Consider the following 56,507-nt stretch of genomic DNA (forward strand, 5'->3'; position numbering starts at 1 on the left):
TTGTTAAATTAGGCAATTATGTTTTCCAACTTAAATGAAAAACATTTTTTTCCCAGTGGATTAGAATTTATCACATTGATTCTTCCTGAAGTCCATCTTGCATGTCTTTCTTTGTATGCATCGTCTTGGTTCAGATGCTGACTAAATATTCTAAGCTAAATGTACTGACTCTTACACCATCTGCCCTTTCCTCCTGAACCATCTCATCATCCTTCCTTGTGAGCCTCATCTATGTTTACAGATTTTCCACCTTCTTCCGTAGATCAGGTGTCATGTGAAGCTTGACATGGAGTAGTTCTAAAAGTCATGCTTTCCAATCTGTGAGTCATACCATGCCAAGGATTTTTGTAGCAGCCCTTATTGTAAAATGGTTTAGTCACATATCCACTGCAAATATAATGAAACCTAAAGGGATGGAGGAAGATCTACCAAGCAAATGGAAAACAAAAAAAGGCAGGGGTTGCAATCCCAGTCTCTGATAAAATAGACTTTAAACCAACAAAGATCAAAAGAGACAAAGAAGGCCATTACATAATGGTAAAGGGATCAATTCAACAAGAAGAGCTAACTATCCTAAATATATATGCACCCAACACAAGAGCACCCAGATTCATAAAGCAAGTCCTGAGTGACCTACAAAGGTACTTAAACTCCCACACAATAATAATGGGAGATTTTAACACCCCACTGTCAACATTAGACAGATCAATGAGACAGAAAGTTAACAAGGATATCCAGGAATTGAACTCAGCTCTGCACCAAGCTGACCTAATAGACATCTACAGAACTCTCCACCCCAAATCAACAGAATATACATTTTTTTCAGCAGCACACCACACCTATTCCAAAATTGACCACATAGTTGGAAGTAAAGCTCTCCTCAGCAAATGTAAAAGAACAGAAATTATAACAAACTGTCTCTCAGACCGCAGTGCAATCAAACCAGAACTCAGGATTAAGAAACTCACTCAAAACCGCTCAACTACATGGAAACTGAACAAGCTGCTCCTGAATGACTACTGGGTACATAATGAAATGAAGGCAGAAATAAAGATGTTCTTTGAAACCAACAAGAACAAAGACACAACATACCAGAATCTCTGGGACACATTCAAAGCAGTGTGTAGAGGGAAATTTATAGCACTAAATGCCCACAAGAGAAAGCAGGAAAGATCCAAAATTGACACCCTAACATCACAATTAAAAGAACTAGAAAAGCAAGAGCAAACACATTCAAAAGCTAGCAGAAGGCTAGAAATAACTAAAATCAGAGCAGAACTGAAGGAAATAGAGACACAAAAAACCTTTCAAAAAATTAATGAATCCAGGAGCTGGTTTTTGAAAAGATCAACAAAATTGATAGACCGCTAGCAAGACTAATAAAGAAGAAAAGAGAGAAGAATCAAATAGATGCAATAAAAAATGAAAAAGGGGATATCACCACCCATCCCACAGAAATACAATCTACCATCAGAGAATACTACAAACACCTCTACGGAAATAAACTAGAAAATCTAGAAGAAATGGATAAATTCCTCGACAAATACACCCTCCCAACACTAAACCAGGAAGAAGTTGAATCTCTGAATAGACCAATAACAGGGTCTGAAATTGTGGCAATAATCAATAGCTTACCAACCAAAAAGAGTCCAGGACCTGATGGATTCACAGCCGAATTCTACTAGAGGTACAAGGAGGAACTGGTACCATTCCTTCTGAAACTATTCCAATCCACAGAAAAAGAGAGAATCCTCCCTAACACATTTTATGAGGCCAGCATCGTCCTGATACCAAAGCCTGGCAGAGACATAACCAAAAAAGAGAATTTCAGACCAACATCCTGATGAACATTGATGCAAAAATCCTCAATAAAATACTGGCAAACCAAATCCAGCAGCACATCAAAAAGCTTATACTCCATGATCAAGTGGGCTTCATCCCTGGGATGCAAGGCTGGTTCAACATACGCAAATCAATAAATGTAATCCAGCATATAAACAGAACCAAAGACAAAAACCACATGATTATCTCAATAGATGCAGAAAAGGCCTTTGACAAAATTCAACAACTCTTCATGCTAAAAACTCTCAATAAATTAGGTATTGATGGGACGTATCTCAAAATAATAAGAGCTATCTACGACAAACCCACAGCCAATATCATACTGAATGGGCAAAAACTGGAAGCATTCCCTTTGAAAACTGGCACAAGACAGGGATGCCCTCTCTCACCGCTCCTATTCAACATAGTGCTGGAAGTTCTGGCCAGGGCAATCAGGCAGGAGAAGGACATAAAGGGTATTCAATTAGGAAAAGAGGAAGTCAAATTGTCCCTGTTTGCAGATGACATGATTGTATATCTAGAAAACCCCATTGTCTCAGCCCAAAATCTTCTTAAGCTGATTAGCAACTTCAGCAAAGTCTCAGGATACAAAATCAATGTACAAAAATCACAAGCATTCTTGTACATCAATCACAGACAAACAGAGAGCCAAATCATGAGGGAACTCCCATTCACAATTGCTTCGAAGAGAATAAAATACCTAGGAATCCAACTTACAAGGAATATGAAGGACCTCTTCAAGGAGAACTACAAACCACTGCTCAATGAAATAAAAGAGGATACAAACAAATGGAAGAACATTCCATACTCATGGGTTGGAAGAATCAATATCGTGAAAATGGCCATACTGCCCAGGGTAATTTATAGATTCAATGCCATCCCCATCAAGCTACCAATGACTTTCTTCACAGAATTGGAAAAAACTACTTTAAAGTTCATATGGAACCAAAAAAGAGCCTGCATCGCCAAGTCAATCCTAAGCCAAAAGAACAAAGCTGGAGACATCACGCTACCTGATTCAAACTATACTACAAGGCTACAGTAACCAAAACAGCATGTACTGATACCACCACAGAGACATAGATCAATGGAACAGAACAGAGCCCTCAGAAATAATGCCACATATCTACAACTATCTGATCTTTGACAAACCTGACAAAAACAAGAAATGGGGAAAGGATTCCCTATTTAATAAATGGTGCTGGGAAAACTGGCTAGCCATATGTAGAAAGCTGCAACTGGATCCCTTCCTTACACCTTATACAAAAATTAATTCAAGATGGATTAAAGACTTACATGTTAGACCTAAAACCATAAAAACCCTAGAAGAAAATCTAGGCAATACCATTCAGGACATAGGCATGGGCACGGACTTCATGTCTAAAACAACAAAAGCAATGGCAACAAAAGCCAAAATTGACAAATGGGATCTAATTAAACTAAAGAGCTTCTGCACGGCAAAAGAAACTACCATCAGAGTGAACAGGCAACCTACAGAATGGGAGAAAATTTTTGCAACCTACTCATCTGACAAAAGGCTAATATCCAGAATCTACAATGAACTCAAACAAATTTACAAGAAAAAAACAAACAACCCCATCAAAAAGTGGGCAAAGGACATGAACAGATACTTCTCAAAAGAAGACATTTATGCAGCAAAAAACACATGAAAAAATGCTCATCATCACTGGCCATCAGAGAAATGCAAATCAAAACCACAATGAGATACCATCTCACACCAGTTAGAATGGCCATCTTTAAAAAGTCAGGAAACAACAGGTGCTGGAGAGGATGTGGAGAAATAGGAACACTTTTACACTGTTGGTGGGACTGTAAACTAGTTCAACCATTGTGGAAGTCAGTGTGGTGATTCCTCAGGGATCTAGAGCTAGAAATACCATTTGACCCAGCCATCCCATTACTGGGTATATACACAAAGGACTATAAATCATGCTGCTATAAAGACACATGCACACGTATGTTTATTGCGGCACTATTCACAATAGCAAAGACTTGGAACCAACCCAAATGTCCAACAACGATAGACTGGATTAAGAAAATGTGGCACATATACACCATGGAATACTATGCAGCCATAAAAAATGATGAGTTAATGTCCTTTGTAGGGACATGGATGAAACTGGAAAACATCATTCTCAGTAAACTATCGCAAGGACAAAAAACCAAACACCGTATGTTCTCTCATAGGTAGGAATTGAACAATGAGAACTCATGGACACAGGAAGGGGAACATCACACTCCGGGGACTGTTGTGGAGTGGGGGGAGGGGGGAGGGACAGCATTAGGAGATACACCTAATGCTAAATGATGAGTTAATGGGTGCAACAAAACAACATGGCACATGGATACATATGTAACAAACCTGCACATTGCGCACATGTACCCTAAAACCTAAAGTATAATAAAAAAATAAATAAAATAAAATTCAAAAAAAAAGAAAGAAATATTCACTTTCAAATCCTTATCAGACTAGAATAAATTTGGCTAGCCTCGAAGCCATTCATTCATTTTAAGATGTCTGTGCATAACTTTGCGCTGTTTCTTTTTGTGTAACTTTGAAGTTCCAAGGGCATCTAATCTCTCTTATTTTTCTGTCCAAAGCCATCTCTCTATAGGGCCTAAATAGTGATATTTCTTGCATGTTAGTGTAAACTTTCACTTCATTCATTTCTGCCATAATATTCAAGAACCGATTATGATATTCTGTCATACATGTCTACTTATATTCTCAGGAAACTCAGTGTTTTCTTTCCACTCTCTTCAAAAATCTACATGTAAAACTCAGTGCAGTAGGCCTGTTGTTAGAGAGCTGCATGGGCTCTCATGTTTTATGTGTTTGTTAATCAAGTGATAATCTGATACCACTATATTGTTATTTGTGATCCACCAATCACACTTTCCCCCAGGTTCTCCTCAATGAATTTAAGTGATACCTACATATCCTGATGTAATTTCCTCCTCCTATAATTTGAGTTGCAGATTAAAGACAATTCCTCACTCAAGTTCTCTAGATTAATACAATATTGTTGTAGAAATGACTTAAGTATAGATTTCAGATAATTGGGCTAGACTTCATTGTTTCTGTCAAAGTAGATAAGAAAGACTACAACTGGGCTACAAGTATCTCCTGGGAGTTCCCCCCATGGGGTGTGTGTGTCAGAAAGGGACCCATGGGATAGTCTAGTGCCCCTGTTGAAAAGAGAACTGTTGATCCCCAAGCCCACGCTCTGCAATAGAACTGCTAGACTATTTCATGGGGCATGAAATTGCCTTCAGAAAAACCAATACAGGGGTCACATCAAGGTCAAATTGGGCACAGAAGGGTAGGAATTTTGCTATATTCAGAATTTCTTTACTTAGAGAAGGTAGAGGAAATATATATATATTTCTTTACTTAGAGAAGGTAGAGTAAGAATAGGAGAATATATTTTTGGAATGCAATGATAGTAAATATCCTAAACAAAATACAAGTAAATAAAATCCAGTGGCATATACATATGATCATAACCACATGAATTGTTTTCAGAAATACAAGACTGAGCTAATATTTGAACATTAATCAACTTTTAAAATAACACATTTTGGGAAGCAGAGGCAGGTGGATCACTTGAGGTCAGGAGTTCGCGATCAGCTGGCCAACGTGGTGAAACCCTGTCTCTATTAAAAATACAAAAATTAGCTGGGCATGGTGGTGTGCTCCCGTAGTCCCAACTACTCAGGAGGTTGAGGCAAGAGAATCTCTTAAACCTGGGAGGTGGAGATTGCAGTGAGCCGAGATTGTACCACTGCACTCCAACCTGGGTGACGGAGCAAGACTCTGTCTCAAAAAACATAGAATAAAATAACATTTACTGGAAAAGGCAGAATAATTATAACATTATTTCAGCTTATAAAGAAAAAGCATTTTGTAAATTTCAGTACATTTTCAGTTTTCTATCTCTCAGAAAATAAGGAATAGAACAAGCCCTGTTGCTATGATGAAATGAATCTACAAAAAAGACAGAAAGCATTGTAATTAATTGTGAAATACCGAGAGTTCTCCTTTCTATCCAAAGAATATAAAAAGATATACACTACACCATTCTATTAGACATTGTCCTGGAGGGTCTACCCCTGGACAAGGGCCAAAAAAAAGCAAGATTTAAAATACTCTTATAAAGCGAAGAAAACTATTACTATTTTTTACGAGTCACGACTGCACATGTACAATTTTCTGTCACACCAAAAAAAAAAAATACAAAAAGTATTAGAATTAGCAAGCTTAACAAGCTAGGACCAGAACTCCGCTTAATTTGCCCGAATCTAGAGCACTTACGTCACAGAGAGTCCCATGCTGGTAAACCCTTCAGTCCCAGGCAAATCAGGGTAAACTGCAACACCATCACAGAGACACTTGATGCTTTCTGAATCCCAGTGGACTACTTTTTCTACCCACCTGCTTTGGTCTAGCTCTGCATTTTGGAACACATTGTGCCAAACACCCTTTCCCTAGTGAGTTTAATAGAACTGGAAGACACAGGTGGAATAGGTTGTAGCCAGAAAGATGCTTGTTACTCTTTTTTTTTTTTTTTTTGAGACGGAGTCTCGCTCTGTCACCCAGGCTGGAGTGCAGTGGCGCGATCTCGGCTCACTGCAAGCTCCGCCTCCCGGATTCACGCCATTCTCCTGCCTCAGCCTCTCCGAGTAGCTGGGACTGCAGGCGCCCGCCACCACGCCCGGCTAATTTTTTGTATTTTTAGTAGAGACGGGGTTTCACCGTGGTCTCGATCTCCTGACCTCGTGATCCGCCCGCCTCGGCATCCCAAAGCGCTGGGATTACAAGCGTGAGCCACTGTTACTCTTGAATCAGACTTCTGTGGGTAAATAGGCTTGGTGCCGGGCACAGATTCAATGCGTCACTGTGAACATATCAGCATCACGCGACTGCCCACAGACATTTCCCAGTCTACATACAGTCAACCATGAGGCTGGACAGAGAGAACTATCTGCCTCCCGGATCACCAGGAACTATCATATGACCAGATGATGGTCAGAGCAGGAATGATGCTGATGATGAGACTGCCTTCCTTTTATCTGAAACAAAGTTTTTATGAGTAATTCTCAATTAAAAAACAGATTAAACCCTTACTTTCAAAAGATTCATAAGATTTCAGAAACAACTTCCCCTTTGACAATCGCAAAGGGAGTATGGAAAACAGTGTAAACAGCAACAAGGAAAAGTCCTACTGATTGGTGGAAACTTTGGAGGCCAGGTGTATAAAAGGTCCAGATTGCAAGGGGTCATCAGATTCTGGGAAACTCACCTCTGAACAGAAGTCCACCCTCCACCCCTGACACCATGACCCACTGTTGCTCCCCTTGCTGTCAGCCTACCTGCTGCAGGACCACCTGCTGCAGGACCACCTGCTGGAAGCCCACAACTGTGACCACCTGCAGCAGCACACCCTGCTGCCAGCCCTCCTGCTGTGTGTCCAGCTGTTGCCAGCCTTGCTGCAGCCCAACTTGCTGTCAAAACACCTGCTGCAGGACCACCTGCTGCCAGCCCACCTGTGTGACCAGCTGCTGCCAGCCTTCCTGCTGCAGCACACCCTGCTGCCAGCCCACCTGCTGTGGGTCCAGCTGCTGTGGCCAAACCAGCTGTGGGTCCAGCTGTGACCAGAGCAGCTCCTGTGCACCTGTGTACTGCAGAAGAACCTGCTATTACCCCACGACTGTCTGCCTGCCTGGTTGCCTAAACCAGAACTGTGGCTCCAGCTGCTGCCAGCCCTGCTGCCGCCCAGCCTGCTGTGAGACCACCTGCTGCAGGACCACTTGTTTCCAGCCCACCTGTGTGTCCAGCTGCTGCCAGCCTTCTTGCTGCTGATCAACTCCCAAGAGAACCACTATCCTCACACAACAACTTTCTGCTCAACTGACTTATTTTTGGGGGGACTAATTTAATTTGCTGCTGACAGCCACCATGCTCTCACCCAAATTTTTATGAATTCTCTGCATGTTTAAAATCTTGGGAATCTGCTTGAGGGACAGCAGAAAACTTCATCCTGATTCTGTTTTTCCTTATACCTTGTGGATCATGTGCCAGCTTTGTGTGTTCTCAATTTTGAGTCATGGTCTCAGCTTTGACTCTAAAGTCATGAGCTTCGTTCTCTGCTTCTAAGGAATTTAGGCTTCTGCAACTGATCAATAATCTTTGCAATTTTTTTGTTTGTTTGTTTGTTTTCAATATCCTCCTCATCATTCTTGTATCCTTCCTTCTTCTTTTTATGATAAATTTGGGTTGTGTCCCTGGTAGCTGAGATTCTTACCTATATGTTTCTGAATAAACTCTGAATCATCCTCATTTCATATGGTGTTTTGTTTTATTTGAAAGCATTCCTGATATGGGATTTACACACATATCACATACCATAGGTATTATCCAATTTGATTCTCAAAACAGATGATCATGTATTATTACCTTCATTTTTCACCTGAAAAAATGTAATGTGTGTTGTTATGTAGCTAATAAAGGACAGATTCTGATCCAAGCTGAGGTCTTCCCTTTCTGCCCAAGGACACTTGCATTTAACTCTCAATATAGTGAGATGACATTGGAAGTCAGCACTAGCAAGACATGCACTTGAGTTTATTTAACAATGAGAGGAATAATCTCTCATATTTGCCGATAATATTTTTTTCACACAAAAAATTCCCAAATTATTTTCCCACACCTCAGTGAGCAGCAGCTGCATGACATGGCAGCAGGGACTGCATTTAATGGCTGCCCTGAATGCAGGGATCTTTTTATCTCAGCCTTTGACCAGCCAATCATTCAATTCATCTGCATCAAAAAGATGCTTGAGAATTCATTATATCATCATAAGAGAGAGTCTCATCTGAAGTGACTTATTCTCAGTATGATGTAAATAAAATTCTTACACGGCCTCCCTCTCCTGAATACCTATTGAAAAAGAAAATGAAACTAAGTTATTCCTTGTAAAATACAGACCATACCTTATGCCACATTAAGACAATTTGTCCCCTAATCGAAATGTTATGAGGAAAATTAAGTAAGGAATAAAGCTGGGAATTGAGAAAGTATGCAATGGGTATGTAAGACTTGGCACAATCCATAATCTCTGAACCAAGGAAGGGAATGAAAGAACCTTCTGCATTTTGTAAGACCAATACGAGGCATCTAAAGAAACTAAAAACTGAAACTGTGTTTCCAGGGAACTCAGAAGAACGTAAGAAAGGAGTAAATTAGAACATATGCATTCATAGAAGTCATGATAGACAGAGGTTGGTGCTTTTGGTCCTGAATTGATGCAAGCTAAGCATTCACTCATGGAAGGACTGATCAATACTGGCTCTGAGAGAAATATAAAGTTTGGGGACCTGGGTCACCTTCTTGGGACCTCCTACCAGCTGGGGAGTGGTAGAAATACCTCTGATGAGCTAACAATGTACATTTCCATGACAGATTCCAACTTCTGAGACTGTGAATCTAGAATGGTCTAAAGACTTGGCTGAGGGATGAAGGCCACTTACTGTGATCATCGTTCAGGGATGAAGTAAAGGAGATGAAAACTAAGACATTCTCTTTGACCAGCATCAGTTATGAAAGATGAATAAGTTCAGCATGTCTAATGTACAGTAATATCACTATAGTTATAAACACTTTATCATATACCTGAAATTTGCCAAGAAGTTAGATCTTATATGTTCACACAACAAAAATAAAAAGGAAATGGTAACTACATGTGCTAATAAATATGTTATTCACAATGGATACATATATTAGAGCATCACCTTGTATACCTGAAACAGACACAATTTTTATTTGTCAATTACACCTCAATACTGCTAGGAAAAGTATTTAGTTGATCTAGTTAATTGTTACAAAAATATTCTTATCTTCAACATTAAAGTTAGAAATTTTCTGAACAAAATCACTAATTCCGGGCTGCCTGCTATAGGAGACATATTGGATAAATGCTTTGTGTACATTATTACTAATTCTTTTTTTTTTTTTTGAGACACAGTCTTGCTCTGTCGCCTAGGCTGGGGTGCAGTGGTGTGATCTCGACTCACTGCAAGCTCTGCCTCCCAGGTTCATGCCATTCTCCTGCCTCAGACTCCCGAGTAGCTGGGACTACAGACACTCGCCACCACGCCTGACTAATTCTATGTATTTTTAGTAGAGATGAGGTTTCACCATTTTAGCCAGGATGGTCTCGAACTCCTGACCTTGTGATCCACCCACCTCAGCCTCCCAAAGTGCTTGGATTACAGGCGTGAGCCACTGCACCCGGCTATTATTAATTCTTTAACAAACTTTCAAAATAGATATTAATATTCCCTTTGTGGAGATGAGAAAATCGAGGGTGAGAGAGTTGGGGTATTGTCATAGATTAGTTTCTCCCAGAAGAGACTCTGAGGAAAGCATTCCAGTGAAACTAGTTTACAAGGAAGTGCAGATCACATTGGTAGGGATTGGAGAAGTGATACAGAAAAGGGTACACTATCAAGTCAGTATCACAGTCACCAACTAAAGCTTAAACTAAAGGGAAAACTATCAGAAATGACGAAATACACACAGCTAGAATTATCCTACTTCAGGAATGAGGAAGCTAGAGTCTTTATAAATCAGCTCTCCAGAATCATTGGTTGAGTGTTTTTCTCTGTGTTGCATTCACAGGTGACATGACTTCTTACAGCAGCAATACAAGAGCCCTTAGGCACAGAGATGCAGATTCTAACAGAAGGAAATTAGTCCAAGCACACTAAGATCTAATATATATGGGTGCAGTCATGAAAAGTTATCTACGATATACAATTAGCTCCACTCAAGTAAAACCTTTGCTACTTAAATGTGATGGACAGCCAGAAGCTCTAGAAGAAGGAAGAAGAGAAGGTGAGAAAGAGGAGTAAGAGAAGGGACAGAAGACGAGTGGAGGACAAAAGGAAGGAAGAAAGAAAGAAGAAAAGGAAGGAAGGAAGGAAGGAAGGAAGGAAAGAAAGAGAGAGAGAGAAAGAGAGAGAGAGAGAGAAAGGAAGGAAGGAAGGAGAAAGAAAGAAAGAAAAAGAAAGAGAGAAAGAAAGGAAAAGAAAAGAGAAAAGGAAGGAAGAAAGAAAGGAAGAAGAAGAAAGAAAGGAAGGAAGGAAAAGAAGGAAGAGGAAGGAGAGAGAAGAAGGAAATGAAAAGAAAGGAGAGGAAGTGAGATGTAAAATGAAGGCCAATGAAATAAGCTACACTTACTGCTGCTATAGTACAGTGCACCTGAGATTCACAATCTCCATTAATTACCACCAGTTCTATTCTCCCTTCACCCCTGGCCAGCACTCTTCTTGGTCTGGATAACTGCCTGATAGAGTAGCTCAGAACTTCCTTCCTGAAGGGTCTGAGCCTCTAGTTACTATACCACTGTCCACTGTGATTGCTGTTCTTACTGATTTCTGGTTATCACTGGACATGGACACACTATGAGATTCTCCAGTGTCATGGGTTAATTTTTCTCCCCAAAAACTCATATTCAAATAGAATCATTTAAAGTGTTATGTGATAAGACAAGGTCATATTGGAAACAATTAGGCCTCTGATTAAATATGACGGATGTCTATATAAAAGGGGGAAATTCAGAGACACTATGCATATAACAGAAAAATTATGTCAAACGCACATGGAAATGATAGACATCAACAAGTCAAGGAGAGAGACCTGGAACAGGTACTTCCCTCACAGGCTTCAGATGAAAGTAACATTGCCAACATCTTAATTTCCGAACTGTAAAAAAATAAATTTAAGCCACTTGGTTTACAGTAATTTATTATGGCAGTGCTAGTAAGTTAACATACTTACTAAGTATCCTGAGCTATAGATATATTCTGCTACACTATATAGCTTAAAGATAATTACCCCTCACCAAATAGTAACTCCTTTCTCTGCTGCTCTGCTGACAGGAAGAGTCCAAAATGACTAAGCGATAACGATTCCTTTTGATTATAACAAAGAAATAGAGAAGCAAATACTATAATTTTTATTCACGTGAAAATTTTAAAAATCCAAAAGTCACCTACTGGATTATAACTTGATAGAGTGATTAGCTGTTTGGAAATGAGTAAGCGGATATAACTGGGAGAGAATGGGATTAATTTCTATTTCCTAACCTGGTAATGGGGACATAGATGTATTTACAATGTAATACTATATCAGGTTGGAAATTAATTCTTTGCATTCTTCTCAAATGAATGAGATACCTAGAAAATGTTTTAAACATGTTAGAACTCCACGATGAATCAGGTATCATCTCAACTAATCTAATCCCTTCATTGAAAAGAAATAGAAGAAATGACACTTACTGTGCTAGTAACTAGGTTTAGGGCTAGAGCCACAGCACATGCTGGTTGGCCTGAATCTCAAGCAGTCATGTGATAGAAAGTCCTCCATTCTCATCCTGGCAATCCCCACACTCCCAGACAAGTCAGAATGAATGGTCGCCCTAGGGCATAGATTGCTTGATGCTGTCTAAATCCCAGTGGATTTCTCTGCATCCACCTGTTCTCTATCTGCTCTGCCGCGTGGAACACACTGTGCCAGACACTGTCTTCCCAAGTGACGTTCAAAGAACTGAAAGACACAGATGATGTGGGTGGCACAGAGAGATGCCTGTTAGTCTTGAGTCAGAATTTGGTGGGTGACTAGTCTTGGGCCCAGGCATGGATTCATTTTGTCACTGTAAATATATCAGCATCATGCTTCTCCCCACAGACACTTCCCAGGCTACATACAGCCAACCATGAGGCTGGGCAGAGAGAACTTCCTGAGCCTCCCGGATCAACAGGAACTATCACATGACCAGATGATGGTCAGAGCAGGAATGATGCTGATGACGAGACTGCCTTCCTTTTATCTGAAACAAATTTTCTATGAGTAACTCACAATTAAGAAACAGATTAAACCCTTAGTGTAAAACGTTCATAAGGTTTCAGAAACAACTTCCCCTTTGACAATCCCAAACAGACTGTGGAAAACAATGTAAACAGCAACAAGGAAAAGTCCTGCTGATTAGTGGAAACTTTGGAGGCCAGGTGTATAAAAGGTCCAGATTGCAAGCGGTCATCAGATTCTGGGAAACTCACGTCTGAACAGAAGCCCACCCTCCACCCCTGACACCATGACCTACTGTTGCTCCCCTTGCTGTCAGCCTACCTGCTGCAGGACCACCTGCTGGCAGCCCACCACTGTGACCACCTGCCGCAGCACACCCTGCTGCCAGCCCTCCTGCTGTGTGTCCAGCTGTTGCCAGCCTAGCTGCCTCCCAACTTGCTGTCAAAACACCTGCTGTAGGACCACCTGCTGCCAGCCCACCTGTGTGACCAGCTGCTGCCAGCCTTCCTGCTGCAGCACACCCTGCTGCCAGCCCACCTGCTGTGGGTCCAGCTGTGGCCAGAGCAGTTCCTGTGCACCTGTGTACTGCAGAAGAACCTGCTACTACCCCACGACTGTCTGCCTGCCTGGTTGCCTAAACCAGAACTGTGGCTCCAGCTGCTGCCAGCCCTGCTGCCGCCCAGCCTGCTGTGAGACCACCTGCTGCAGGACCACTTGCCTCCAGCCCACCTGTGTGTCCAGCTGCTGCCAGCCTTCTTGCTGCTGATCAACTCCCAAGAGAACTACCATCCTCACACAACCTTCTGCTCAACTGACTTATCTTTTGAGGGACTAATTTACTTTGCTGCTGACAGCCACCATGCTGTCACCCAAATTTTTATGAATTCTCTGCATGTTTAAAATCTTGGGAATCTGCTTGAGGCATGGCAGAATACTTCATCCTGTTTCCCTTTTTCCTTACACCTTGTGGATCATGTGCCTGCTTCGTCTATTCTCAATTTGGAATCATGATCTCAGCTTTGACTCAAAAATCAAGAGCTTCGTTCTTTGCTTCTAAGGAATTTAGGCTTCTGCAACTGATCAATAATCTTCGCAATTATATTTTTGTTTTCAATATCCTCCTCATGGTTCTTGTATCCTTCTTTCTTCTTTTCATGATGACTTTGGGTTATGTCCCTGGTAGAAGAGTTTCTTACCTATATGTTTCTGAATAAACTCTGAACCATTCTCATCTCATATAGTGTTTCGTTTTATTTGAAAGCATTCCTGATATGGGATTTACACACATATCACATACCATAGATATTATCCAATTTGATTCTCAAAACAGATAGTCATGAATTATTACCTCCATTTTTTTCAGCTGAGAACAATTTAATGTGTGATGTTATGTAGCTAGTAAAGAAAGAGCAGACTCTCGTCAAAGGTGAGGTCCTCTCTTTCTGCCCAAGGACACTTATGTTTAACTCTCAACATAGTGAAATGACACTGGAAGTCAGCATTAGCAAGACATGTACTTGAGTTTATTTAACAATGAGAGGAATAATCTCTCATATTTGCAGATAACGCTTTGGTTCACACACACAAAAAATCCCGAAGTAGTTCCCCACACCTCAGTGAGCAAAGGCTGCATGATATGCATTTAATGGCTGCCCTGAATGCAGGGATTTTTTGTCTCAGCCTCTGACCAGCCATTCATTCAATTCATCTGCATCAAAAAATGTTTGAGAATTTATTGTGGACTCAGAAGACGGAGCCTCGTCTGAAGAAACTTATTCTCAGTGTGATGTAAATAAAATTCTTATACAGCATCAGTCTCCTGGATACCTATTGACAAAGTAAATGAAACTAAGTTATTCCTTGTAAAATACAGACCATACATTATGCCACATTAAGACAATTTGTCCCCTACTTGAAGTGTTATGAGTAAAATTATGTAAGAACAAAGCTGGGAATTGAGCAAGTATGCAATGGGCATGTAAGACTTGGCACAACCCAGAATCTCTGAGCTAAGGAAGGGAATAAAACAACCTTGCACATTTTGTGAGGCCAAGATGAAGCATCTGAAGAAATGAAAAACTTCTGTTTCCAGGGAAATCAGAAGAATGTAAGAAAGGAGCAAAGTAGAACTTGTGCATTCATAGAAGTCATAATAGACAGAAGTTGGTGCTTCGGGTCCTGAACTGATGTAAAATAACCATTCACTCATGAAAGGATTGATTGATGCTGGCTCTGAGAGAAATTGAAAAGTCGGGGACCTGGATCGCCTTCTTGGGGCCTCCTACCAGCAGGGGAGTGGTAGAAATACCTCTGATGAGCTAACAATGTGGATTTCCATGACAGATGCCAATTTCTGAGACTGTGAATCTAGAATGCTCTGAAGACTTGGCTAAGAGACAACAGCCACTGACTGTGATCATCGTTCAGGGATGAAGTAAAGGAGATGAAAACTAGGACATTCTCTTTGACTAGCATCAGTTATGAAAGATTATTAAGTTCAGCATGTCTAATGTACAGTAATATGACTATATTTAAAAACACTTTATCATATACCTGAAATTTACCAAGAAGGTAGATCTTAAATGTTCACACCAGAAAAATAAAAAGGAAATGGTAACTACGTGACCTAATAAATATGTTATTCACAATGAATATATATATCAGAGCATCACCTTGTATACCTGAAACATACACAATTTTTATTTGTCAATTATACCTCAATGCAACTGGAAAAATGTATTCAGTTGATCTAGTAATTGTTACAAAAATATTCTTATCTTCAACATTAAAATTAGGAATTTTCTGAACAAAAACTACTAATTCTGCACTGCCTATAATATGATGGGTATTGGCTAAATGCTTTGTGTACATTATTATTAACAAACTTTCAAAATAGATATTAATGTTCCCTTTGTAGAGATGAGAAATTTGAGGCTGAGAGAGTTAACGTGTTGTCATAGATTAGTTTCTCCCAGAAGAGCCTCTGAGGAAAGCATTCCAGTGAAACTAGTTTATTGGGAAGTGCAGATCACACTGGTAGGGACTGGGGAAGTGATACAGAAGAAGGTACACTATTAAGTCAGTATCACAGTCACCAACTAAAGCTTAAACTAAAGGGAAATCTATGAGAAATGATGAAAAACACACAGCTGGAATCATCCACTTCAGGAATGAGGAAGCTAGAGTCTTTATAAATCAGCTCTCCAGAATCATTGGTTGAGTGTTTTTCTCGGTGTTGCATTCACAGGTGACGCGACTTTCTTTCTAAAGCTGCAATACAAGAGGTCTTAGGCACAGAGATGCAGATTCTGACAGATGGAAATTAGTCCAAGCACACTGACATCCAAGATATATGGGGGCAGTCATGAAAACTTGTCTACGATCTACAGTTAGCTCCAGTCAAGTCGAATCTTTGCTAATTAAATGTGATGGACAGTAATAAGCTCTAGAAGAAGGAAGAAGAAGAGGAAGAAGAGAAAGGACAGAAGATGAGAAGAGGAGGAAAGAGAAAAGAAAGAAAGAAGGAAGGAACGAGGAAGGAAGGAAGGAAGGAAGGAAGGAAGGAAGGAAGGAAGGAAGGGAGGGAGGGAGGGAGGGAGGGAAGAAAAGAAAGAAAGAAAGAAAGAAGGAAAGAAAGAAAGAAAGAAAGAAAGAAAGAAAGAAAGAAAGAAAGAAGAAAGAAAGAAAGAAGAAAAGAAGAGAAGGGGAGAGGAGAGAAAAGAAAAGAATAGAAAGATGGAAGGAAGGAAGAAAGGATAGAAAAGAAAGAGAAAGAAGAAAGAAAGAAAGAAAGAAAGAAAGAAAGAAAGAAAGAAAGAAAGAAAGAAAGAAAGGAAGGAAGAGAAGGAAGGAAGGAAGGAAGGAAGGAAGGAAGGAAGGAAGGAAGGGAGAGAGGGAAGGAGGGAGGGAGGGAAGGAAAAAGAGGAACTGAGATATAAAATGAAGGGGAATGAAATAAGCTACACTTACTGCTGCTATAATACAGTGAACCTGAGATTCATAATCTCCATTAATTACCACCAGTTCTATTCTCCCTTCACCCCTGGCCAGCACTCTTCTTGGTCTGGATAACTGCCTGATAGAGTAGCTCAGAACTTCCTTCCTGAATGGTCTGAGCCTCTAGTTACTATGCCACTGTCCACTGTGATTGCTGTTCTTACTGATTTCTGGTTATCACTGGACATGGACACACTATGAGATTCTCCAGTGTTACGGGTTAATTTGTGTCTCCCAAAATTGATATTCAAATAGAATCATTTAAAATGTTACCTTTTAACACAAGGTCATATGGGAAACAATTAGGTCTCCGATTAAATATGACTGATATCTATATACAAGGGGGAAATTCAGAGACAGTATGCATATAGTAGAAAAATTATGTCAAACACACATGGAAATGATAGACATCTACAAGTCAAGGAGAGAGACCTGGAACAAATACTTCCCTCACAGCCTTCAGATGAAAACAACATTGACAACACCTTAATTTCAGACTAAGTCTTGGGAACTGTGAAAAAAATAAATTTAAGCCAATTGGTTTTCAGTAATTTATCATGGCAGTGCTAGTAAATTAATACACTCACTAAATGTTCTGAGGTGAAGATATATTCTCCTACACTACATGGCGTGAGGATAATTACCCTTCACCAAATAGTAACTCCTTTCTCTGCTCTGCTGACCGGAAGAGTCCAAAATGACTAGGCCATAAGGATTACTTTTGTTTATGCCAGAGAAATAGGGCCGGGCGCGGTGGCTAACGCCTGTAATCCCAGCACTTTGGGGGGCCAAAGCGGGCGGATCACGAGGTCAGGAGATTGAGACCATCCTGGCTAACACGGTGAAACCCCATCTCTACTAAAAATACAAAAAATTAGCCAGGCGTGGTGGCGGGCACCTGTAGTCACAGCTATTCGGGAGGCTGAGGCAGGAGAATGGCATGAACCAGGGAGGCAGAGCTTGCAGTGAGCCGAGATCGTGCCAGTGCACTCCAGCCTGGGCGATAGAGCGAGATTCCGTCTCAAAAAAAAAATAGAGAAGAAAATGCTATAATTTTTATTCACATGAAAACTTTAAAAAGCCAAAAGTTACCTACTGGATTACAACTTCATAGAGTGATTAGCTGTCTTTGGGAATGAGTAAGAAGACATAATTGGGAGAGAATGGGATTAATTTCTATTTCCTAACCTGGTAATGGGGACATAGATGTATTTACAACATAATGCTATATCAGGTTGGAAATTAATTCTTTGCATTCGTCTCAAATGAATGGTATACCTAGAAAATGTTTTAAACGTGTTAGAACTCCACGGTGAATCAGGTATCATCTCAACTCATCTAATACCTTCATTAAAAAGAAATAGAAGAAATGACACTTACTGTGCTAGTAACTAGGTTTAGGGCTAGAGCCACAGCACATGCTGGTTGGCCTGAATCTCAAGCAGTTATGTAATAGAAAGTCCTCCATTATCAACCTGGCAATCCCCACACTCCCAGACAAGTCAGAATGAATGGTCGCCCTAGGGCATAGATTGCTTGATGCTCTCTAAATCCCAGTGGATTTCTCTACATCCACCTGTTCTCTATCTGCTCTGCCGCGTGGAACACACTGTGCCAGACACCATCTTCCCAAGTGACGTTCAAAGAACTGAAAGACACAGATGATGTGGGTGGCACAGAGAGATGCCTGTTAGTCTTGAGTCAGAATTTGGTGGGTGACTAGTCTTGGGCCCAGGCATGAATTAATTTTGTCACCGTAAATATATCAGCATCATGCTTCTCCCCACAGACACTTCCCAGTCTACATACAGCCAAATCTAAGGCTGCCCAGAGAGAACTACGTGAGCCTCCCTGATCAACAGGAACTATCACATGACCAGATGATGGTCAGAGCAGGAATGATGCTGATGATGAGACTGCCTTCCTTTTATCTGAAACAAAGTGTTTATGAGTAATTCACACTTAAGAAAGAGATTAAACGCTTACTTTCAATAGATTCATAACCTTCAAGAAAGAACTTCCCCTTTGACAATCCCAGAAGGACTGTGGAAAACAAGGTAAATGGCAACAAGGAAAAGTCCTGTTCATAGGTGGAAACTTTGGAGGCCAGGTGTATAAAAGGTCCAGATTGCAAGGGGTCATCAGATTCTGGGAAACTCACCTCTGAACAGAAGCCCACCCTCCACCCCTGACACAATGACCTACTGTTGCTCCCCTTGCTGTCAGCCTACCTGCTGCAGGACCACCTGCTGGCAGCCCACCACTGTGACCACCTGCCACAGCACACCCTGCTGCCAGCCCTCCTGCTGTGTGTCCAGCTGCTGCCAGCCTTGCTGTCACCCAACTTGCTGTCAAAACACCTGCTGCCAGCCCACCTGTGTGACCAGCTGCTGCCAGCCCACCTGTGTGACCAGCTGCTGCCAGCCTTCCTGCTGCAGCACACCCTGCTGCCAGCCTACCTGCTGTGGGTCCAGCTGCTGTGGCCAAACCAGCTGTGGGTCCAGTTGTGGCCAAAGCAGCTCCTGTGCACCTGTGTACTGCAGAAGAACCTGCTACCACCCCACGACTGTCTGCCTGCCTGGTTGCCTCAACCAGAACTGTGGCTCCAGCTGCTGCCAGCCCTGCTGCCGCCCAGCCTGCTGTGAGACCACCTGCTGCAGGACCACTTGCTTCCAGCCCACCTGTGTGTCCAGCTGCTGCCAGCCTTCTTGCTGCTGATCAAGTCCCAAGAGAACCACCATCCTCACACAACAACTTTCTGCTCAACTGACTTATCTTTTGCGGGACTAATTTAATTTGCTGCTGACAGCCACCATGCTCTCACCCAAATTTTTATGAATTTTCTGCATGTTTAAAATCTTGGGAATCTGCTTGAGGGATGGCAGAATACTTCATCCTCATTTCCTTTTTCCTTACACCTTGTGGATCATGTGCCAGCTTCGTATGTTCTCAATTTTAAATCATGGTCTCAGCTTTGACTCAAAAGTCAAGAGGTTCATTCTCTGCTTCTAAGGAATTTAGGTTTCTGCAACTGATCAATAATCTTTGCAATCTTTTTTTGTTTTCAATATCCTCCTCATGGTTCTTGTATTCTTCTTCTTTTCACGATAACTTTGGGTTATGTCTCTGGTAGCAGAGATTCTTACCTATATGTTTCTGATAAACTCCAAACCATCCTCATCTCATGTGGTGTTTTGTTTTATTTGAAAGCAGTCCTGATATGGGATTTACACACATATCACATACAATAGGTATTATCCAATTTGATTCTCAAAACAGATGGTCATGTATTACTACCTCCATTTTTTTCAGCTGAGAACAATTTAATGTGTGATGATATGTAGCTAATAAAGGACAGATTATGAACCAAGGTGAGGTCTTCTCTTTCTGCCAACAACACTTACATTTAACTCTCAATATAGTAGAAATGACATTGGAAGTCAGCACTAGCAAGACATGAACTTGAGTTTATTTAACAATGACAGAAATAATCTCTCATATTTACAGATGACATTTTTGTTCACACAAAATGAATTCCGAACTGAGTTTCCCACACCTCAGTGAGCAACAGCTGCATGACATGGCAGCAGGGACTGCATTTAATGGCTGCCCTGAATGCAGGGATCTTTTTATCTCAGCCTCTGACCAGCCATTCATTCAATTCATCTGCATCAAAAAATGCTTGAGAATTTATTGTGTACTCATGAGAGGGAGTCTTATCTGAAGAAACTTATTCTTGGTATCATACAGATAAAATTTTTATATGGCCTCCATCTCATGAATACCCATTGACAAATTAAAGGAAACTAAGTTATTCCTTCTAAAACACAGACCATGCATTATGCCACATTAAGATAACTTGTACCTTACTTAAAATGTTATGAGGTAAATTAAGTAAGAACAAAGCTGAAAATTGAGAAACTACACAGTAAGCATGTAAGACTTGGCACAATCCATAATCTCTGAGCTAAGGAAGGGAATAAAACAACCTTGCACATTTTGTGAGGCCAAGATGAAGCATCTGAAGAAATGAAAAACTTCTGTTTCCAGGGAAATCAGAAGAATGTAAGAAAGGAGCAAAGTAGAACTTGTGCATTCATAGAAGTCATAATAGACAGAAGTTGGTGCTTCGGGTCCTGAACTGATGTAAAATAACCATTCACTCATGAAAGGATTGATTGATGCTGGCTCTGAGAGAAATTGAAAAGTCGGGGACCTGGGTCGCCTTCTTGGGGCCTCCTACCAGCAGGGGAGTGGTAGAAATACCTCTGATGAGCTAACAATGTGGATTTCCATGATAGATGCCAATTTCTGAGACTGTGAATCTAGAATGCTCTGAAGACTTGGCTAAGAGACAACAGCCACTGACTGTGATCATCGTTCAGGGATGAAGTAAAGGAGATGAAAACTAGGACATTCTCTTTGACTAGCATCAGTTATGAAAGATTATTAAGTTCAGCATGTCTAATGTACAGTAATATGACTATATTTAAAAACACTTTATCATATACCTGAAATTTACCAAGAAGGTAGATCTTAAATGTTCACACCAGAAAAATAAAAAGGAAATTGTAATTATGTGACCTAATAAATATGTTATTCACAATGAATATATATATCAGAGCATCACCTTGTATATCTGAAATGTACACAATTTTTATTTGTCAATTATACCTCAATACAGCTAGAAAAAATGTATTTAGTTGATCTAGTTAATTATTACAAAAATGTTCTTATCTTCAACATAAAACTTGGGAATTTTCAGAACAAAAAACACTAATTCTGGGTTGCCTGCTATATGATGGATACTGCATAAATGCTTTGTGTACATTATTATTAACTATTTAACAAGCTTTCAAAATAGGTATTAATGTTCCCCTTGTAGAGATGAGAAATTTGAGGCTGAGTTAACGTATAGTCATAGATGAGTTTCTCCCAGAAGAGACTTTGAAGAAAAGATTCCAGTGAAACTAGTTTACTGGGAAGTGCATATGACACTGGTAGTGATCGGGGAAGTGACACAGAAAAGGGTACACTATGAAGTCAGTATCACCGTCACCAACTAAAGCTTAAACTAAAGGGAAAATTATCAGAAATGATGAAAAACACAGAGCTAGAATTATCCTACTTCATGAATGTGGAAGCTAGAGTCTTTATAAATCAGTTCTCCAGAATCATTGGTTGAGTGTTTTTCTCTGTGTTGCATTCACAGGTTGCATGACTTTCTACAGCTGCAATACAAGAAGGCACAGAGATGCAGATATTGACAGATGGAAATTGATCCAAGCACACTAACATCCAAGATATATGGGCGCAGTCATGAAAACTTGTCTACGATCTACAATCAGCTCCACTCAAGTCAAATATTTGCTACTTACATAAGATGGGCAGCCACAAGCTCTAGGAGAAAGAAGAAGAGGAAGAGAGGAAGCAGGAAGAGAAGGGACAGGAGATGAGAGGAGAAGGAAAGAGAAAAGAAGAAAGAAAAACAGAAAGAGAGAGAAGGAAGGAAGGAAGGAAAGAAGAAAGGAAAGAAGGAAGGAACGAAGGAAGGAAGGAAGGAAGGAAGGATGGGAGGGAAGGAGAGAGGGAAAGAAGGGAGTGGAGAGGAACTGAGGGAGGGAAAGGAAGGAAGGAAGGAAGGAAGGAAGGAAGGAAGGAAGGAAGGAAGGAAAAAGAAAGAAAGAAAGAAAGAAAGAAAGAAAGAAAGAAAGAAAGAAGAAAGAAGGAAGGAAGGAAGGAAGGAAGGAAGAAAGAAAGAAAGAAAGAAAGAAAGAAAGAAAGAAAGAAAGAAAGAAAGAGAGAGAGAAAGGGAAGGGAGGGAGGGAGGGAGGAAAAAAGGAAGGAAGGAAGGAAAAGAATGAAAGAAAGAAAAAAGAAAGAAAGAAAAGAAGGAAAGGAAAAGAAAGGAGAGGAAGTGAGATACAAAATGAAGGCCAATTAAATAATCTACACTTACTTCTGCTATAATACAGTGCACCTAAGTTTCATAAACTCCATTAATTACCACTAGTTCTATTCTGCCTTCACCCCTGGCCAGCACTCTTGTTGTTCTAGATAACTGCTGGTAGAGTGGCTCAGAGCATCCTTCCTGAAGGGTCTGAGCCCCTGGTTACTATACCATTGTCCACTGTGATTGCTGTTTTTACTCATTTGTGGTTATCACTGGGCATGGACACACTATGAGATTATGCAGTGTTAATTTGTATCCCTCAAAATTCATATTCAAATACAATCATTTAAAATGTTATTTGATAAGACAAGGTCATATTGGAAACAATTAGGCCTCTGATTAAATATGACTGTGTCTATCTACAAGGGAGAAATTCAGAGACAGTATGCATATAGTAGAAAAATTATGTCAAACACACTTGGAAATGATAGACTTCGACACATCAGGGAGAGAGACCTGGAACAGATACTTCCCTCGCAGTCTTCAGATGAAAACAACATTGCCAACACCTTAATTTCAGAAGAGAGGCCTTCGGAACTCTGATAAATAAATTTAAGCCACTCTTTTTCAGTAATTCATCAGGGCACTGCTAGTAAATTAATATACTCAGTAAATCTCCTGAGCTATAGATATATTCTGCTACACTATATGGCTTGAGGGTAATTATCCCTCACCAAATAGTAGCTACTTTCTCTGTCTGCTGCTTTGCTTGTATGAAGAGTCCAAAATGACTAGGCGATAAAGATTACTTTTGTTTATGCCAAAGAAATAGAGAAGCAAATACTATACTTTTTATTCACATGAAAACTTTAAAAAGCCAAAATTACCTACTGGATTACAACTTGATAGAGTGATTAGCTGTCTTTGGGAATGAGTAAGAGCATAAAATTGGGAGAGAATGGGATTAATTTCTATTTCCTAACATACATGTAGTGGGACATAGATGTATTTACAATATAATACTATATCAAGTTGAAAATTACTAGTTTGCATTTTTCTCAAATGAATGGTATACCTAGGAAATGTTTTAAACAGGTTATAACTCTGTGATGAATCAGGCATCATCTCAACTCATCTAATTCCTTCATTACAAAGAAATACAGAGAGAAGACATGATGCTCACTGTGCTAGTAACCGGGTTGCAGCTAGAGCCACAGCACATGCTGGTCGGCCTGAATCTCAAGCGGTTATGCCACAGAGAGTTCTACATTCTCGTCCTGGTGATCACCACACTCGCAGACAAGGCAGAATGAATGGTCACTCAGGGCATAGATTGCTTGATGTTGTCTAAATCCCAGTGAATTTCTCTGCATCCACCTGCTCTCAATCTGCTCTGCCACATGGAATACACTGTGACAGACACCCTCTTGTGACGTTCAAAGAACTGAAAGGCACAAGTAATGAGGGTTGCACAGAGAGATGCCTGTTAGTCTTGAGTCAGAATTTGGTGGGTGACTAGTCTAGGGCCCAGGCATGGATTCATTTTGTCACTGTAAATATATCAGCATCATGCTTCTCCCTACAGACACTTCCCAGTCTATATACAGCCAAACATGAGGCTGGGCAGAGAGAACTTCCTGAGCCTCCCAGATCAACAGGAACTATCACATGACTAGATGATGGTCAGAGCAGGAATGATGCTGATGATGAGATGGGCTTCCTTTTATCTGAAACAAAGTTTCTATGAGTAATTCACAATTAAGAGAGAGATTAAACCTTAATCTGCTTAACCTTAAGGAAACAACTACCCTTTGAGAATCACAAACGGACTGGGAAAACAAGATAAATGGCAACAAGGAAAAGTCCTGCTGATTGGTGGAAACTTTGGAGGCCAGGTGTATAAAAGGCCCAGATTGCAAGGGGTCATCAGATTCTGGGAAACTCATCTCTGAACAGAAGCCCACCCTCCACCCGTGACACCATGACCCACTGTTGCTCCCCTTGCTGTCAGCCTACGTGCTGCAGGACCACCTGCTGCAGGACCACCTGCTGGAAGCCCACAACTGTGACCACCTGCAGTAGCACACCCTGCTGCCAGCCCTCCTGCTGTGTGTCCAGCTGCTGCCAGCCTTGCTGTTACCCAACTTGCTGTCAAAACACCTGCTGCAGGACCACCTGCTGCCAGCCCACCTGTGTGACCAGCTGCTGCCAGCCTTCCTGCTGCAGCACACCCTGCTGCCAGCCCACCTGCTGTGGGTCCAGCTGCTGTGGCCAAACCAGCTGTGGGTCCAGCTGTGGCCAGAGCAGCTCCTGTGCACCTGTGTACTGCAGAAGAACCTGCTACTACCCCACGACTGTCTGCCTGCCTGGTTGCCTCAACCAGAACTGTGGCTCCAGCTGCTGCCAGCCCTGCTGCCGCCCAGCCTGCTGTGAGACCACCTGCTGCAGGACCACTTGTTTCCAGCCCACCTGTGTGTCCAGCTGCTGCCAGCCTTCTTGCTGCTGATCAACTCCCAAGAGAACAACCATCCTCACACAACAAATTTCTGCTCAACTGACTTATATTTTAGGAGACTAATTTAATTTGCTGCTGACAGCCACCATGCTCTCACCTAAATTTTTATGAATTTTCTGCACGTTTAAAATATTGTGAATCAGCTTGAGAGAGGGCAGAATACTTCATCAGGATTCTCTTTTTCCTTACACCTTGTGGATCATGTGCCAGCTTCGTCTGTTCTCAATTTGGAATCATGATCTCAGCTTTGACTCAAAAGTCAAGAGATTCATTCTCTGCTTCTAAGGAATATAGGCTTCTGCAACTGATCAATAATTTTTGCAATCATATTTTTGTTTTCAATATCCTCCTCATGGTTCTTGTATCCTTCTTTCTTCTTTTCATGATAACTTTGGTTATGTCCTTGGTAGTAGAGATTCTTACCTATATATTTCTGAATAAACTCTGAATCATCCTCATCTCATATGGTGTTTTGTTTTATTTGAAAGCATTCCTGATATGGGATTTACACACATATCACATACCATAGGTATTATCCAATTTGATTCTTAAAACAGATAGTCATGTATTATCACCTTCATTTTTTTAGCTGAGTACAATTTAATGTGTGATGTTATGTAGCTAATAAAAGACAGACTCTGGTCCAAGCTGGGGTCCTCTCTTTCTGCCCAAGGACACTTACATTTAACTCTCAATACAGTGAGATGACATTGGAAGTCAGCACTAGCAAGATATGCACTTGATTTTATTTAACAACGAGAGGAATGATCTCTTACATTTGCAGATAACATTTTTGTTCACAAAAAGGTTTTCCCAAATAAGTTTCCCACACCTCAGTGAGCAACAGCTGCATGATATGGCAGCAGGGACTGCATTTAATGGCTGCCCTGAAAGCAGGGATCTCTTTTTGTCTCATCCTCTGACCAGCCATTCATTCAATTCATCTGCATCAAAAAATGCTTGAGAATTCATTGTGGACTCATGAGAGAGTCTCATCTGAAGAAACTTATTCTCGACATCATGTAAATAAAATTGTTATATGGCCTCCGTCTCCTGAATACCTATTGACAAAGTAAATGAAACCAAGTTATTCCTTGTAAAATACAGTCTGTACCTTATGCCACATTAAGAAAATTTGTCCCCTAATTGAAATGTTATGAGGAAAATTAAGAACAAAGCTGGGAATTGAGAAAGTATGCCATGGGCATGTAAGACTTGGCACAATCCATTATCTCTGTGAGAAGGAAAGGAATGAAACAACCTTCTGCAGTTTTTGAGGACAATATGAACCATCTAAAGAAACAAAAAACTTGTATTTTCAGGGAAATCAAAATAATGTAAGAAAGGAGCAAAGTAGAACTTCTGCATTCATAGAAGTCATGATAGGGGGCAGTTCCAAGGTGGCCGAATAGGAACAGCTCCAGTCTACAGCTCCCAGCGTGAGCGACACAGAAGATAGGTGATTTCTGCATTTCCAACTGAGGTACCGGGTTCATCTCACTGGGGCTTATTGGACAGTGAGTGCAGGACAGTGGGTGCAGCCCACTGAGCGTGAGCCAAAGCAGGACAAGGCATTGCCTCACCCAGGAAGCGCAAGGAGTCAGGGGAAGCTGTGACAGATGGCACCTGGAAAACTGGGTCACTCCCACCCTAATACTGCCCTTTTCCAATGGTCTTACAAACGGCACACCAGGAGATTATGTCCCACGCCTGGCTCAGAGGGTTCCATGCCCACAGAGCCTCGCTCATTGCCAGCAGAGCAGTCTGAGATCGAACTGCAAGGCGGCAGCGAGGCTGGGGGAGGGGCGCCTGCCATGGCTGAGGCTTGAGTAGATAAAGTGGCCAGGAAGCTCGAACTGGGTGGAGCCCACCACAGCTCAAGGAGGCCTGCCTGCCACTGTAGACTCCACCTCTGGGGCAGGTCATAGCCGAACAAAAGGCAGCAGAAATCTCTGCAGACTTAAATGTCCCTGTCTGACAGCTTTGAAGAGAGTAGTGGTTCTCCCAGCACGGAGTTTGAGATCTGAGAACAGACAGACTGCCTCCTCAAGTGGGTCCCTGACCCCCAAGTAGCCTAACTGGGAGACATCCTCCAGTAGGGGCAGTCTGAGACCTCACATGGCCAGGTACCCCTCTGAGACAAAGCTTCCAGAGGAACGATCAGGCAGCAACATTTACTGTTCAGCAATATTCGCTGTTCTGCAGCCTCCGCTGCTCATACCCAGGCAAACAGGGTCTGGAGTGGACCTCCAGCAAACTCCAACAGACCTGCAGCTGAGGGTCCTGACTGTTAGAAGGAAAACTAACAAACAGAAAGGACATCCACACCAAAACCCCATCTGTATGTCACCATCATCAAAGACCAAAGGTAGATAAAACCACAAAGATGGGGAGAAACAGAGCAGAAAAGCTGAAAATTCTAAAAATCAGAGCACCTCTCTCCTTCCAAAGGAACACAGCTCCTCGCCAGCAATGGAACAAAGCTGGATGGAGAATGACTTTGATGAGTTGAGAGAAGAAGGCTTCAGACGATCAAACTTCTCCAAGCTAAAGGAGGAAGTTCGAACCCACTGCAAAGAAGCTAAAAATCTTGAAAAAAGATTAGACAAACGGCTAACTAAAATAACCAGTGTAGAGAAGTCCTTAAATGACCTGATGGAGCTGAAAACCATGGCATGAGAACTACGTGATGAATGCACAAGCTTCAGTAGCCGATTCAATCAACTGGAAGAAAGGATATCAGTGATTGAAGATTGAATGAATGAAATGAAGCGAAAAGAGAAGTTTAGAGAAAAAAGAGTAAAAAGAAAGGAACAAAGCCTCAAGAAACATGGGACTATGTGAAAAGACCAAATCTACGTCTGATTGGTGTACCTGAAAGTGACGGGGAGAATGAAACAAGTTGGAAAACACTCTGCAGGATATTATCCAGGAGAACTTCCCCAACCTAGAAAGAATGGCGAATATTCAAATTCAGGAAATACAGAGAATGCCACAAAGATACTCCTCGAGAAGAGCAACTCCAAGACACATAATTGTCAGATTCACCAAAGTTGAAATGAAGGAAAAAATGTTAAGGGCAGCCAGAGAGAAAGGTCGGGTTACCCACAAAGGGAAGTCCATCAGACTAACAGCAGATCTCTCGGCAGAAACTCTGCAAGCCAGAAGAGAGTGGGGGCCAATATTCAACATTCTTAAAGAAAAGAATTTTCAACCCAGAATTTCATATCCAGCCAAACTAAGCTTCATAAGTGAAGGAGAAATAAAATGCTTTACAGACAAGCAAATGCTGAGAGATTTTGTCACCACGAGGCCCGCCTTACAAGAGCTCCTGAAGGAAGCACTAAACACAGAAAGGAAAAACCGGTACCAGCCCCTGCAAAAACATGCCAAATTTTAAAGACCATCAATGCTAGGAAGAAACTGCATCAACTAACGAGCAAAATAACCAGCTAACATCATAATGACAGGATCAAATTCACACGTAACAATATTTACCTTAAATGTAAATGGGCTAAATGCTCCAGTTGAAAGACACAGACTGGCAAATTGGATAAAGAGTCAAGACCCATCAGTGTGCTGTATTCAGGAGACCCATCTCACATACAGAGACACACATAGGCTCAAAATAAAGGGATGGAGGAAGATCTACCAAGCAAATGGAAAACAAAAAAAAAGTAAGAGTTGCAATCCTTGTCTCTGATAAAACAGACTTTAAACCAACAAAGATCAAAAGAGACAAAGAAGGCCATTGCATAATGGTAAAGGGATCAATTCAACAAGAATAGCTAACTATCCTAAATATATATGCACCCAATACAGGAGCACCCAGATTCATAAAGCAAGTCCTTAGAGACCTACAAAGAGACTTAGATTCCCACACAATAATAATGGGAGATTTTAACACCCCACTGTCAACATTAGACAGATCAACAAGACAGAAAGTTAACAAGGATATCTAGAAATTGAACTCAGCTCTACACCAAATGGACCTCATAGACATCTACAGAACTCTACCCCAAACCAACAGAATATACATTCTTCTCAGCACCACATCACACTTATTCCAAAATTGACCACATAGTTGGAAGTAAAGCACTCCTCAGCAAATGTAAAAAACAGAAATTATAACAAACTAGAACTCGGGATTAGGAAACTCACTCAAAACCACTCAGCTACATGGAAACTGAACAACCTGCACCTGAATGACTACTGGGTACATAATGAAATGAAGGCAGAAATAAAGATATTCTTTGAAACCAATGAGAACAAAGATACAACATACCACAATCTCTGGGACACATTGAAAGCAGTGTGTAGAGGGAAATTTATAGCACTAAATGCCCACAAGAGAAAGCAGGAAAGATCTAAAATTGACACCCTAACATCACAATTAAAAGAACTAGAGAAGCAAGAGCAATCACATTCAAAAGCTAGCAGAAGGCAAGAAATAACTAAGACCAGAGCAGAACTGAAGGGGATAGAGACACAAAAAGCCCTTCAAGAAATCAATGAATCCAGGAGCTGGTTTTTTGAAAAGATCAACAAAATTGATAGACCGCTAGCAAGACTAATAAAGAAGAAAAGAGAGAAGAATCAAATAGACGCAATAAAAAATGATAAAGGAGATATCACCACCGATCCCACAGAAATACAAACTACCATCAGAGAATACTATAAACACCTCTACGCAAATAAACTAGAAAATCTTGAAGAAATGGGTAAAGACTAAACCAGGAAGAAGTTGAATCCCTGAATAGACCAATAACAGACTCTGAAATTGAGGCAATAATTAATAGCCTACCAACCAAAAAAAGTCCAGGAGCAGATGGATTCACAGCCAAATTCTACCAGAGGTACAAGGAGGAGCTGGTACTATTCCTTCTGAAACTATTATAATCAATAGAAAAAGAGGGAATCCTCCCTAACTCATTTTATGAGGCCAGCATCATCCTGATACCAAAGCCTGGCAGAGACACAACAAAAAAAGAGAATTTTAGACCATTTAGTGAGTGTATTAATTTACTAGCACTGCTAGCTTCCATCTATCATGACTTCCATGAATGAGAAAGTTCTTACACTTTTCCTCCTTCTTAAATTCTTCTGATTTCCCTGGAAACACAGGTTTTTGTTTTCCCTGAGATGCTTCCTATTTGCCTCACAAAACTCAGAAGGTTGTTTTATACCTTTATGGTTTGTGCAGTCATACATGCCCATTGCATAGTCCCTCAATCCCCATATTTTGTTTATGCCAAAGAAATAGAGAAGCAAATACTATACTTTTTATTCACATGAAAACTTTAAAAAGCCAAAAGTTACCTACTGGATTACAACTTGATAGAGTGATTAGCTGTCTTTGGAAATGAGTAAGAGCATAAAATTGGGAGAGAATGGGATTAATTTCTATTTCCTAACATAGATGTAACGGGACATAGTTGTATTTACAATATAATACTATATCAAGTTGAAAATTACTAGTTTGCATTTTTCTCAAATGAATGGTATACCTAGAAAACGTTTTAAACATGTTAGAACTCCGTGATGAATCAGGCATCATCTCAACTCATCTAATTCCTTCATTACAAAGAAATACAGAGAGAAGACATGATGCTCACTGTGCTAGTAACCGGGTTGCGGCTAGAGCCACAGTACATGCTGGTCGGCCTGAATCTCAAGCAGTTATGCCATAGAGAGTTCTACATTCTCGTCCTGGTGATCACCACACTCGCAGACAAGGCAGAATGAATGGTCACTCAGGGCATAGATTGCTTGATGTTGTCTAAATCCCAGTGAATTTCTCTGCATCCACCTGCTCTCAATCTGCTCTGCCACATGGAATACACTGTGACAGCCACCCTCTTGTGACGTTCAAAGAACTGAAAGGCACAGGTAGTGAGGGTTGCACAGAGAGATGCCTGTTAGTCTTGAGTCAGAATTTGGTGGGTGACTAGTCTTGGGCCCAGGCATGGATTCATTTTGTCACTGTAAATATATCAGCATCATGCTTCTCCCCACAGACACTTCCCAGTCTATATACAGCCAAACATGAGGCTGGACAGAGAGAACTTCCTGAGCTTCCCAGATCACCAGGAACTATCACATGACCAGATGATGGTCAGAGCAGGAATGATGCTGATGATGAGACTGCCTTCCTTTTATCTGAAACAAAGTTTCTATGAGTAATTCACAATTAAGAAAGAGATTAAACCTTAATCTGTTTAACCTTAAGGAAACAACTACCCTTTGAGAATCACAAACGGACTGGGAAAACAATGTAAACAGCAACAAGGAAAAGTCCTGCTGATTGGTGGAAACTTTGGAGGCCAGGTGTATAAAAGGCCCAGATTGCAAGGGGTCATCAGATTCTGGGAAACTCATCTCTGAACAGAAGCCCACCCTCCACCCCTGAAACCATGACCTACTGTTGCTCCCCTTGCTGTCAGCCTACATGCTGCAGGACCACCTGCTGCAGGACCACCTGCTGGAAGCCCACCACTGTGACCACCTGCTGCAGCACACCCTGCTGCCAGCCCTCCTGCTGTGTGTCCAGCTGCTGCCAGCCTTGCTGTCACCCAACTTGCTGTCAAAACACCTGCTGCAGGACCACCTGCTGCCAGCCCACCTGTGTGACCAGCTGCTGCCAGCCTTCCTGCTGCAGCACATCCTGCTGCCAGCCCACCTGCTGTGGGTCCAGCTGTGGCCAGAGCAGCTCCTGTGCACCTGTGTACTGCAGAAGAACCTGCTACCACCCCACGACTGTCTGCCTGCCTGGTTGCCTCAACCAGAGCTGTGGCTCCAGCTGCTGCCAGCCCTGCTGCCGCCCAGCCTGCTGTGAGACCACCTGCTGCAGGACCACTTGCTTCCAGCCCACCTGTGTGTCCAGTTGCTGCCAGCCTTCTTGCTGCTGATCACGTCCCAAGAGAACCACCATCCTCACACAACAACTTTCTGCTCAACTGACTTATCTTTTGGGGGACTAATTTAATTTGCTGCTGACAGCCACCATGCTGTCACCCAAATTTTTATGAATTCTCTTCATGTTTAAAATCTTGTGAGTCAGCTTGAGGGATGTCAGAATACTTCATCCTGATTCCCTTTTTCCTTACACTTTGTGGATTATGTGCCAGCTTTGTGTGTTCTCAATTTTGAGTCATGGTCTCAGCTTTGACTCAAAAGTCAAGAGGTTCATTCTCTGCTTCTAAGGAATCTAGGTTTCTGCAACTGATCAATAATCTTTGCAATCATATTTTTGTTTTCAATATCCTCCTCATGGTTCCTGTATCATTCTTTCTTCTTTTCATGATAACTTTGGGTTATATCTCTGCTACCAGCAGAGATTCTTAGCTATATGTTTCTGAATAAACTCTGAACCATCCTCATCTCATATGGTGTTTTGTTTCATTTGAAAGCATTCCTGATATGGGATTTACACACGTATCACATACCATAGGTACTATCCAATTTGATTCTCAAAACAGATGGTCATATGTTATTACCTCCATTTTTTCAACTGAGAACAATTTAATGTGTGATGTTATGTAGCTAGTAAAGGGCAGACTCTTGTCCAAGATGAGGTCCTCTCTTTCTGACCAAGGACACTTATGTTTAACTCTCAATATAGTAGAAATGACTTTGGAAGTAAGCATTAGCAAGACATATACTTGAGTTTTTTTAACAATAAGACAAATAATCTCTTATATTTGCAGATAACGTTTTTGTTTACAAAAAATTCCCAATTTCCCACACCTCAGTGAGCAACAGCTGCATGATATGGCAGCAGGGACTGCATTTAATGGCTACCCTGAATGCAGGGATCTCTTTTTGTCTCAGCCTCTGACCAGCCATTCATTTAATTCATCTGCATCAAAAAGCGCTTGGGAATTTATTGTGGACTCCTGAGAGAGAGTCTCATCTGAAGAAACTTATTGTCAATATCATGTAAATAAAATACTTATACAGCCTTCATCTCCTGAATACCTATTGACAAAGTAAATGAAACTAAATTATTTCTTGTAAGATACAGACCATACACTTTGCCACATTAAGACAATTTGTCCCCGAATTGAAATGTTACAAGGGAAATTATGTAAGAACAAAGCTGAGAATTGAAAAACTACACAGTGGGCATGTAAGACTTGGCACAATCCATAATCTCTGAGCCAAGTAAGGGAATGAAACAGCCTTCTGCATTTTGTGAGGCCAATAGGAAGCATTCAAAGAAATGAAAAACTTGTGTTTCCAGGGAAATCAGAAGAATGTAAGAAAGGAACAAAGTAGAACTTGTGCATCCATTGAAGTCATAATAGACAGAAGTTGGTGCTTCGGGTCCTGAACTGATGTAAGCTAAGCAAGCATTCATCCATGGAAAGATTGATTGATACAGGCTCTGAGAGAAATATAAAGGTTGGGGACCTGGGTCACCTTCTTGGGAGCTCCTACCAGCATTGGAGTGCTAGAAGTACCTCTGATCAGCTAAAAATGTAGATTTCCATGACAGATGCCAACTTCTGAGACTGTGAATCTAGAATGCTCTGAAGACTTGGCTAAGAGACAATGGCCACTTACTGTGATCATCGTTCAGGGATGAAGTAAAGGAGATGAAAACTAGGACATCCTCTTTGACTAGCATCAGTTATGAAAGATGAATAAGTTCAGCATGTCTACTGTGCAGTAATGTGACTATAGTTAATAACACTTTATCATATACCTGAAATTTACCAAGAAGGTAGATCTTAAATGTTCACACCACAACAAAGGAAATGGTAGTTTCATGACCTAATAAACATATTATTCACAAGGAATATATATATCAGAGCATCACCTTGTATACCTGAAATAGACACAATTTTTATTTACCAATTATACCTCAATACAGCTAGGAAAAAAGTATTTAGTTGATCTAGTTAATTATTTTATTTTATTTTTTTTTGAGAGGGAGTCTTGCTCTGTCGCCCAGGCTGGAGTGCAGTGGCGCAGTCTCGGCTCACTGCAAGCTCCACCTCCCAGGTTCAAGCCATTCTCCTGCCTCAGCCTCTCCGAGTAGCTGGAACTACAGGCGCCCGCCACCACGCCCGGCTAATTTTTTGTATTTTTAGTAGAGACGGGGTTTCACTGTGGTCTCGATCTCCTGACCTCGTGATCCGCCCGCCTCGGCCTCCCAAAGTGCTGGGATTACAAGTGTGAGCCACTGCGCCTGGCGGATCTAGTTAATTATTGCAAAAATATTCTTATCTTCAACATTAAAATTGGTAATTTTCTGAACAAGAGACACTAATATGTTCTGGATTGCCTGCTATATGGTGGGTATTTGCTAAACGCTTTGTGTACATTATTATTAACTCTTTAACAAACTTTCAGAAGAGGTATTAATATTCCCAGCATAGAGATAAGAAAATTGGGGCTGAGGGAGTTAACATAATGTCATAGATTAGTTTCTCCCAGAAGAGACTTTGAAGAAAAGATTCCAGTGAAACTAGTTTACTGGGAAGTGCAGATCACACCGGTAGGAATTGGGGAAGTGATACAGAAAAGGGTACACTATCAAGTCAGTATCACAGTCACCAACTAAAGCTTAAACTAAAGGGAAAACGATCAGAAATGATGAAAAACACAGCTAGAATTATTCTACTCCAGGAATGAGGAAGCTAGAGTCTTTATAAATCAGCTCTCCAGAATCATTGGTTGAGTATTTTTCTCTGTGTTGCACTCACAGGAGGCATGACTTTCTACAGTTACAATACAAGAGCCCTTAGCCACAGAGATGCAGACTCTGACAGATGGAAATTAATCCAAGCACACTAACATGCAAGATATATGGGTGCACTTATGAAAACTTGTCTGAGACCTACAATTAGCTCCACTCAAGTCAAATCTTTGCTGTTTAAATGAGATGGACAGCCACAAGCTCTAGAAGAAGGAAGAAGCAGAGGAGAGAAAAAGAAGGAACAGAATATGAGAGGAGGAGGAAAGAGAAAAGAAACAAAAAAGAAGAAGAGAGAGAAGGGAGGAAGGAAGGAAGGAAGGAAAAAGAAAGGGAAGGGAAGGGAAGGGATAAAGGAACCAAAAAAAAACATGAAAGAAGGAAGGAGAAGGGGTGATTGAAGAAAAAGAAAGAAAGAAAAATGAAGAAGGAAACGAAAAGCTGGGGGAGGAAGTGACATATAAAATGAAGGCCAATGAAATAAGCTACACTTACTGCTGCTATAATACAGTGCACCTGAGATTCATAAGCTCCATTAATTACCACCAGTCCTATTCTCCCTTCACCCCTGGCCAGCACTCTTGTTTGTCGAGATAACTGCCTGAGGGAATAGCTCAGAGCATCCTTCCTGAAGGCTCTGAGCCCCTGGTTACTATACCACTGTCCGCTGTGATTACTGTTTTTACTCTTTTGTGGTTATCACTGGGCATGGACACACTATGAGATTCTGCAGTGTTATGGATTAATATATGTCCTCCAAAATTCATATTCAAATAGAATCATTTAAAATGTTATGTGATAAGAAAAGGTCTTAGGCTTCTGATTAAATATGACTGATATCTATACAAGGGGGAAATTCAGAGACAGTATGCATATAGTAGAAAACTTATGTCAAACACACATGGAAATGATAGACATCTACAAGTCAAGGAGAGAGACCTGGAACTGATACTTCCCTCGCAGTCTTCAGATGAAAACAGCATTGCCAACAGCTTAATTTCAGACTAGAGGCCTTCGGAACCGTGAAAAAATAAATTTAAGCTACTTGGTTTGCAGTAATTTATCATGGCACTGCTAGTAAGTTAATATACTCAGTAAATCTCCTGAGCTATAGATATATTCTCCCACACTATATGGCTTGAGGGTAATTACCCCTCACCAAATAGTAACTCCTTTCTCTGTCTGCTGCTCTCCTGACATGAAGAGTCCAAAGTGACTATACAATAACGATTACTTTTGGTTATGCTAAAGAAATAGAGAAGCAAATACTATAATTTTTATTTACATGAATATTTTTTAAAGCCAAAAGTTACCTACAGGATTACAACTTATCAGAGTGATTAGCTGTCTTTGGGAATGAGTAAGAGGATATAATTGGGAGAGAATGGGATTAATTTCTATTTCCTAACATAGATGTAATGGGGACATAGATGTATTTACAATATAATAATGTATCAAGTTGGAAATTAATAATTTGCATTCCTCTGAAATGAATGGTATTCCTAGAAAATCTTTTAAACATGTTAGAACTCTACGATGAATCAGGTGTCATCTCAACTCATCTAATTACTTCATTAAATAGAAGGAGAGGCTGTGGCTGGTGGCTCACACCTGTAATATCAGCACTTTGGGAGGCCGAGGCGGGCAGTCCACAAGGTCAGGAGTTTGAGACCAGCCTCACAAATATGGTGAAACCCCCCCTCTACTAAAAATACAAAAATTAGCTGGGCGTGGTGGCAGGCATCTGTAGTCGCAGCTACTCGGGAGGCTGAGGCAGGAGAATCCCTTGAACCCGGGAATTGGACGTTGTAGTGAGCCGAGATCACGCCACTGCACTCCAGCCTAGGCGAAAGAGCAAGACTCTATCTAAGAAAGAAACAGAAGAAATGACACTGGCTGTGCTAGTAACCAGGGTTATGGCTAGAGCCACAGCTTATGCACACTGGCCTGAATCTCAAGCAGTTGTGTCATAGAAAGTTCTACATTCTCATCCTGGTAATCCCCACACTCACAGACAAGTGAGAATGACTGGTCACCCTGGGCATAGATTGCTTGATACTGTCTAAATCCCGGTGGATTTCTCTGCATCCACCTGCTCTCGATCTGCTCTGCCACATGGAACACACTGTGACAGACACCCTCTTCCCAAGTGACGTTCAAAGAACTGAAAGACACAGGTGGTGAGGATTGCACAGAGAGATACCTGTTAGTCTTGAGTCAGAATTTTGTGGGTGAATTGTCTTGGGCCCAGGCATGGATTCATTTTGTCACCGTAAATATATCAGCATCATGCTTCTCCCCACAGACACTTCCCACTCTACGTACAGCCAACCATGAGGCTGGGCAGAGTGAACTTCCTGAGCCTCCCAGATCACCAAGAACTATCACATGACTAGAAGATGGTCAGAGCAGGAATGATGCTGATGATGAGACTGCCTTCCTTTTATCTGAAACAAAGTGTTTATGAGTAATTCACACTTAAGAAAGAGATTAAACCCTTACTTTCAAAAGATTCATAAGATTTCAGAAACAACTTCCCCTTTGACAATCCCAAAGGGTCTGTGGAAAACGATGTAAATAACAACAAGGAAAAGTCCTGCTGATTGGTGGAAACTTTGGAAGCCAGGTGTATAAAAGGTCCAGATTGCAAGGGTTCATCAGATTCTGGGAAACTCACCTCTGAACAGAAGCCCATCCTCCACCCCGACACCATGACCCACTGTTGCTCCCCTTGCTGTCAGCCTACCTGCTGCAGGACCACCTGCTGCAGGACCACCTGCTGGAAGCCCACAACTGTGACCACCTGCAGTAGCACACCCTGCTGCCAGCCCTCCTGCTGTGTGTCCAGCTGCTGCCAGCCTTGCTGTCACCCAACTTGCTGTCAAAACACCTGCTGCAGGACCACCTGCTGCCAGCCCACCTGTGTGACCAGCTGCTGCCAGCCTTCCTGCTGCAGCACACCCTGCTGCCAGCCCACCTGCTGTGGGTCCAGCTGCTGTGGCCAAACCAGCTGTGGGTCCAGCTGTGACCAGAGCAGCTCCTGTGCACCTGTGTACTGCAGAAGAACCTGCTACTACCCCACGACTGTCTGCCTGCCTGGTTGCCTAAACCAGAACTGTGGCTCCAGCTGCTGCCAGCCCTGCTGCCACCAGCCCTGCTGCCGCCCAGCCTGCTGTGAGACCACCTGCTGCAGGACCACTTGCTTCCAGCCCACCTGTGTGTCCAGCTGCTGCCAGCCTTCTTGCTGCTGATGAAGTCCCAAGAGAACCACCATCTTCACACAACAACCTTCTGCTCAACTGACTTATCTTTTGGAGGACTAATTTACCTTACTGCTGACAGCCACCATGCTCTCACCCAAATTTTTATTAATTCTCTGCATGTTTAAAATCTTGTGAATCAGCTTGAGGGAGGGCAGAGTACTTCATCCTGATTCTCTTTTTCTTATACCTTGTGAATCATGTGCCAGCTTCATGTGTTCTCAATTTTGAGTCATGGTCTCAGCTTTGACTCAAAAGTCAAGAGCTTCATTCTCTTCACTTAAGAAACTTAAGTTTCTGCAAATGATTAAGAATCTTCACAACTATGTTTTCTTTTCAATATACTCATGAATCTTGTATCCTCTTTCCTTCTTTTAACTATCACTCTGGATTATCTCCCTATAACCAAGGATCTTACTTATATATTTCTTTTTTTATTTTTTATTTTTTGAGACAGAATCTCACTTAATAAATAAATTTGGAACTATTATTCATCCCATATGGTGATTTGTTTTATTTGAAAACGTTCGTGATACGGGATTTACACATATATCACATACTATATGTATTATCCAATTTGATTCTCAAAACAGACAGTCATGTATTATTGCCTCCATTTTCCAACTGGGAAAATTTTAATGTGTGATGTTATGTAGCTAATAGTGGACAGACTCTGATGCCAGGTTGCGTCTTCTCTTTCTGTCCAAAGACACTTACATTAAACTCTCAATAAAGTAGAAATGACATTGGGACTCAGCACTAGCAAGTTATGCACTTGAGTTTATTTAACAGTGGAAAGAATAATCTCTAGTATTTGGCAAGAGATAACATTTGGGTTCACAAAAGTCTTCCCAAATTAATTGCCCACCAGTCAGTGCGCAACAGCTACATGATACAGCAGCAGGGTCTGCATTTAGCAGCTGTCATGAATGCAGGGATCCTATTGGCCTATACCAGCCAATCATTCAATTCACGTGCATCAGAGAAATTTTTTAACTTTTTTTAAGGTTCAGGGGTACGTGTGCTGGTTTATTTTATAGTTAAATTGTGTGTTGCAGGGTTTGGTGTACAGATTGGTTTTTTACGTAGGTAATAAGCATAACACCTGATAGGCAGTTTTTGATCCTCATTCTCCTCCCACAGTCCACCCACAGGTAAGTTCCAGTGTCTGTTGTTCCCTTCTTTGTGTTCATATGTATTCAATGTTTGGCCCCCACTCTTATGTGAGAACATGTGGTATTTGGTTTTCTGTTCCTGTGTCAGTTCCCTTGGGATAATGGCCTCCAGCTCCATCTGTGTTGCTGCAAAGGACATCATCTTGTTCTTTTTTTCCTTTTTTTTCTGTATAGTGTTCTATGGTGTATATGTAACACATTTTCTTTATCCAGTCTACTTTTGACGTACGTTTTAGTTGACTCTATGTCTTTGCTATTGTGAGTAGTGCTGCAATGAACATAACGCATGCATGTGTCTTTATGGTAGAACAATTTATATTCATTTGGGTGTATACCCAATAATTGAATTGCTGGGTCACGTATTAATTCTAAGTTCTTTGAGATATCCCAAAACTGCTTTCCATAATGGTTAAACTAATGTACAATTCCACCAACAGTGTATAAGTGTTCCTTTTTCTACACAAACTTGCCAGCATCTTTTATTTTTTGACTTTAATAAGAGCTATTCTGACTTGTGTCAGAGGGCATCTCATTGTGGTTTTAACTTGCATTTCTCTAATGATCAGTGATGTTGATCATTTGTTCATATCCTTTTTGGCCGCTTGAATGTCTTCTTTTGAAAAGTGTCTGTTCATGTCCTTTGACCACTTTCTAATGAGATTGTTTGGTTTTTGCTTGTAAATTTGTGTAACTTCCTTATAGATTCTGGATATTAACTTCCTTATAGATTCTGGATATTAACTTCCTTATAGATTCTGGATATCAGACCTTTGTTGGATAGATAGCTTGCAAATATTCTCTCCCATTCTGTAGGTTGTCTGTTTACTCTGTTGATAGTTTCTTTTGCTGTGCAGAAGCTCTTTAGTTTAATTAGGTCCCATTTCTCAATTTTTTCTCCTTTTGCAATTACTTTTGGTGACTTCATCATAAAATCCTTGCCTGGTCCTCTGTTTAGAATGGTATTGCCTAGGTTGTCTGCCAGGGTTTTTATAGCCTTAGGTTTTACATGTATGTCTTTGATCTATCTTGAGGTGATTTTTGTATACCATGTAAGGAAGGGGTCCAGTTTCAATCTTCTGCAAATGACTAGCCAGTTATCTCAGCACCACTTATTAAATCAGGAGTCTTTTCCCCATTGCCTATTTTCATCAACTTTGCTGAAGATCACATGTTGTAGGTGTGCAACATTATTTCTGGGCTCTGTATTCTGTCCCATTGGTCTATGTGTCTGTTTTTGTACCAGTACCATGCAGTTTTGGTTATTGTAGCCTGTAATGTAGTTTGAAGTCAGATAATGTGATGTCTTCAGCTTTGTTATTTTTGCTTAGGATTGCCTTGGCCATTCAGGCTCTTTTTTGGTTCCACATGAATTGTAAAACATTTTTTTCCTCATTCTGTGAAGGTTGTCATTGGTAGTTTGATAGGAATGACATTGAATCTGTACATTGCTTTAGGGAGTATGGTCATTTTAACAATATTGATTCTTTCTACCCATGAGCATAAAATGTGTTTCAGTTTGCTTGTGTCATCTTTAATTTCTTTGAGCAGTGTTTTGCAATTCTTGTTGTAGAGATCTTTCACCTCCCAGGTGGGCTGCATTCTTAGGTATTTTGTTGTTTTTTGTGGCTATTGTGAAAAGGATTACATTATTGATTTTGCTCTTAACTGGGATGTTGTTGGTGTATAGGAATACTACTGATTTTTGTACAATAATTTAGTATCCTGAAACTTTGCTGAAGTTGCTAATCAGATCAAGGAGCTTTTAGGTAGAGACTATGAGGTTTTCTGGGTGTAAAATCTTATTCACACACAGAGATAGTTTAACTTCCACTTTTCCTATCTAGATACCTTTATTTTATTTCTCTTGCCATATTTCTCTGGCTAGGACTTCCATTACTATTTTGAATAGGAGTGGTGAGATATGGCATGTTTGTCTTGTTCTGGTTTTCAAGAGGATGCATCAAAAACTTTTCAGAATGCATCGTATCCTCATTTAAGGAGACTAATTCCTTCGTATCATATAAATCAAATTCATATCTGGCCTCCTCCTGAAATTTCTTCGAAAGTGCAAAATGGAATTAAGTAATTCCATGTAAAATACAGACCATACCTTATGCAACATTTAGACAATTTGACTTCCTGATAAAAATGTTATCAGGAAAATTAAGTAAGGACAAAGTTTGAGATTGAGACACTATGCAACAGGCACATATGACTTTGCATCCATAATCTCCGAGCTATCTAATGGGTTACAACAATCTTCTATGTTTCATGAGGCCAAAATTAAGCATCTAAAGGAAATAAATGTTTGTGTTTTCAGGGAAATCAGAAGAATGTAAGAAGGACTGAAAGTAGAAAAATGTGTACATTCATAGAAGTCATGGTAGACAGATGGCTGGTGCTTTTGGCCCTGAACTGGTGATGCAACCCAAGCATTCACTAATGGAAGGACTGATTTATACTGGCTCTGAGAGAAATAGAAAAGTCGGGGACCTGGGTTACCTTCGTGGGACCTCCTACCAGCATGGGAGTGCTAGAAATACCTCTGATGAGCTAACAATGTAGACTTCCAGGACAGGTGCCAACTTCTGAGACTGTGTACCTCAAATGCTTTGAAGACTTGGCTAAGAGACAAAATCCATTGACTGTGATTCTTCTTGGGTGACAGGGTAAAGGAGACGAAGACCTAAAACATTTACTTTGGCCAACATCGGTTATGCAAGGTGAATAAGTTCTGCAGACCTAGTGTACGGTAGTGTGGCCATAGCTAAAAATACTTCATTTTATACCTGAAATGGCAAGTATGTGAGCGAATGAATATGTGAATTAGCTTCACTGTGGTGAATACCTCACTATAAATATATATGTCAAAACATCACTTTGTATACCTTAAATATATACAATTTTTATTCAATTATACCTCAATAAAGTTAGTAAAAACCAAATCTAGCAGCACATCAAAAAGCTTATCCACCATGATCAAATTGGCTTCATCCCTGGGATGCAAGGCTGGTTCAACATATGCAAATCAATAAACGTAATCCATCACATAAACAGAACTAATGATAAAAACCACATGATTATCTCAATAGATGCAGAAAAGGCCTTCGATAAAATTCAACATCCTTCATGTTAAAAACTCTCAATAAACTAGATATTGATGGAACATATCTCAAAATAACAAGAGCTATTTTTGACAAACCCATAGCCAATATTATACTGAATGGGCAAAAGCTGGAAGTATTCCCTTTGAAAATGGCACAAGACAAGAATGCCCTCTCTCACCACTCCTATTCAACATAGTATTGGAAGTTCTGGCCAGGGCAATCAGGCAAGAGAAAGAAATAAAAGGCATTCAGATAAGAAGGGAGGAAGTAAAATTGTCTTTGTTTGCATATGATGTGATTCTATATTTAGAAAACCTCAGCGTCTCATCCTAAAAACTCCTTAAGCTGAAAAGCAACTTTAACAAAGTCTCAAGATACAAAATGAATGTGCAAAAATCACAAGCATTCCTATACATCAATAATAGACAAGCAGAGAGCCAAATCATGAATGAACTCCCATTCACAATTGCAACAAAGAGAATAAAATACCTAGGAATACAACTTAAAAATGACTTGAAGGACTTCTTCAAGGAAAACTACAAACCATGCTCAAGGAAATAAGAGGGGACACAAACAAATTGAAAAACATGATCATGGATACAAAGAATCTATATCATGAAAATGGCCATACCGCCTGAAGTAATTTATAGATTCAATGCTATTCCCATCAAGCTATCCTTGACTTTATTCACAAAATTTAAAAAAAAAAACTATTTTAAATTTCATATGGAACCAAAAAAGCCCATATCACCAAGACAATCCTAAACAAAAGAACAAAGCTGGAGGCATCACGCTACCTGACTTCAAACTATACTACAAGGCAACTGTAACCACAATAGCATGGTACTGGTATCAAAACAGATATGTAGACCAGTGGAATAAAACTGAGACCTCAGAAATAACACCACACATCTACAACCATCTGATCTTTGACAAACCTGACAAAAACAAGCAATGGGGAAAAGATTCCCTATTTAATAAACAGGGTTGGGAAAACCGGCTAGCCGTATGCAGAAAACTGAAACTGGACCCCTTCATTACACCTTATACAAAAGTTAACTCAAGATGGATTAAAGACTTAAATGTGAAACCCAAAATCATAAAAACCCTAGAAGAAAACCTAGGCAATAACATTCAGGACATAGACATGGGCAAAGACTTCATGATAAAAATGCCAAAAACCATCACAACAAAAGCCCAAATTGACAAATGAGATCTAATTAAACTAAATAGCTTCTGCACAGCAAAATAAACTGTCATCAGAGAGAACACACAACCTACAGAATGGGAGAGAATTTTTGCAATCTACCCATCTGACACAGGTCTAATATCCAGAATCTACAAGGAACTTAAACAAGTTTACAAGAAAAACAAACAACCCCATCAAAAAGTGGGCAAAGGATATGAACAGACACTTCTCAAAAGAAGACTTTTATGTGGCCAACAAACATATGAAAAAAAGCTCATCATCATTGATCATTAGAGAAATGCAAATCAAAACCACAATGAGCTACCATGTCATGCCAGTCATAATGGTGATTATTAAAAAGTCAGGAAACAATAGATGCTGGTGAGGCTGTGGAAAAATAGGAATGCTTTTACACTGTTGGTGGGATTGTAAATTAGTTCAACCACTGTGTAAGACAGTATGGCAATTCCTCAAGGATCTAAAACCGGAAAAACCATTTGACTCAGCAATCCTATTACTGGGTATATACTCAAAGGAATATAAGTGATTCTACTATAAAAACACATGCACATATATGTTTATTGCAGCAGTATTTACAATAGCAAAGACTTGGAACCAACCCAAATACCCATCAATGATAGACTGGATAAAGAAAATGTGGCACATATACACCATGAAATCCTATGCAGCCATAAAAAAGAATGAGTTCATGTCCTCTGCAGGGACAGGGAAGAAGCTGGAAGCCATCATTCTCAGCAAAGTAACACAGGAGCAGAAAACCAAACACCGCATGATCTCACTCATAAGTGGGAGTTGATCAACGAGAACACACGGACACAGGGAGGGGAACATCACACATCAGGGCCTATTGGGGGGGTCGGGGACAAGGGGAGGGAGAGCATTAGGACAAATACCTAATGCATGCAGGGCTTAAGACCTAGAGGACAGGTTGATAGGTGCAGCAAACAATCATGGCACATGTATACCTACTCAACAAACCTGCACATTCTGCACATGTGTCCTGGAACTTAAAGTAAAAGAAAAAAAAGTTGATCTAATTAATTATTATAAATATACTCTTATCATCAACATTAAAATTAGTTTAGGAATTTTCTGGAGAGAAAAGAAATAATATGTTTTCAGTTGCCTATCATTTGATGGATATTGTGTAAATCCTTTATGTACATTACCATTAATTACTGAAAAAACTTTCAAAGTAGGCATTAGCGTTCTAATTTTAGAGATGAGGAAATTGAGGCTGAGAGATGTAATGTCATAGTTTGGTTTTTCCCAGAAGATACTCTGAGAAAAAGATTCCAATCAATACAGTGTATTAGGGAGGGCAGAACACGCCAGAAGGGATTGTGGCAGCGATACAGAAAAGGGTATACTATTAAGCCATTATCACAGAGATCAACTGAAGCTTAAGCTAAAGGGAAATTTTTCAGAAATGATGAAAAACACACAACTTTGAATTCTCAAACTTCAGGAGTGAAGAAGTTAGAGTCTGTATGAATCCACTCTTTAGAATTTTCAGTTGAATATTTTTCGCCCTGTATCGTGCACAGGTGACATGATTTTCTGTAGTTGCAATACAAGAGCCCTAAGGCACAGAGATGCAGATTCAGGCAGATGGAAATTGGCACGAGCACACTAAGTTCCATGATATACAGGTGTGGTAATGAAGACCTGTCTACAGTAACATTTGCTCCATTCAAGTCCAGTCTTTCCTTCTTAAATGTAGTGGACAGCCATGAGCTCTAGGAGAAAGAGGAGGGGGAGGAAGAGGAGGAACAGAAGGTGAGAGAGGAGGAAAAAACTAGGAAAGATATGGGAAGAACACAATATACACAGACAGGAAGAAAGAAACAGAGGAAGAAAGAGAGCAAGAGAGAGAAGGAAAGAGAGAGTGAAAAGGAAGGAAAGAATGAAGGAAGGAAGGATGGAAAAGGAAAGAAAGAAAGAAAAAAGAAGAAAGAAAGAAAGAAAGAAAGAAAGAAAGAAAGAAAGAAAGAAAGAAAGGAAAGAAAGAAAGAAAGAAAGAAAGAAAAAAAGAAATAAAGGAAGAATCAAGGAAAGAAGGAAGGAAGGAAGGAAGGAAGGAAGGAAGGAAGGAAGGAAAGAAAAAGAAAGAAAGAAGAAAGAGAAAGAAAGAAAAGAAAGAAGAGAAAGAGAGGGGAGGGGAGGGGTGGGGAGGGGAGTGGAAAGGAAGGGAAGGGAAGGGAAGCGAAGGGAAGGGAAGGGAAGGGAAGGGAAGGGAAGGGAAGGGAAGGGAAGGGAAGGGAAGGGAAGGGAAGGGAAGGGAAAGAAAGGGAAGGGAAGGGAAGGGAAGGGAAGGGAAGGGAAGGGAAGGGAAAGAAAGGGAAGGGAAGGGAAGGGAAGGGAAAAGAAACTATTTCTGTAATAGGGTGCTTCTGAGATTCATAATCTCCATCAGTTTCCACCAGTTCTATACTCCCTTCACTACTGGCCAGCACTCCTGTTGGTCTAGATAATTGCCTGATGAGGTAGCTCAGAACTTCCTGCCTGATGGGTCTTACCCTCTAGTTACTTACTATACCATTGTCCAACTGTGGTTGCTTTTGTTACTCATTTGTGTTTATCACTGGGCATGGATACACTACGAGATATTCCAAGGTTATGGGTTGAATTGTGTCCCCAAGAACTCGTATTCAAATAGGGTCATTTAAATGCAATATGGTAAGATAAGATCATATTGGAATAAATTGTGCTTCTGATTCAATATGACTGATGTCTGTATAAAAAGGGGAAATTCAAACAGGATGCATATAGAGGGAAGATGATGTAAGAGACACATGGAGAAGATAGACATCCACAGGTCAAGGAGAGAGACCTGGAATAGATACTTCCCTCACAGCCCTCAGATGAAAACAACATTGCCAACACCTTTATTTTAGCCTTCAGAACTGTAAGAAAATAAATTTCAGCCACTTTATTTGCCATAGTTTTTAATGGCAGTGTAATACTTTAATATATATAGTAAATCTCTTGAGTTTCAGATATATTCTCCCTACACTCTATGGCTTCATGAAAATTATCCCTCATGAAATATTAACTCCTTTATATACCTGCTGGTCTGCTAACATGAAGGATCCAAAATGAAGGACCATGTTATAATTGCTGCTTTTGATTATGCCAAAAATACAGTGAAGCAAATTCTATAATTTTTTTACATAAAAGTCAAAGAAAAAGCCAAAACTGACCTACAGGATTAAAACTTGATAGGGTGACTAGCTACCTTTGGAGATAAGTAAAAAGATATAATTTGGAGGGAATGGAATTAATTTCTATTTTGTAAACTGGTAATGGGGACTTAGATGTATTTACAAAGTAATATTATATCAAGTTGGAAATTCATAATTTGCACTCTTCTGAAATGAATTGTATAATTTAAAAAGTTTTAAACATGGTAGACCTCAAAGAGGAATCAGATATCATCTCAACTCATCTAATTCCCTCATTGAAAACAGAGAGAGAGAGAGAGAGAGACAGAGACAGAGAAATGGCAATGATTGTGCCAGTAACCCGGATTAGGGCTAGAGCCACAGCTCATACTGCTTTGCCTGGACCTAAAGCAGTTATGTCACAGTAATTCCCAGTCCCAGACTCTCATGCTGGTAAGCCCTTCAGTCCCAGGCAAATCAGGATGAATGGTCACCCCAGCAGGTAGATTGCTTGATGCTTTGTGAATTCCAGTGAACTCCTCCTCTTTCTACCTGTTTGCTTTGGCTCTGCTCTGCCACATGGAACACATTATGAGAACACCCTCTTCCCAAGAGGCTTTTATAGAACTGGAAGAGACAGGTAAAGTAGGTTGCACATAGAGAGATGCCTGTCAGTCTTGAATCAGACTTTGGTGGGTGAACAGTCTTGGTCCCAAGCACGGATTCAATTCACCACTGTGAATATATCAACATCATGCTTCTCCCCACAGACACTTCCCAGTCTACGTACAGCCAAAGGATGAGACTGGGCAGAGAGAATTTCCTGAGCCTCCCCAGTCACCAGGAACTATCACATGACGAAATGATGGTCAGAGCAGGAACGAAGCTGATGATGAGACTGCCTTCCTTTTATCTGAAACAAAGTTTCTATGAGTAATTCACAATTAAGAAACAGATTAAACCCTTACTTTCCAAAGATTCATAACATTTAGGAAATGACTTCGATTTTGACAATGCCAAACTGACTATGGAGAACAATTGTAAACAGCAAGAAAGAAAAATCCTGCTGACTTGTGGAAACTTTGGAGGCCACGTGTATAAAGGGTCCAGATTGCAAAGGGTCATCAAATTCTGGGAAACTCACCTCTGACCAGAAGTCCATCCTCCACCCCTGACACCATGACCCACTGTTGTTCCCCTTGCTGTCAGCCTACCTGCTGCAGGACCACCTGCTGCAGGACTACCTGCTGGCAGCCCACCATTGTGACCACCTGCAGCAGCACACCCTGCTGCCAGCCCTCCTGCTGTGTGTCCAGCTGTTGCCAGCCTTGCTGCCACCCAACTTGCTGTCAAAAAACCTGCTGTAGGACCACCTGCTGCCAGCCCACCTGTGTGACCAGCTGCTGCCAGCCTTCCTGCTGCAGCACACCCTGCTACCAGCCCACCTGCTGTGGGTCCAGCTGCTGTGGCCAAACCAGCTGTGGGTCCAGCTGTGGCCATAGCAGCTCCTGTGCACCTGTGTACTGCAGAAGAACCTGCCACCACCCCACAAGTGTCTGCCTGCCTGGTTGCCTAGACCTGAGCTGTGGCTCCAGCTGCTGCCAGCCCTGCTGCCGCCCAGTCTGCTGTGTGTCCAGCTGCTGCCAGCCTTCTTGTTGCTGGGCAGCACCGCAGAGGACCATCATCCTCACACAACAACCTTCTGCTCAACTGACTTTTTTTTTCTTTTGAGACAGAGCCTCGCTGTCACCCAGGCTGGAGTGCAGTAGCACACTCTCGGCTCACTGCAACCTCTGTTTCCTGGATTCAAGCGATTCTCCTGCCTCAGCCTCCTGAGTAGCTGGGATTACATGCCTGTGCCACCATACCTGGCTAATTTTTTGTATTTTTAGTAGAGACAGGGTTTCACCATGTTGATCAGGCTTGTCTGGAACTCCTGACCTCAAGTGATCCACCTCTCTCAGCCTCCCAAAGTGCTGGGATTACAGGTGTGAGCTACCACACCTGGCCCCAACTCACTTATCTTTCAGAAGACAAATTTACTTTCAAACTTTACTGATACACAGTATGCTTTCACCAATGTTTTTTATTTCATCGCATGTTTAAAGTCTTGTGAATCAGCTTGAGAGAGGGCAGAATACTTCATCCTGATTCTTTTTTCCTTACACTTCGTGGATCATGTGCCAGCTTCATATGTTCTCAATGGGGAGTCATGGTCTCCATTTGACTCTAAAGTCAAGAGCTTCATTCTCTCCTTCTAAGAAACTTAGGTTTCTGCAACTGATCAATAATCTTTGCAATTATATTTTTGTTTTCAATTTTGTGCTCATGGGTCTTTTACCCTTCTTTGTTCTTTTCATGGTAACTCTGGTCTATGTCCCTAGTAGCAGGGATTCTTACCTATATGTTTCTGAATAAATTCTGAACCGTCCTTCATCTCATATGGTGTTTTATTTTACATAATTGCTGATAAGGGATTTTCACACATATTGCATGCTATATGTATTATCCAATTTGATTCTGAAAACAGAATTATTATTATGTATTATTACCTCAATTTTTCAGCTGAGAACAATTTAATGTGTGATTTTGTGTAGCTAATAAAGGACAGACTCTGGTCCAAGGTGAGAGCTTCTCTTTCCGCCCAGGAACACTTACATTTAACTCTCAGTAAAGTAGAAATGATATTGAGGCTCAGCAATAGCAAGACATGCACTTGAGTTTATTTAATGTGGGAGGTATAATCTCACATATTTGCAGATAACATTTCTGTTCACAAAGGTCTTCCCAAATTAGTTTTCCACACCTCAGTGAGTAATAGCTACATGGGATGACAACAGGGACTGCATTTAATAGCTGCCCTGAGTGAGGATCCCGTTTTGTCTCAGTCTTTGACCAGCTATTTATTCAATTAATCTGCATCAGAAAATTTAGAGAATGCATTGTGTCCTCATGACAGAGGGTCTCATTTGGGGATTTTTTTCCTGGTATAATGTAAATAATATTCTTATATGGCTTCCTTCACCTGAATACCTGTTGACAAAGCAAAAAGAATTTAAGTTATTCCTTCTAAAATATGGACCATACATTAAGCCACATTAAGTCAAATTGTCCCTCAAATCAAAATGTTATCAGGAAAATTAAGTGAAACAAATATGGGGGTTGAGGGACTATGCAATGGGCATGTATGACTACACAAACCATAAAGGTATAAAACAACCTTCTGAGTTTTGTGAGGCAAATAGGAAGCATCTCAGGAAACCAAAAACCTGTGTTTCCAGGGAAATCAGAAGAATTTAAGAAGGAGGAAAAGTGTAAGAACTTTCTCATTCATGGAAGTCATGATAGATGGAAGATTAGTGCTTTTGTTCCTGAACTGATGATGCAAATGAAGTATTCACTCATGGAGGGATTCACTGATACTGACTCTGAGAGAATTAGAAAAGTTAGGGACCTGGGCCACCTTCTTGGGACCTCCTACCAGCATGGGAGTGGTAGAAATACCTCTGAGGAGCTAACAATGTAGGTTTCCAGGACAGACACCAGCTTCTGAGGCAGTGTATCTAGAATGCTCAGAAGACTCAGCTAAGAGACAAAAGCCACTGACTGTGATAGTTGTTGCATAATGGGGTAAAGAAGCTGAAGAACTATCACATTCTCTTTGACCAACATCAGTTATGCAAGATGAGTCAGTTCTGCAGATCTAGTGTACAGCAACATGACTATAGTTAACAAAAATGCTTTATTTTATACCTGAAATGTGCTAAGAAGGTAGATCTGAAGTGTTCACACCACAAAAATAAAAAGGAAATGGTAACTATGTGAGCTAAGGAATATATGATGATTCACAATAAGTATATATATATATATACATATATATATGTATATATGCATCTCAAAACATCACCTCATACACATTAAATATGCACAATTTTATTTTTACTTATCAATTATGCCTCAGTAAAGCTAGTAAAGAAAGAAGTGAGTTTTAGACATGAAGTCCTTGCCCATGCCTATGTCCTGAATGGTATTGCCTAGGTTTTCTTCTAGGGTTTTTATGGTTTCAGGTCTAACATTTAAATCTTTAATCCATCTTGAATTAATTTTTGTATAAGGTGTAAGAAGGGATCCAGTTTCAGCTTTCTACATATGGCTAGCCAGTTTTCCCAGCACCATTTATTAAATAGGGAATCGTTTCCCCATTTCTTGTTTTTGTCAGGTTTGTCAAAGATCAGATGGTTGTAGATATGTGGCATTATTTCAGAGGGCTCTGTTCTGTTACATTGGTCTATATCTATGTTTTGGTACCAGTACATGCTGTTTTGCTTACTGTAGCCTCATAGTATAGTTTGAAGTCAGGTAGCATGATGCCTCCAGCTTTGTTCTTTTGGCTTAGGATTGACTTGGCAATACGGGCTCTTTTTTGGTTCCATATGAACTTTAAAGTAGGCATGGGCAAGGACTTCATGTCTAAAACACCAAAAGCAATGGTAACAAAAGCCAAAATTGACAAATGGGATCTAATTAAACTAAAGAGCTTCTGCACAACAAAAGAAGCTACCATCAGAGTGAACAGGCAACCTACAGAATGGGAGAAAATTTTTGCAATCTACTCATCTGACAAAGGGCTAATATCCAGAATCTACAATGAACTCAAACAAATTTACAACAAAAAAAACAAATAACCCCATCAAAAAGTGGGTGAAGGACGTGAACAGACACTTCTCAAAAGAAGACATTTATGCAGCCAAAGACACATGAAAAAATGCTCATCATCATTTTTTCTCTGGCCATCAGAGAAATGCAAATCAAAACCACAATGAGATACCATCTCACACCAGTTAGAATGGCCATCATTAAAAAGTCAGGAAACAACAGGTGCTGGAGGGGATGTGGAGAAATAGGAACACATTTGCACTGTTGGTGGGACTGTAAACTAGTTCAACCATTGTGGAAGTCAGTGTGGTGATTCCTCAGGGATCTAGAAATAGAAACACCATTTGACCCAGCAATCCCATTACTGGGTATATACCCAAAGGACTATAAATCATGCTGCTATAAAAACACATGCACACGTATGTTTATTGTGGCACTATTCACAATAGCAAAGACTTGGAACCAACCCAAATGTCCAACAATCATAGACTGGATTAAGAAAATGTGACATATATACACCATGGAATACTATGCAGCCATAAAAAATGATGAGTTCATGTCCTTTGTAGGGACATGGATGAAACTGGAAACCATCATTCTCAGCAAACTATCACAAGGACAAAAAACCAAACACCACATGTTCTCACTCATAGGTGAGAATTGAACAATGAGAACACATGGACACAGGAAGGGGAACATCACACACTGGGGCCTGTCATGGGGTGGGGGCAAGGGGGAGGGATAGCATTAGGAGATATACCTAATGTTAAATGACGAGTTAATGGGTGCAGCACACCAACATGGCACATGTATACATATGTAACTAACCTGCACGTTGTGCACATGTACCCTAAAACTTAAAGTATAATGAAAAAAAAGAGAGAAATAAAAAAGAAGAAATAAGTGAGTTGATCTGGTTAATTATTATTCATGTAGTCTTATCTTCAACATTAAAATTAGAAGTTCTCTGGACAAAAAAAAACTAATATGTCCTAGGTTGCCTACTATTTAATGGGTATTGATTAAATTCTTTATGAACATTATCATTAATTCTTGAAGAAACATTCAAAGTGGTATTAATGTTCCCATTGTGGAGATGAGAAAATTGAGGCTGAGAGAGGAAATGTAATATCAGAATTTGGTTTCCGCATAACAAACTTCTAGAAAAATATTCCAGCGAAAGTAGTTTATCGGAAAATACAGATCACACCAGCAGGTATTGGAGAAGTGATACAGAAAAGGGTAGGCTATTAAACTAGTATCACAGTGACCAATTAAAGCTTAAACCAAACAAAATACTATCAGAAATAATGAAAAACAAACAAATTAGAATTCTTCTACTTCAGAAATGAGGAAGCTAGACTCTTCACAAATCAGCTGTCTGGAATCATTGGTTGAGTGCTTTTCTCTGTGTGGCATGCACAGGCGACATGACTTTCTGCAGTTACAATACAAGAGCCCATAGGCACAGAGATGCAGATTCTGGCAAATGCATATTGGTCTGAGCACACTAAGATCCAAGATATAGGAATGGGATAAGGAAATCCTATCTACAATCTACCATTTGCTCCACACAGACCCAATCTTTGCTTCTTAAATGTGATGGGCAGACACAAACTCTAGAATAAGGAAGAGGAGGAGGAAAGGAAGAGGAGAAAGAGGAAAAACAGAAAATGAGAAGAAGAAGAAATAAAAATGAAAGAAAGAGAAAGAAAGAAGGAAAGAAAGAAAGAAAGAAAGAAAGAAAGAAAGAAAGAAAGAGAAGAAAGGAAGGAAGGAAAGAAGGGGGGAAGGAAGAAAGGAGGGAAGGAGAGAGGGAAGGAAGAAGGAAAGGAGGGATGGAAGGAAGAAAGGAAGGAGGGGAGAAAGAAAGAAAGAGAGAAAGAGGAAGGAAGGAAGGGAGGAAGGAAGGAAGGAAGGAAGGAAGGAAGGAAGGAAGGAAGGAAAGAAAGAAAGGGAGAAAGAAGGAAGGAATTAAGGAAGGAAGGAGAGAGAAAGAAGAAAGAAAAAAAGAAAGAAAGAAAGAAAGAAAGAAAGAAAGAAAGAAAGAAAGAAAGAAAGAAAGAAAGGAGAAAGAGAGAGAGGGAGGAAGGAAGGAAGGAAGGAAGGGAAGGAGGGAGGAGAAATTAAGAAGCAAAGAAAGGAGGGGGAGAGATATGTAAAATGAAGGCCAATGGAACAAGCAACAGTTACTGCTGCTATAATAGGGTGCACCCGACAGTCATAATCTCCATTAATTATCAAAAGTCTATACTTCCTTCACCGCTGTCCAGCACTTTTGCTGCTCTAGATAATTTCCAGAAGGAGTAACCCAGATGTTCCTGCCCAAAGGGTCTGAGCGCTAGTTACTGTGCCATTGTCCGCTGTGATTGCTGTTTTCACTCATTTGTGGTTATCACTGAGCATGGACACGCTATGAGATTCTCCAGTGTTATGGGTTGAATGTACCCCCCAAAATTCATATTCAAATAAGATCATTGAAAATGTAATTAGTTAAGATCAGGTCATATCGGAACAAGATAGACCTCTGATTCAATAGGACTGATGCCTGTATAGAATGGGGCAGTTCAGACGCCATGTGCATTTGGAAGGAAGATCACGTAAGAGACACATAGAGAAGACAGACATTTACAAGTCAAGCAGAGATACCTGGAATAGATGCTTTCCTAACAGTCCTCAGGTAAAAACAACCTTGTCAACACCTTAAATTCAGACTACTAGCTTTCAGAAGTGTGAGAAAATAAATTTCAGCCACTTGGTTTGTAGTGGTTTATCATGGCAGTCCTAGTAAATTAACATATTCAGTAAATCTCCTGAGCTACAGATACATTCTCCTACATTCTATGCCTTCAGGATAATTACCCCTCACCAGCTCTGTTCTCTGCCTTCTAATCTGCTGACATGAAAAGTGCAAAATGACTAGGCAATAATTATTACTTGAGATTATGCAAAAGAAATAGAGAAACAAATATTATAATTTTTATTCACACAGAAGTAAAAAAGGAAAAGCCAAATTGACCTACAGGGTTACAACTTGATAGAGTGATTAGCAGTTTTGGGGGATGAGTAAGGAAATATAACTGAAAGGGAATGGGATTAATTTCTATTTCCTAACCCGGTAATGGGAACACACATGTATTTACAGTTATATCAAGTTGGAAATTAATAATTTGCATTCTTCCAAAATGAATGGGATCCCTAAAAAAGTTTTAATATGTTAGAACTCCAAGACAAATCAGGTATCATCTCAACTCATCTAATTCCTTCATTAAAAAGAAATAGAGAGAGAAGAAATGGCCCTGACTGTGTTAGTACCAGAGTTAGGGCTAGAGCCACAGCTCATGCAGGTTTGCCTGAATCTAAAGCAGTTATGTTACAGAAAGCCCCATATTCTCATCCTGGTAAGCCCGTCACTCCCAGACAAATCAGGATGAATGGTCACCCCAGGGCAAAGATTGCCTGATGTTGTCTAAATCCCACTGGACTTCTGCTTGTACCCACCTGCTTTGGTTCTCTCTGACACGTAAAATACACTGTACCAATCACCCTCTTCCCAAGTGACTTTGATGGAGCTGAAAGACACAGGTGGTGTGGATTGTACAGAGAGCAATGCCTCTTAGTCTTGAATCAGACTTTGGTGGCTGAACAGTCTAGGCCACAGACATGAATTCATTTAGTCATTGTGAACACATCAGCATCACGCTTCCCCCCACAGACACTTCCCAATCTACACACAACCAAAGAAGGCGGCTGGGTAGAGAGAACTTCCTGAGCCTAACCGGTCACCAGGAACTATCACATAATCAGAAGATGGTCACATCAGGAAAGATGCAGATGATGAGATGGGCTTCCTTTTATCGAAAACAAATTTCTGTGAGTAAACTACAATTAAGCAACAGATTAAACCCTTACTTTCAAAAGATTCATAATCTTTAGGAAACAACTTCCCCTTTGACAATCCCAAAATGACTGTGGAAAACAATGTAAACAGCAACAAGGAAAAGTCCTGCTGATTGGTGGAAACTTTGGAGGCCAGGTGTATAAAAGGTCCAGATTGCAAGGGGTCATCAGATTCTGGGAAACTCACCTCTGAACAAAAGCCCACCCTTCACCCCTGTCACAATGACCCACTGCTGCTCCCCTTGCTGTCAGCCTACATGCTGCAGGACCACCTGCTGGCAGCCCACCACAGTGACCACCTGCTGCAGCACACCCTGCTGCCAGCCCTCCTGCTGTGTGTCCAGCTGCTGCCAACCTTGCTGCCACCCAACTTGCTGTCAAAACACCTGCTGTAGGACCACCTGCTGCCAGCCCACCTGCGTGACCAGCTGCTGCCAGCCTTCCTGCTGCAGCACACCCTGCTGCCAGCCCACCTGCTGTGGGTCCAGCTGCTGTGGCCAAATCAGCTGTGGGTCCAGCTGCTGCCAGCCCAGCTCCTGTGCACCCGTCTACTGCAGGAGAACCTGCTACCACCCCACGTGTGTCTGCCTGCCTGGTTGCCTAAACCAGAGCTGTGGCTCCAGCTGCTGCCAGCCCTGCTGCCGCCCAGCCTGCTGTGAGACCACCTGCTGCAGGACCACTTGCTTCCAGCCCACCTGTGTGACCAGCTGCTGCCAGCCTTCTTGCTGCTGACCAACTCTCCAGAGGACCATCATCCTCACACAACAACCTTCTGGCAACCTTCTGTCCTCCTCCTGGAGGACAAATTTTCTCTCAAACTTTGCTGACAACCAGCATGCTCACCCTAGTTTTTATGACTTCTCTGTGTGTTTAACATCTTATGAATCAGCTTGAGGGAGGGCAGAGTACTTCATCCTGATTCTTTTTTTCTTTATACCTTGTAGATCATGTGCCAGCCTCATGTATTTTCAATTTGAAGTCATGGTCTCAGCTTGACTCTAAAGTCAAGAGCTTCATTCTCTTTCTCTAAGAAGCCTAGGTTTTGCAACCTGAAGATTATTGTGATGAATAATCTTCACAACCATGTTTTCATTTTCAATGTCCTCCTCGTGATTCTTGTATCCTTCTTTTCATGATCACTTTGGGTTATCTCCCTAGAAACAGGGATTCTTACCTATATGTTTCTTAATAAACTCAA

The 56,507-nt window shown here is 40.8% G+C and overlaps 8 protein-coding genes across 8 annotated transcripts; all 8 read left to right on the top strand.

The window, feature by feature from the left end:
• The first annotated feature begins 7,194 nt into the window (after nt 1-7,194).
• LOC129469923 (keratin-associated protein 9-2) lies at nt 7,195-8,208 on the top strand. Its single transcript, XM_055257142.1, has one exon. The coding sequence runs from the start codon at nt 7,202-7,204 to the stop codon at nt 7,724-7,726; it is 525 nt and encodes a 174-aa protein (XP_055113117.1). The 5' UTR covers nt 7,195-7,201; the 3' UTR covers nt 7,727-8,208.
• A 4,811-nt stretch (nt 8,209-13,019) lies between these two features.
• LOC129469924 (keratin-associated protein 9-3) lies at nt 13,020-13,969 on the top strand. Its single transcript, XM_055257143.2, has one exon. The coding sequence runs from the start codon at nt 13,020-13,022 to the stop codon at nt 13,497-13,499; it is 480 nt and encodes a 159-aa protein (XP_055113118.1). The 3' UTR covers nt 13,500-13,969.
• A 4,956-nt stretch (nt 13,970-18,925) lies between these two features.
• LOC129470237 (keratin-associated protein 9-7-like) lies at nt 18,926-19,447 on the top strand. Its single transcript, XM_055257844.1, has one exon. It carries the CDS (start codon nt 18,926-18,928, stop codon nt 19,445-19,447), a length of 522 nt encoding a protein of 173 aa, XP_055113819.1.
• Nucleotides 19,448-24,603: 5,156 nt separating this feature from the next.
• Nucleotides 24,604-25,128, top strand: LOC129470221 (keratin-associated protein 9-2). Its single transcript, XM_055257811.2, has one exon. It carries the CDS (start codon nt 24,604-24,606, stop codon nt 25,126-25,128), a length of 525 nt encoding a protein of 174 aa, XP_055113786.2.
• A 6,388-nt stretch (nt 25,129-31,516) lies between these two features.
• Nucleotides 31,517-32,516, top strand: LOC129469774 (keratin-associated protein 9-2-like). Its single transcript, XM_055256759.2, has one exon. The coding sequence runs from the start codon at nt 31,551-31,553 to the stop codon at nt 32,043-32,045; it is 495 nt and encodes a 164-aa protein (XP_055112734.2). The 5' UTR covers nt 31,517-31,550; the 3' UTR covers nt 32,046-32,516.
• A 5,032-nt stretch (nt 32,517-37,548) lies between these two features.
• LOC129469773 (keratin-associated protein 9-2-like) lies at nt 37,549-38,088 on the top strand. Its single transcript, XM_055256756.2, has one exon. It carries the CDS (start codon nt 37,549-37,551, stop codon nt 38,086-38,088), a length of 540 nt encoding a protein of 179 aa, XP_055112731.2.
• Nucleotides 38,089-47,932: 9,844 nt separating this feature from the next.
• Nucleotides 47,933-48,484, top strand: LOC129469650 (keratin-associated protein 9-6). The gene has a single exon (XM_055256439.1). The coding sequence runs from the start codon at nt 47,933-47,935 to the stop codon at nt 48,482-48,484; it is 552 nt and encodes a 183-aa protein (XP_055112414.1).
• Nucleotides 48,485-55,531: 7,047 nt separating this feature from the next.
• Nucleotides 55,532-56,041, top strand: LOC129469942 (keratin-associated protein 9-7). Its single transcript, XM_055257175.1, has one exon. The coding sequence runs from the start codon at nt 55,532-55,534 to the stop codon at nt 56,039-56,041; it is 510 nt and encodes a 169-aa protein (XP_055113150.1).
• The last annotated feature ends 466 nt before the right edge of the window (nt 56,042-56,507 follow it).

Source organism: Symphalangus syndactylus, chromosome 20, assembly GCF_028878055.3.
Source record: "Symphalangus syndactylus isolate Jambi chromosome 20, NHGRI_mSymSyn1-v2.1_pri, whole genome shotgun sequence".
NCBI classification, from domain to species: Eukaryota; Metazoa; Chordata; class Mammalia; order Primates; family Hylobatidae; genus Symphalangus; species Symphalangus syndactylus.

What these genes read in the sequence shown, in the direction of transcription:
- LOC129469923 (XM_055257142.1), top strand. Translation starts at nt 7,202, where the DNA reads ATGACCCACTGTTGCTCCCCTTGCTGTCAGCCTACCTGCTGCAGGACC.
- LOC129469924 (XM_055257143.2), top strand. Translation starts at nt 13,020, where the DNA reads ATGACCTACTGTTGCTCCCCTTGCTGTCAGCCTACCTGCTGCAGGACC.
- LOC129470237 (XM_055257844.1), top strand. Translation starts at nt 18,926, where the DNA reads ATGACCTACTGTTGCTCCCCTTGCTGTCAGCCTACCTGCTGCAGGACC.
- LOC129470221 (XM_055257811.2), top strand. Translation starts at nt 24,604, where the DNA reads ATGACCCACTGTTGCTCCCCTTGCTGTCAGCCTACGTGCTGCAGGACC.
- LOC129469774 (XM_055256759.2), top strand. Translation starts at nt 31,551, where the DNA reads ATGACCTACTGTTGCTCCCCTTGCTGTCAGCCTACATGCTGCAGGACC.
- LOC129469773 (XM_055256756.2), top strand. Translation starts at nt 37,549, where the DNA reads ATGACCCACTGTTGCTCCCCTTGCTGTCAGCCTACCTGCTGCAGGACC.
- LOC129469650 (XM_055256439.1), top strand. Translation starts at nt 47,933, where the DNA reads ATGACCCACTGTTGTTCCCCTTGCTGTCAGCCTACCTGCTGCAGGACC.
- LOC129469942 (XM_055257175.1), top strand. Translation starts at nt 55,532, where the DNA reads ATGACCCACTGCTGCTCCCCTTGCTGTCAGCCTACATGCTGCAGGACC.